The sequence below is a fragment of the Pholcus phalangioides genome, unplaced genomic scaffold (assembly GCF_987345545.1).
Source record: "Pholcus phalangioides strain wild (caught in Gottingen) unplaced genomic scaffold, Ppha-v1.0 ptg000015l_1, whole genome shotgun sequence".
Lineage (NCBI taxonomy): Eukaryota > Metazoa > Arthropoda > Arachnida > Araneae > Pholcidae > Pholcus > Pholcus phalangioides.
Window position 1 is genome coordinate 43,010,663 of NW_028301608.1, and position 60,948 is coordinate 43,071,610.

At 33.1% G+C, this 60,948-nt stretch overlaps 1 protein-coding gene and 1 long non-coding RNA gene across 2 annotated transcripts; both read right to left on the reverse strand.

The window, feature by feature from the left end:
• Nucleotides 1-15,821: 15,821 nt before the first annotated feature.
• LOC149076048 (mitochondrial enolase superfamily member 1-like) lies at nt 15,822-54,772 on the reverse strand. Its single transcript, XM_089243571.1, has 15 exons — nt 54,542-54,772; nt 46,199-46,301; nt 43,922-44,037; nt 40,425-40,538; nt 39,901-39,941; nt 39,705-39,736; nt 39,362-39,400; nt 34,167-34,249; nt 23,980-24,014; nt 23,800-23,887; nt 21,961-22,095; nt 20,368-20,539; nt 18,469-18,568; nt 16,700-16,781; nt 15,822-16,087 (listed from the first exon to the last, which is right to left on the reverse strand). Exons 1-15 carry the CDS (start codon nt 54,626-54,628, stop codon nt 15,971-15,973), a joined length of 1,344 nt encoding a protein of 447 aa, XP_089099697.1. The 5' UTR covers nt 54,629-54,772; the 3' UTR covers nt 15,822-15,970.
• A 727-nt stretch (nt 54,773-55,499) lies between these two features.
• LOC149076049 (uncharacterized) lies at nt 55,500-59,058 on the reverse strand. Its single transcript, XR_016194027.1, has 2 exons — nt 59,023-59,058; nt 55,500-55,933 (listed from the first exon to the last, which is right to left on the reverse strand). It is a non-coding gene; the product is annotated as an uncharacterized LOC149076049 (long non-coding RNA).
• Between the last annotated feature and the right edge of the window lie 1,890 nt (nt 59,059-60,948).

Below are 60,948 nucleotides of genomic sequence, written 5' to 3' on the forward strand. Positions count from 1 at the left end.
TCACACGCACAAACACACACAATGAGTACTCATGGAGCTATATCTACACATACTAAGTTGATCGATGGGAATTCCTTATTGCCCTACCCATCACGAACACCAGAATCCGATTTCCTGGTATTGAATGCTCCTACCATATTATAATCCTACATATCCAACGTTACGTTCAAGTACGACTTCGTTGCACTAATGAACACTACAAAACGCCAATGAGAGATACCTCCGGAAATTATATAATTATGTCCGCAACCATCTCTCTCTTTCTCTCTCATTACAAACTGACTGTCAGTGACCAACAGCAGCCATACTATGAAAGTCACGAAATCGTGTAAAATTATGGGAATTAAAATCAAAAATGAATTTGATTGCCAGTCATAAGAAAATTCGTCTTTCCATCATTTCATCGATAAAAATGAATGAAAACCACATAGAACTGACAAAATTCGAGTTGATCGTGTTAAGAAAACTACTGTCGGGTCCGAGCTTAATTCGGGTCCAGATTAATCGGAGCTCTGATTAATTTTTTTTCTCTTAATTAATTTTTGAAACAAAAAGAAAAGCATAGCATTTATGGTATTAGCAAACAGGACAAAACAGTTCTTTGAAAATGACTAATCAGCTCTTCCAGGAATTTATTCTTAGATTTTTGCTTGAAAAAGCATGAAAACAGTTCGTCGTTATGAGACTGTGATTCCAGGGTACTTAATACTAATTTAAATCTGAGTTTATCCACGATTTACACAAAATTACTATACTTTCATATGGAGATATTCTTTTAATATATTTCCATCACAATTAAAAAAAAAGATACTCCGAAGCATAGTCAATAAAAATAATAGCATCAATTATTTTATGAAATTATTCTGACTTAGGTTTATAAGATAAATCATTTTTTATGGGCAAACCACACGCTTAATACACAGAAAAGTCTTCTCTACCTGCAAATTGCTTACATCTTTACAACCTCCTTCAATCTAAATGCTGTTATATTCTTTTGGGGGGATTTTCTTTTTGGAATTAATACTGAAAAAATAATCATTTTCCTAATTTTCTTCTTTTTTCAAGGCATCTTAATCATCTGAATATTTTTTTCCCTTGAGAACGATGTCGGTGTTTTGTTCTTCTCTAGTCTTGCATTCTTTGTTTTGCTTTTTTTTTTTCTTTCCAGATAAATTCCTCTATCGCATTCTTCATTCTTAAAAAAGCGCAAATTGTTATTTAGCAAATTTTTACTCGTATTTTTTTCCCATCACCTAATTACCTCATACTAATCTCACTACACTTCAAACTCATCATTATATTGAAATAAAAAAATCCCCAACTACACCGTTTAGTCTAATATTTTAGATTATTAAACTACATTTTTAAATCTTAGCATTTAAGTAAATAAGAAGACTGAAAACCGAGATTGCGGCAAAAAATATGAAAAGATAGCAGAACATAAAACTCTTTCTCATTATGAAAAAAATTTGCTTTAAATCTATAAATAAATTAAAATTGCGTCGGATGAAGATAAATGAGTATTTTAGTTTTCAATTTTTCTGTACAATTGTTCATTTGATTTAGATATCTTAATAGTTTTGGATGTATGCAGCAATTATTCATAAAATATATAATTATAAATTGTTTATCAAATACTGTATATGATATTAAAAAAAACTTAAAAATTACAGTGTAAATAAATAAGATTGCCTACAAAAAAATCTGGAGTTGAAGTAAAATATGTTAAATGGTTAGTGAAAAAAGGTATTTAATTAACCACGATAGTTTTGGCCTCGTAAAATGATAATTAGAGATAATTTCAAAATCATAATTTTTATACTGTCTTCACGGTAAAAAAAATAATTATTATAGTGATACTTTTTTCTTCGTTTTTTTTATTTTTATTATTATTATTATTATCGAAATATTGGTAATTTAAAATTCTTGATTTAAACAAATTTTTACAATATCGGGAATTCTCTTCAAATATTGAGATTTTCTCCTGTGTGTTTCTTTTTATCATAAATTTGAAAATTTTACGACAGACATAAAATAAAATTATTTTTACTTTGTCCTTAATCTTACATTTCATATGCCCTTTGAATGTGGATTAGTAAAATTTTAGTCCCTTTTTATGAAGCGAAAAAATTCACCCAGCAACATCTGAATAAAATTTTGGTATCGGAGAGTCGCAATTTTTTATTTCTGTTCTTTCTTAGACTAACAAGTAACCTATATTAACATAAAAATTTTAAAATTATAGGGGCAAATCTATCACGGTTCCCCCTTCTTTTTACGTTGAATATTTCCTATATTTCGCTTCAAATCCAGATTAACCATGCAATTTTCGAACATTTCGTTCACTCTTCTTGTATAATTCATATCAAATATTCAGAATGTAAAGTCACATTTTCAAGCACCGTTAATCTTCTGAACAGTTATGAAAACATACTCTTAATTAGAAAAAGTATCTAAATAATGTGCCCATTTTATACACGTCATTTATTTTATTAGGGGTCGTATATGTACCAAGGTATCAGATTTAGTTTTTCTAGGTTTCTTTTCGCTCAAACTTCCAATTATAAAGTTTTTTGTCGTGTCTTTTACTGAGCCCCAACCAAAAAAAACTTCCATTTTTTTTAAGTGCAATATTTGCTGAGATATTGCTCATTAAAAATTAAGGAGACACCCCAGAATTGAGCGAAAGTTTCAATAAAATACAACCATAAAAGAATGTTTCAATTTTTTTCTTGAATATTTCCCTCAGTTTAGATAAGCTGTTCTTTTATAATTTACAGCGGTTTTAAACAAAAATATCTCGGCTAATATTGCATTTAGAGTGGGGGGGGGGGGCAGGGAGACCGTGTAAAAAGTTAAATATTGTATCTCGGTTCATACGAGCAGTGTATTTTATTTTATCATAATCATTAGTTTCATTAGTTTTATCTTAATATCATTATTTTTTCGTGATAATTGTTCTTTTTTTTCTAATTACTGAATTTTAGTTATATTTTACATCCATATTTTTTATGGACATTTTTTTTTAGCACATTGGGCATTTTTCTTGATGTAGCCTTTGCATTTGTGTATGCAATCCCTAGTAGAAGAAATGATGTATCTCTACAATAGGCATGTCATTGAAAGTATGTTTTTTAACACCAGTGGTTTAACCCTTAAATGCGTGTAGCTTTGTATACGTGTAAAGGGTTCTTTAAACGTTCATTACTACAGCCAGTTTGAAGGTAATGATTAAATATGCGTTTATGCATATAGTGAGATCATATTATTTCCATTTTATATTTTGAATTTGCAGGTAGATGCACCAATTAACGACAACAACTCTTTGTTTCTTGCAGAGCATATGTGGCTGTGTTTCGCTAATTTGTTAAAATGTTTGTTTGCATTCCTTTTCTTCCCCTTGAAGTTTGCGGCCCAATTTTCTTTTCCTTGCGTGTTTGAATCACAAAGATAACTATATATTTACAAAGTATATAATATTACTTCGATGCATTTGTTTGTGATTTTTGAGGCTTTGAACGTCTTCAATAAGGCACTGTATAATTAGTACAATTTGAAATAGATTTTTTTAATGATTTTTCAGGCTTTCAATACGTTTAATTTTTCATTAACTATGAAAAAATTTATCAGCTCGAAAAAAGAAAATGAGCATTTAAGGGTTAAGAGATAAAGTGTATATAATGTATAAGGATAATGACTTTACACCATTAGTTCTAGGTATGTGACAAAATTTCCACAATAAATCAAAACCGTAAGGTAAAAAAAAGGTATTCATTCATTGTTTTCATAAAGATAAATGAAACATTTATATAACATGTTTCATGTTTCATATGAAAACATATTCAGCTTCGACTTACTCATTGCCATGGCCCCGTATACAGGCATTCGTGTATTTTGCCCCTTACCGACTATTTCCTTATAAAAATGTTCCATTCTCTCCCGTTTTATCAACGAAGTTATCTTACTTTAACTCCTAATCTGTAAAATCGGGGATGAAGGGAATTTGCATATTTTTCGTTGCATAATTGTTTTTTTTTTTTCATTAATGTGATTGCAGGTATTCATTTCATATATTTAGCATGTTAATTCTTATTCCTGTAAAATACATTTTAGCAGATTTGCCGTGGCACTGGGTTATTTATGGGCAATATTTGGAAATATCGCCTACAGTTAGTAACAATTGTGTCGAGAATTGTAATAACTAATTATATTTGTCGACTAATTATAATGAAGAAACATCTTCAGGTATATTATTCGATTGCATCTGATTAAATTTTTTTTTTTGGAAAGGGTTGAATTTGTGAACCTTGGTTGTTACGATACCTCGGTTATAACGACAAAATTTCTTCGATGTCGTTATATCCGAGTTTGATTGTATACGTCAAGTCGAGTTGATAAAAGCCCGAAATAGCCTACGCTTGTTCACGTTTTCATTTCGGATTTTTACCAAGTGAAAGCCTGTTTTTAATGAATCAATTAACCATCGTGAACTTATTAGTTTCTTACGCTTATTAATTAATAAATAAGTATAATTATTTAATAATTATCATTAATTAATTATTTTAGAATTATTTAATAATTATCATTAATTAACTATTTTAGAATTATTTAATAATTATCATTAATTAATTATTTTAGAATTATTTAATAATTACTATTAATGATTGATTAACAAATAATTTAATTTACCCACCATGAATAAATTAACCACCATGCTCCTGAAACTATATATATATATAACTGAGTCATAAATAATTTTGATTAATTAATTTGATTTAAATTTCATACAGTTCGGGGCAAATTAATTAATTACTCCGAAGAGTAAAAGCCCGTTATTAATGAATCAATTGGCAATCAATTATTAATAATTCAATCAAATCATGAATTTATTATTTCATGAAGTTTAGAAATTCATAATTATAATCAGTTATTGATAATAATTAATGGTTTATTAATTAATTATAATTATTCAATAATCGAAATAAACTAATATTTAACTAATGAATTAACCACCGCAAACTTTTCTTCCTAACGCTAATTAAGCCAGTATGGAGTCATGATGCGCGTGCTGTATCAAAAAAATCAATTAATCATAATTACCAATCACAGTTGACCCGGATTAATCGGATCCCAGCTCACGATATCCGATTAACGGGGTATCCGATTATGCGGGGGAACAATTCAATTGCCAATTTACAACGTTGGTATAGATTGTATATTGAATACTGAGGAAGGATCAATATTAATAAAACTTCTCTAATAAATCGGACATCAAAAATGAAAAATGAAGATTATATTTAATTACAATTACCACGAAACCTAAGATTTTTACTTATCATATGGAAAGTTAGCTCCCTCTAATTCGCTCAACAGAGAAAAAAATTAAATAATTAAATATATACGTATTGAACACAACTTGAATACTTGAAGGCCAGTACCTCTCTCAAATGTATTTATCCTAACTTGGTAACATATTTTCTCTATTCATTTCAAATATTCCATTCAATAGAAACATTATGTGTATTGTGGTTAATGTGTATCAACAGTTGACGTGTGGAGCGTAATATTCTATTAAGCTGGGAAAAATCATTGAAATTATCATATTAAGCGGGGATCTTTAACATTGTCTCTGCGAGAGAATTTTCAGTGCCGGAGGGTTTTATCCGTTTAAGCGACGCCGAGAGAGAGAGACTCTATTTAATAATTTTTTTATCATCGTCAATTATTAAATAATTATAATTACTAATTAATTTTTAAGAATCAGAAACTAATAAGTTCATGGTGGTTGATAAATTATTTTTTTTAATTATCAGTCAATCATAATTTTACACAATTATAATTATTTGTGAATTAATAAGCGGCAAGGACTAAAGAATTCTTGATTGTTAACTGATTCAATGAAAACAGGTTTTGACAAGGTAAAAATGAGAAATGAAAACGTTAATATGCGTATTTCGAGCTTTTACCAACTCCCCTTGGTAAAACCTAGCTCTTACCAAAACAGAACAGAATCAAAATTTTCTGTGACGATTTTTGGCATATATGCCATCAACGCTGCTTAAAAACAGACTTCAGAGACTTCTAAAGCCTATGGAAGAGGCAAAAGACTGAGTTTTTCATGTGTTTTTCATCACGAAAATACTGTTTCATGTGTGTGTGGGCAGTTAATGAGTACGTGTTCGTGTCAATGATTGAGAAGAGAAATTTAGACAGTGCTCTCACAAGCAAAACGCGTTTCGCCAGTCTTCGGGCTTTTACAGTAACATATGTCTAGAGATCTAAAACACGAAATTAAAAGTACTATTTTTATTACGTTTTATACCATTCGTTAGTAACGGAGGAAAAAAAAAATCCATCCTTTACGACGTGATTCAACCTAACACGTCTATATCATGGAAAATAGGAAAGAAAAATTCTCTCTCGATAATAAAACGGAGGAAAATACTTCACGTAATAAAGCTTTGTGCATTCCATTCTTTTAAAAGAGGAGGAAAATATATTTTTTCTCCCCTCCTATCTCATTCTCGATTTAATTCCTCCTTTTCTACAAGAAGCAGAAGCTGGAAGAGATGTAAAAAAAAGAGAGACGTGAGCGAGCCACTGAGTCCGTTTCCACTTAAAAGTCTTATTTGTACTTTTGATTATAGGACTCATTTCCGAAGACAAGGAGATGAAGACGGGGGCCGCGCGGAATGGAATGGCACGGGAAGGTATCCAGCATGAGAGGCCGAGACACTTGATTAAGGTTTGAACTTCTTGGAATGCTTTGGTGTTGGAATTTTGGAATTTAATTTAGGGAAATACTTTTCTTCTAAAAGTAAAAGTTGGAAGAGTGTGAGAAAGAGATCTTTTTTTTTTTTTAAATAAAAAAAAAATTCACGTTGAAATGCTATTAATGGATTAAGAATAAGAGAAAATAAAATAATAAATAAATTTGTTTATTTCTTAACTCTGTGTGAGACAACGTGATATCAAACGGGTCTTGTCACGTGAAATTTTTACCAGCGGAAACTCTTCCCGGTGAATTTCTTAATTGATAGAACCATCTTGAAAAAGAATACTCAAATATAAAAATAATGAAGCATGTATTCGATGGAAAATACTTTTTTTTTCTCAAATTACTTCATTCTGGGACGAGTAGGAATTTTTCCAAAATATATTAATATGATGCTGGATTGTGATCGTTAATTTTTGAATTTTTGTAAACAAATCTCGTAAATCATTGATGACATCTTTCTCTGCTTGTCTCTTGAAATGAGAGAAGAATTTGTTTTTCTTAATTTTTTCCAGTTCAGCTTTCATTTCACTAAAAGGCAAACATTTCAACGTCAAATAAGTCAATAAGAAGAAGTGTATTAATTGCTCCAGTTTTTATCAGGTTTATTATCTGATCTCATTTTTGTCACGCCATTGCTATTTTCTAGTCACGAGGACTGAAACTTCATTTTATCCTCTGTCTTTCGTAATTCTATAGTCTAATTAGTTTCATAATTACTTCAATTGAGTATTAAATGTTTTGGTGAATTAAAATATCAAGAATTTTTCATAGCATATTTATGTATTTTAACAATTTCGCAAGAATAATACTAATGTTGTGTCTAGTAATGGTTATACTGTTCTTATTTGAAAAACTACATAGATTAATAATTTCGTTATTTTTTAGATAATCATTAGATAATCCAAATAATATGTCGCAGTTTATAAAACCTATCAAATTAATTTTAACATTTAACAAAATCGTTAATTCGTTTAACTATATTTAATGCTTTTTCCCCCAACTTTTCTCCGATCTTCGAATTCGAATATTCCAGCGAATATTGCACTTAGAATTGCAAATTTGTTTTAGTTGGCCTCAGAAAACACAGGGCATGATTTTTCTAATTGAGTTTTTGGCACAAAGTGTCCATATAAAAAGTTAATTTTTTTATTTTAATAACTATGCAACTTCCCTCGAATATGATTGACATAATCTGAGTATTACACGTTACTTTAATACCTTTTTCTGATTGGAGGTATGCCTCCATAATATGTCACATATTGGAGGTATGCCTCCAATCAGACGGTCTACCAGCAATGCGATCAACGGTCCACCAGCAAAATGATCATTTTTGCCGCACCACGGTCATTTTCTGCACACGAGGGCTAATTAAACCGGGACTTACAATTTATTGCCGATTCCGAACGGCAGGCTTGTTTTTATACTCATCGAGAGGTCGGTGAGCTAACCCCTCGATGGGGGGCTCTCTGCGGTAGCAATTTTTCCTACGGTCGTGTCACCGTTTATGTTGTACCCCTGTGTCAAAAAGGTTTTCTGACAAGGATGAACCGGGTATCGAACTCGCAAAACCTCTTTGGTACTTTAGTCGAGTATCTTATCGACCTGGACTACCGCACCCACCAGCAAAATGCATTGCATCCTGTTGCCTATGCACCCTGTATAATAGTATATCGATTTTTAATAATTTAATAACTTTCAATATTTATAACTTTATAACTAAATACTTCGTGCATGAGATGAGAAAAAAAACCTTAGAGAAGAAAAACAAAAATGTCAGAAACGTTTCCTACGCTTTTTTTGAATTATTCCGCTTCGAAAACATTCTTTTGTTCGGAAATAACTACAAAACATATATACGTGTGTGTGTGTTGCCATTGAATTTTCTTTTCGGACCAGACGGTTTTTTATACCGGAATCATAACACGTCTAAAGCCTTATGGTTCGTCTCTTATTTTAAAGATAGACCAACTCGGATTCTTACAACGTCCTGCGTTTAGGTGACACCTGATTGCCATAAAACTAAAGTATTCTTTTAAATTCTTCCGGCGTAGGTTTTTGAAAGCAGGTCCTCGAGAGAAATTCCGTTCAGTTTGCTCACCTCTTTTGATATTTTATTCTATTTCATTCTGTTTTGTGGTTCTTTTAAAAGAATTTTTGATATTCTATCTTACGTACGAATAGAAATCCGAGATGTTATTTTCGAGATAGGAAATGTTTATTTACAAAAACGACTGCATTTTTAAAAGAGTTGATACATGATATTTCTAGTTTATTCTGTAATCCAATTGACAATTTCATTTTCTTCAACCTTAACGTTATTGTATGCTAACGTTAATTAATATTGAGGGCATAAATATTCATCTAAACCGAATCCAGATTCTGTTTCCGGTAAATGAGTGGTTAGTCATTTTTGAGCCAATGGTCCATGAAACAAGCCTTTGTTTTACATGAGATGACCATGAGGCGACAAAAGAAACGCTAACAGAAGTCCAGAATGTTTCCTAGATGGCGTTCACAATTGAAGGTCCTTAAATGTTGACAAAATTTCTGTATTTTAAGCTATCAAAGTAGAAAATTGTTCTGCATCGTAAATATTTTATGTGAGTTTGGGGTTAAAATAATGAATTATTTACAATAAGCTCTATTAATTTCTCTCTCTTTTTACGTATTCCTTTTACGTATTCTTTTTACGTATTTTACTTATTAAGAGCAAAATGACTGTACAGTGTTGCCATAATTGAAATAGAGGTGTCTAGAGCCCATATTGTGAAAAAAATCAGATCAAACCAAAACATATTGTGAATTTCTAAAATAAATGAAATCGTTTAGAGTATTTCCACCAGGAGCCAAAACAGAGCTCTAAGACAAAATTTTTGTAGAGAAGTATTAGAAATGCAGGAATTGTTTGTTGTTGCTTGCTACATCGGTTCCTTTTCCTAGTGAATTTGCGCTTTAACGACAGCAGCATGTTAATATTTCACAAACTGCCCCCAGTTTCAGAAATACTTCTAACTATATACAGCCTGGTCTCTTGCCGCAGAGGTCATTTACTATCATTTCACCTTTGAATATATGTGACGTCGGATTTTATGTTTATGGAACCTATAACTACGCACTTATGTAAGTTTCGTGCAGGTGTGTGTTCAAGTGCTGCTATTTGACTTCTAGAGACAAAACTGTTAATGAAGGAATATTCATATGAGTGCAATTCAAATATTGTATGGCTTGTTACTTGATGAAGCGAGGTTTTTTCCAATAGATTGGTCCGCATTTGCCTCTCCAAGTTGGTAAACCGCAAAAAACGAACTCCAACCAACCACTACTTTACAGCCAGTAAAGATAAACTCCGCAAACCTCGTGATCAGAGTCCATCATAACTGCACGAAGACATTTCAAAAATACTGTGATCCTTGGCTGGAAGACCATCCTTACTTTTTTTATCAAATAAATCATCTTTGACAGTAAAAATTAATACGTTTTCAGATTGTCCCCCATGTACATTCTGAGTTGTTTAATTACCAGCTGTTTGGTAATGAAACACCAGAAAGCTGCTTCAAAGCTACTGCAGCCCCTTCGTCAATGAAATTAGCCTAGCGCCAGAGTGATGCATTGCTAACATGCTCGTCCAACACAATGGGATCCTGGAGATAGAACATAGATAACAAGTTCTCTCCCTAAACAAGGCGACCACCGATACTTACACCTTCATTTCCGACCAGACTCGATTGGTAGTGAATTGCTTTAAGACGATATGACCACAGTTGGTGTACGGTAAAGTAGTGGTTGTGGAAACAGCCTATTATAGTGAAGATCGCTCGCTGAAATAAAAGCACGTGGTCGGGGCGAAAGACAACGCGGGATAGTGGTGATGATGGAATGATTACTATCATTAAATGAAGTTTATCGATGATGGAGTGGCAGCAAGGGGCATGTTTAAATATTTAGCCCAAACATTGGAGAAATACGGCTCCTCTCCGCCACTGCATCGTCGACAAACTCTGTCTAATAATCATCATCATCACTATCTTTTCATCTGCCATCCTCATCACTATCACGCGTCGGCTTTCCTTCCGACCACGTGCTTCTATTTCAGCGAGCAACGTTCGCTATAACAGGCCATTTCTACTTACGAAGCGAGCTATAGTGGACGTGAAACAGGCGTCTGGATTTTTATTTTTTTATTTTGAGCAAATATCGTTGGTTTTCATCTTTTTATACTTTGCTCAAAAGGTATTTCCATTATGTCACCATATGTGTTCACACAAAGCCAGCTCACACACGCCTCTGACATTTCGCCCCGGTATATTTGGTCCCTGGTATGTTTCGACCCCGAAAATTTCGCGCCTGACATTTCGCCTGCCCTGAACGTATGTGTGGCCGTATAAGTGGATGAGTGACCGTATCTGTGAGTGTTCAATTCACTGTATGAGTGACCACATGAGTAACTGTATCTGTAAGTGTGCAATTGACTGTATGAGCGTCCAAATAAGTAATTGATGAATTGACCATAATTGACCATATGAGTGACGGAGTGATTGACCGTATGAGTGACCAAGTGATTGACCGCATGAGTGACAGAGTGATTTGCTGTATGGTTTCCAAGTGAGTCACTAAGTGATAGACCAAGTGATTAACTGTATGAGATCCCTAGTGAGTAACTGAGTGATTCACTGTATGAGCTCTCAAGTGAGTGACCGTATGTCTGACCAAATGATTTACCGTCTTAGTGACCGAGTGATTCACATTATGAGTGACCAAGTGAGTGACCATGTGGGTGATTAAGTTAGTGATTGTGTGATTAATCGTATGAGTTACCAAATCAGTGACTGAGTGATTGTCCATATGAGATACCAAGTGAGCAGACGTATCAGTGACCAAGTGAGTGACCTTATGCACCTTATGAGTGATCGAGTGATTGTCATATGAGTGACCGAGTGAGTGACCTTATGCACCTTATGAGTGATCGAGTGATTGCCATATGAGTGACCGAGTGAGTAGCCATACTGAGTGAGTGACTGAATGAATGACCAAGTTAAGTGACCGTTTGTGTATATGAGTGTGAGCGTACGTATGGTTGAGAGAATGACAATGTTAATGACAATGTGGGTGACGGTAATATCAACCAAGTGAGCAACTATATGAGTGACCAAGTAAATGGCTGTATGCTCAGGGCAGGCAAAATGTCACAGGTAAATGTCCAATTTTCTTTCTTGATCACTCATATGGTCAGGGCAAGCAAAATGTAACAAGTTATGTCCAACTCACTTGATCATTCATACGGTCACTCACTTGGTGACTCATACCATCATTCATATTCTCAGGGCAAGCGAAATGTCGGGGAGTAAATGTCCAATTCCCTCGATCAGTCAGTCATGGGGTCACCTGATTCACATGGCCATTTACTCGGTCGCTCATACGGTCAGGGCAGGTGAAATGTCAGGGGTGAAATTTCCGGGGACCAAATATGACAAAACGTGATAGGGGCGAGATGTCAGGGACGAAATGTGGTGTGGGGGGGGGGGAGTGTCGAGGGCAACGTTTCCGTGAATCGCTAATTATAACTATAAATATCAATATTAATCTCACATATTTGCCGTATCCATAGGTCTTAACGCATGTTCCCGCTCAAGCATGGCATGGCCTTTGATCTAAATTTCCCTTATTTTTCCTGATCGAATACGGACACTCTAAACGTCATACTCATTATTTGATATATTTGCATCTGATTACATTCCTTATACTTTGAAAGGTCTTGAAAACGTTAACCTTGGTTGTAATAACACCTTGTTTATAACGACAAAATATCGCGGAATCTTCTATGTCGTTATACCTGAGTTTGACTGTTCTTACATCCATCGCTGCATATATTAATCTTTTCTTCTCTCTCTCTCAATGTATTACCCCTACTGTTATATCTTAAGAGTTGTTTTTTTTTAATACTGATCTATGATGAAAAAAAATGTTCCTTTTTATATTTGATAAGTTCGAAAAAGTCATTATTCTCTTAATATCTTTTCCCTTATATATGTTTACTGAAACTTTTTATGGCATTCTTGGTAAGTGTAATTTTAAATCCATGCGCGTGAAAGACAAAAAAGAAGACAGAGAGAGAGATATGCATTTTTTTTTTAGGTGTCCCGAATGAATATGCACAAGGTTTTCGTCACGGAAGAATATATTTTCCACGTATTAATTCTGTCCATGGAATAATCAAGAAGAAAAATCTATTACCAGCTCGTATGTGTGTGAAGTAGAAGAAGAACGTTCGATGGAGCGAAGACCTGGAACGGCCGGACGTCATATCTCCCGAGTTTCCCCCCGATTATCCGGTCCATTTCGCACTTCGTCCCAGAGCAAATGCGTCCGTAAATTCACCAGTGCTCTGCGAACCTTTCAACCCTTGTGGATGATGCCGGCTGCAGCCTATAAAGCCCCGAAGCCCATTTAGGACGCTCATAAAAAAGAATATGCGAACCAATTTTCTATGGTTGACCGTTTAATACAGCGGTAGTTCACTCTCTCTCTCTTTACCTCCTTCTTCCTCTCTCCTCTTCTTCTAAAATTCGATTGGGGTCGAGCACAAAATAAAACTTGATTAAAAGCTCTAGAAAAAAAAATTAATATAGTAATGTATTTATATTTACTGCCGTAGTTTTTCGCATTATTCCGCATTCCGGGGGAGAACAGCGAGGGAGACCAGCGTGAAAGAAATACCTTTAGTTTTCCGTCACGTCGGGAAATTTAAGTTGCAAATGTCGGATAATCCTTAACCCTTTCACACCCCGCATGAATATAAATGTGGTGTGGTTGCTTTTTCCTCACTGTAGAAATTTTTTTTTTAACCTCAGTGAGTTAAGCCCTGACTTGAAGGATTATGAATGTTATGAGTCAGAAATATGGTGAATATGAACTTTTGGGCCGTTCATCAGAGGGCGGTGTTTAAAGTTCAACTTTCGGGAGAGGGGGGGGGGATTTGAAGATGCTTCCAGGATAAAGTACCTCCGGGGGAAAAGTGTGGTTTATTACGTAAAATTTGGGAATAAAATTCTGGAAAAAATTTGTATGTGAATATGAATACACCCTGCATAATCTTGCTGAAATAAGTGAATTATTTATTCATAAAAAATAAATAAATTGAAAATTTGAAAGGAATGATATGCCGACATTTGTGTTTTTAATGTATTTTTTGGGTATCAAAAATGCAAAAACATCTTAAAAATCCCAAAAAATGAATGCTGGGGGGTCTCAAAAGGTACACTATAAGAGTCGGCCGAAGTTAGTTTTCTGTTGTTCTCAACTTCGAGGTAAAAATGCGAGCCGATCTCCCCGTGCCACAAAGAGCAACAGGGGACAAAATATTCAATCATTCCACTTCACTCAAATTTAGAAAAATAGATGACAGCACTAAAAAGATCACGCATAAAACTAAATACGCACTGAAGTTGTTAGGTGCACACAAGCACACGCTTCCGACACAACCCACTCTGAAGTACCCATGGATTAATCACTTTTATAGGGCCCGATTCCCTTGAATTTATATTTATGCTTCGAGGTTCATAGAATTGTTATATGGATGATGAAGCTGGTTATCAATTTATCTTTCGTTCCCTTAGTCGGTGGCAGCTACGTTATGGCATCTTTTTATTTAATGAAATTTCCAACATACCCATCCTTCGGGAACGCTTCGATGTCTTTGAGATGTGAAGTGGGATGTGTATATATGTCTGGCCCTTCAATGTTTAATGTAAATTGCCCATGGCGGTAGGACTGAAGTTGTGCTTGGTTCAAAAGAAAGAGTAGAAAGATGAGCAAAATGGAGATATATATATAAGTAGCCTGTAAAGCATTTTTGTATTCTTCAATCATGTATGTACAATCGTTTTTAGCAGAGAGAACTAATGAATTTCGTGGCAAACATGATAATGCAATGCAAAAAAGCTATTGCATATTTCTTCACTCTCTGAACATGCAAAAAAATATATAAATTGCGAAATATTCGTGTTTTGCATTAAGTTGATGTAAATAAATAATTAAATTAGAGCAATAAATGCATGTTCATTTTTCATTGTTGTTAACAAGTTTCTGAGCAAAATAAGTTGGCTACTGTGGAAAACGATCATCTTTTTTTTCTGATTCGCTTATTTATTCCCTGCATGGTAAAAATTGTCATCGGTCTTTTAAATTTATTCGGTGTTCCTCGTTAAAACTTATTTTTTTCCAGGCATGCCGGTCGATATAATTGATATCCAAGGGTGAATACGTAAATTGAAAAGTTTTCCCACCAGTGTATGCAGCGTGTATTTCATTGTGATGTTATATTTGCGATGTTTATACCTAAATTATACATTAAGTAAAAACGTTGACCTCACCATCATTATTTCTACCATCATCGTGTGTGTTTAGCATTATAATTCACCTTTAACGTTGATCATATCCACATGGGTCTAAGGTTGAAAGGGGGATCAACATCCAGTTGTTTGATTGCATTTCATTTCCTTTTTTTTTCAATTGCATGCAAATACTGTATGTAATAAAAAAAAGTATTTGGAAGACAATATATTTTCAACATTATATACATCTCTAATCCCATAATATTTTACGTTTCAATAATTAGCCCGATTAATTAATTTTTTTTTAATGTTATAGTGGAAATTATCAAAGCGTTTTCGAGTAAATTTGTAGGTTAATCTTTCCCACAAATTTTCAATTTCCTTTCCGTTTTATTAAATTTTTCAGTTCATATTGAAAATAATATGTAAGCGTAAAATCATTTATAAGTTCTTTCAAATATAAGAATATAATAAAGCCATAGTAATTAAAAACTAGTTAATTAGTAAATTAGAATGTATGTTTACAAATATGCATCAAAATTCCACGAAAACGTGAAAATTTAATTTTCTAGAATTTTATAAGAATTTGAAACTGTAGCGTCTTATTTTGTTGTTTCATAAATGAAAATATGAGAGAATGTGTGTGTATTTTATCACAACTTGGGAAATTGATATTAAGATAAGACTGTAACACTAACATAAATTACAAAAAATTATTACACAGGAAGAAAATTCAGATTTAATTAATTATTATTACTGGAAATATGTGATATAATCATAACAATAATATACTTTGTCATTTGATAGCTATGAAATTCATATTACATTTTATTTTTTACTTTTTTTTTCGCCATAACGTTTTTTAATGTATGGCTTTAGAAAACCTGCCGGCGGCAAATAATTTCTTCCATTCAACTCCTTCAGGATACTCATAGTCTCTCAGAGATTTTTCTTTCATTTCAGAGCTGTACCCAGGATTCTAAGAGGAACAAGAAAGGAAAAGAAATGCACTAAATGCTCGCATTATCACGTAACCTGTGAAGAAAAATTCCGTAATTTGTGGTTTATTAAGGAAAAAAATAATAATAAACACTCGCAACGCTGAATAAGCAGTTGTTAAGACTTGATGGATGCATAAATTATCATCTCGCATCTCATAAAGCAGAGGTAAGGAAGGTGTACCTAGAAAACCTTATGAATAATTTTGCACTAAATGGCTTCTGAAGCTTGCATGTTTCAAAAATGAAAATAAATTTTAATTTCCTTGAAATCGTGTGGAAAAGAATTCACTAAGCTGCGTCTTTTCTCCCTTCAGCGCCATCTACCAGTCATTGTAGCACCTACAAGGTCTTTTCCAATTTCATTAATACATATTTTAAAATACATTATAACCAATATTGTAGAAAGCAAAGTATGAAAAAAATATTTTTTTATTACCAGTATTTTTATATAAAATAGACTTCATATTTATAACTTATATAAGAATTTCAGATTGGGTTTTAAGCCATAAAGGAACTTATACGATTTATTAATAAAAATATTTAGTTATTTTCATGTAAATAGTAAAGTAATAAAGTTGATGAATACTCACCAGGGGTACTTTATAGTTGCCATTTTCAAGAGCCACTGGAAATTTGAAATGTTCGTGGAGATGTTCGACGTATTCAATCATTCTAAAAATGAAAAGCCAAATAAATGTCTAAAAAAGTATTCTTTCTTATGAAACAAAATTACTATATACATGTATACTTATAATCAAACCAGGCTTTTCCTAGGCACCTGGGAAAGATTGACAAGTTGCTTTTTAAAGTTGGTAACTGAGACAAAGTTAATGAAGTAACCGTTTTTTATCATAAATTTACACACACATATTTGCGTGCATTTTTATACGTGCAGGCCTAGGCACTTAATGGCTAGAGACCACTGCTATATGCAGACCATATTTCTTAGCTTATCTACCGCGGCAATGCGATGAAACCATTATTTTCAATAGTGATGTTTTTTCTCAGTTTTTGAATGTTTATGCTCTTACACTGATGCGATGCCTACACGTTTATTTTTGTTGAAAAAACGCAGTCTCCAAAACCTTTAGAATAAAAATTACAATATAATATTCAACTATCTAACTAATTAAATTGTACTTCAGCTGTTAAGAGCTGGTTCTGAGCATTTCTTATAAATATCTGACTTTTTTATAACACGAGAAAACAGTAATTACCTGAATGTTCTATCCTTAAAAGGTGGGGTGAATAAGCAGTTGTATCTCGAGATTACAAAACATATTTCAGTGTGTGCGTGCGTGTGTGTCTTTCTTATTTTACTCTCTATAGGGAAAATTTTTCACTCATTTGAAATTTTTTTCAGCTTACTTCTAGACCGCCTGTATAAATTCAGGGGTTGAGGGTGGACCTCTTTCACATGGGTCAAAGTTTAACATGTATTATTCGACGTTTTAACACCGACACCAATTGAACCATTGATGCATATTATACATAATCATTCAAAATTACATATTCAAATGACACAAATTATACACACAGTATATTCCCAAGCTTCTTCATAAATCAATAATTTATAGTAGTTATAGATAGTTTAACATTTTATTTGGCAGTGTTGTTTTCAAAAGCCCCAACATGGGTTGTCTTATATTTTTCAAGTAAGGGCATTTTATATTGCAAGCTGGTTTTGGCATTGATGATCCTAAGCAAATCCTAAACATTCAATTTTTACAAGTGAGCTGCTCATAATGTTCATATACAGTCGAATCCCGTTTTAACGAATTCCGTTATAGTCAAAATCTCGTTTTAACGAATACCGTTATAACAAAAATCTCGTTTTAAAAAAAAAATAGAACACTTTTCTAATTCCCCCAAATAAGTATTGATATTACCAATGCAAAAACCTGGAATTCCTTTATAATGAAATTTCGTTATAACGAAGTGATCTCTCCGGTCTCTTGGAGTTCGTTACAACGGGATTCGACTGTAATTACCAGCAGAATGGCTCGAAAGTACACATGTCTCCTATTTCTTGACAAGCCAAGCAAGAATGATTTTTAACCCTGGCATTTTGGAGAGAATACCATATGTGGAGGACACATATTTCTATGCATTCTTCAAAAATCATAGAAAAGTAAGTTGGCAAACAATAAATGACGTTTTTGTACTATTCAAATCTACGTAAAGCATATATATACAGTGTGTTCCCCTGAAGCGCAACATTCCATATTTTTTTAAATGTTGGTAATTTTTTTTGTCATGTAATAGCATTCAGGGTACTGCATTTGCTTAATATAACCCCTCAATTTTTTTTTCCTCAGGATATTTCAACACTTGTTAATTAAAGAGTTAAAATAATTACCTATCATCGACAGTGCCGGTAACGCTTATATAATCCCATATCGATAGATGCTGAACTAATTCACATAAGCCTACACCTCCAGCATGTGGACAAACCGGAACTGTAGAAACAAAAACAAAGATTCACTGTTTCACTGTAAATGAACAACTTATGATGAATGGTGTTACATTTACGAGATGGCCTAATTATAATATTAGTTTAAGCAAAGACATCTCAATGAAGTTACAATTTGTTTTTCCTTCGCAGATTTCATTGATAAACCAACAAGAATTTTGAGTTTTAACTCGACGCTAATTAAATTTAGAGTTTCTTTCAATTCATCCTAAAAAAATCAAGGTAATTGCATGTAAAGTTGTTAATCAATTCAAATAATACTCTACCTCAGAATATTAAAGCCAACGACAAGCAAAGAGAAATACTCTCGTATATAATAAATCCATGTCTTAATTAAAATCTTCAAGAAAAAAAAACTTCTGTAATATAATCAAAGACTTGAAAAAAAATCATAACTTAGTTGAACATAAAATGAAATTACACTAAGTGTATATGAATAAAAGTGTACCGAAATATTTTAATCTTAAACGCTTGATATCAAATATATTCAGGGATTAAATATGAATTCCGAATTACTATTTCGTTAATTCAAATTGAAATTTTTCTTTCCCAATCTATAATTGGGCAAAATTATATATACATGTACGTATATATAATTTTGTTCGATAACTTTTTCATCACAATGTTGCAGACCTTAATTAATCAGAGAAGAAGAAGAAATTGTATCGATTTCGGAAAAATGATTCACTTTAATATGTATTTTTCCTAATTCAATTAACAATTAATTAAATTTTTTCTTTTTCTTCTTTTTTTAATAGAAGAAACTTCTTTTCTTTTTCGGGAACGTTTTCTTTCTCGAATTAAAGAGAAGCAAATTAACGGAAAAGTCCATTTAAAGTTCACTTGACATTCAGAAATGGAATCTTTTGCTTTTTGGTTATAGGTTAATTAAAATTTTGGTAATTTTACCTTCTTTTTCATTGTGCGTAGGGATGTGTTGGAGCAAGGGATTTGATTGAAATAGAATTGTATTAATTTTTGTTTTGATTTTGGATACATTTTTTTAGATCAATTGTTTTCTCTCTGTCTAAGAGTAGAAGTAATTATACAACTTTTATTTATAAAAAGGAATTATGTAATATTATCAGGGGTGGGGGGGTCACCAATCAAAAAATGATGCCAAAGGTGCACAAATAAAATTGCCAATAGTTGCTAATATCGCCGAAAAATCACCAATCATTGATAAAAACTATATCAAAGGTGAGTGGAATTGCCAATTATTGCTAAAATTGCCAATTGCGAAAACGGAAGCTAGGGTTAAGGAAGCCTGGGAAAAAAAATATCAATATTATGCTGAAATATGCAAAATAATGCTCCAAAATATGAAAATGTGTCTTAAATCCTGAAGATCATAAAAAATGCTTTAAGACTGCTTAAAATCACGAAAACATGCCTTAAAATTACTGATAATTATGAAAAATGCTCTATCGCCTAAAAATAGATAGATATGCAAAATGTATAAAAAAAATATGCTACGTCATAGAAATCATAGCTTTAATAATAACGAATATTTTGGATTATGCAATGTTGTTGATTTTCAAAAAATGAATTTGAATGAAATTAAATTGTGCAAAAGGCACAGTTAAATTATCAGCCATAAAATCCGCTGTTTTGAAAAATATTTTTTTTCTAATAAAATTTCTAGTTAATAAATGTTTTTAAAGTATCAGTGTAGCAAGCAGATAAGGAATTTAGATAAATTTTCAGAAAAAAAATTGCGTAATAAAAATATAGGCATCGATTTTTTTCTGTCAAAATAACCATTAAAGGTTTAGATATACTGACCATTAAATTTCGCTGCCATCAAATAGACTGCGAGGATTTCATTGACTCCACCTAGACGACAGCTGTCTATCTGGCAATACTGTAACGCCTTAGCTTGCAGAAATTGCTTGAACATTACTCGGTTGTGACATTGCTCACCAGTTGCCACACCGATTCCAAATGGTCTCAATGCCTTTAGTTAGTGAAGGAAAAATAATGACAGTATGAAATATAAATTCTTTTATGTAAAATACTCACGACTTTAATGTATTTTTATGTATTTATTTAGCTTCATTTTATGTAACCTAGATAATAATTGCAATACTTGTCACAGGTTAATTTTTTTTATTTCAAGCAACTTTTATATTCTATATCAGTAATCCCAACATTTCGTGCTTCAAGAGCCTCCTAAAAAAAAGCCGTAGGAGGTGAGCATATTTCATATAGATGATTAAGATGCCGGTGGAAATTCCCTAAAAACCAGTAGGGCATGTGCAAATACCTTGGAATTCTTCTTAACCCTTTGGATGTGTAGGAGGTTTGTGTAATCTCTTGAAATGCCTGGAAGGTTTGTGTATAAACGTGAAAGGCTCACATATCCACTGAAATGCGTTGAAAGCGTGCGTACCCACTAGAATGCATTAAATGCGCGAATATCGTTTAAAATGTGTAGGAAGCTTGCGTGCTCTTAGAAATGCGTGGGGGGAGGCTTTTTGCGTATCAGGTAATGTGCTTACTGGAAAAGCGTAGGAAACTGCTGAGCAGTTCCCCCCCCCCTTCCGCCGTAGAATAGAAACACCAATATATTTTAGATTTTTTCCATCTTTTCTTTTTTTTTTCTCCGTTATTTCTATTTTTCAGCGAACTCCCAGAAAGACCTGACACATACACATCGGTGCAGCTTGAACTAGATGGTTTTTGCGCCAATAAAATCAAACCCATACACATCGAGATTACGCGAACAAAAGGATAGGCCTGCTCTATGCCAGTGTTTCTCAACCACCGGGCCGTGAACAGTTCACCGTTTTAGTTTAATTTATTTCCTATTGGTCATGCAAGGGTCTTCCACTCCACACAAAAAAATTAACCGGCGGTTTCAACACGCGCCGCTGTGGTGGTCGGGTGGTCATAGTGACAGTCTCGCATCGCGAGGACCTGTGTTCCAACCTCACTGTTGCCACAGCGGTGGTCGACTGAAGTTGGTTTTCTATGGTTCTCAACTTCGAGGTGCGAATGCGAGCCAATCCCACCGTCAAAAAGTTTCACCACAGAGAGCAACAGGTCTACACTGGTACAAATACTCAATCATTACACTTCATTCCCTTATGAAATATATTTGGCAGCACTGAGAAATCAGACGCAACTCTATATACGCACTCAACCTGTTAGTTTCACACACATTCATACTTCCGGCGCAACTCACTCGGTAGTAAATTGCCCATGGCAATAGACCTGAGTTGTGCTCGGTTTGAAAGGAAGAGGAAAACTTCCACATGCGCATCAAATTCTGCCTTTCCTCTTTTCTCGAAATGCTTTTCTATAAATTCTGAGTGAGTATTTCCTGAAACGGTTAGTGGAAAATATCGTAGCATTAAGGAGTTTTCACTTACTTACTCGAGATATTTCCGCGTGTCCAAGAACATCATCAGGATTTGTTGGCTCTTCGATCCATTTTAAGTGGAAATGCGCCAGTTCCTTCATCCATTGAATAGCTTCACGGACATCCCATTTCTGATTCGCATCAACCATCTAGAAAAATGTTATCGAGAGACTGTCTATATAAAAACGTAGAAACACATCCGTGAACATAAAATAAATATCACGACAGAGAAATAAAGCGTTAGTCTAACACTATAACATATACGGATTTTTCACGAGCTATTTATTTTTTTCCTTTCTTTCATTATTTGCAAGAATAATAAATATATTCTCTTAAACAGAAAATATTCCGAGCCCTCTTGAAATTATTGATTACCAATAAAGAAAAACTGCATTTTTTTTTATATAACTTTAATAAACAGGGTGAAAAACTCAAGTTCGTTTCACCTTAAATAACTCGTAAACCACATTGACTATATAAATATAATTTTAGAAAGTACTGTTTCAATAAATTTCCCATCTTAAATGTGTCGTTTATTTTACGAAGGGCATTATATGTACTACTACTCTACAGCAGATATACACCTCGTTCATATTCCTCTGCGGAACTTCTAACGAATTGGTACATGTTGGAATGTGTGTGTATGTACAGTAAACCTTCGGTGAAGTTTGTTTCTATGTATTGCTTGTTATGTTTGGTACTGCCATCTGGCATCAATTTTTTTTAAACTATGATTTAACTGATTGAAGTGTACTGAATGAATTTATCGTTGTATTTATGGCGAAAATCGCACTACTAGTCCAGGATGGCTAAGAAATGACTCAGGGGTGGGATTGCACTGTTTGCCAATTTCAGTCGGAACCCACAGGCCACATATCTATATCTATCTGCCGTTATGCAAGATCAAAATCTTCTAGTGTTGTTGATTAAATTTGACAAATATGAAAAAAAATTCTAAATGGGTCTAGAGTACGTGTGAAGAAAATAGTCGGATCCCGATATAATGGCAACAAATTTTTCGATCCTTCCCCGATATAGTGGCAACAAATTTTATGATCGTAGTCAGGTATAATGATAAATTTTACGATTTTACCCCGATATAATCATACATACATGCATGAATTATTATGTATAGTATATCACATACTGCGATTTATCATATTTACCAACGACGCGACGCTTGAATACTACGCCTAATCACCGGCAAAATTGATAAATTTAGGGAAATTTATCTAACTTACCAAAATGTTTGGTAAGTATATATAATAAATATAATAACCGCATTTATCACATTTGCCGCAATATATATACATGTTATATATAGCTGTATGAGAAGTATATATATATATATATATCTTTCCTGTGTGTGTGTGAGATCAACAAAAAAATAACGTTTCCAAGTGCAATATTCGCAGAGATATTTGAATTCAAAAACTGGGAGAAATTACGGGAAGAACCGCATAAACAAACGGACAGGCACATCTCACACTTTTTATGCAGTTCTTTCCCTCATTTTTTTCGAATTCAACTATCTCAGCGAATATTTCACGACTCACAAACAGAGAACTTTTTTCGTTGGCCTCAGGTGAGACTGGGCAACTACTTTCGAGTTGGGTATTTCAGCACAGGGAAATAAAAAATTGAAAATTTTCTATCTCAGTACATTATGTAAGTACATATACGGCCTTTAGTAAAATGAATAGCACATCTAAGATAGGCACGTTATTTAAATACTTTTTCTATTTGAAAGTGCGTTTCTATAGCCAACGGTTTACGAGTTATTTTTGAGGTGAAACGAACCTCAAATATATGTTCAAATATAGTTCACGGAATGACTTCATGAAATTTCTCACTAAAATATTATTTTCCCCAATTTCTTCTCTGATCGCTTTCAATCTTTTCTTGTCATTATTCAGATCCAGTCCAACTTTGGCTTTGAATCTAAAATTAATGATGTTTAGAAAAATCAGTTAACCGCAAGTTTTAAAATCTAGAATTTTCATGCTTAGGAAAAAAAGAATTATAGTACTTACCGAGTAAAACCTTTAGCCAACATATTCCGGCAAAGCTGAAATTATTAGGTAGATATACATGAAATTAATTAAATTCACTAAATTAAATTCTTTTATATTTATAATTACTTGCATGTATTTCCTTAGCGTATTCGATGGCATATTATATACATATTATATATATATATCGCCACAACATCGTGCATGACGCAACTTTCACTTTTGTAAAAGTTTCGCGTTTTTAATAAGAAGGCTATACCATATTTATTACGTTCATAATCAGTTCTTGCATTCTGCTATTTCGTAATACGAGAAATATTTTGCCTCTTTGGAGAAATAAATTTTGTAAATTTTCATGTCATTTTCTAAAATAAAAGGATTTGCTCCAAAAATATGCTATTAAACCATTTTCTGAAACACGAGATTATAAAATTTTTAGTAGAACATCTATAAATGTTGGGTTTTTTTTTCCCCAGCCAATGGGATAGAATCGATCATTTGCTTTAAATTTCACCCTTCTCATTCACACATTTGAGATTCAATTTAAAATTTATGTAAGTATTATTTATTTCTTGTATCAATCTTTTCCAACTAACCATAAAAATCCAAGCATTATATCACATTACCTCAACTGTAAAATTCAACTTAATTAAACAAGGTAAAAAAAACCTTTTAAATATTTTTTCTATCTCAACAGTTTCCTAAATTGCGTTTTTTTTTAATACAGTTCATTCATTTACAATTCATGAAATCATCAAAACAGTTACATTACACGGGAAAATAAGCTAGAAGTAGTGATGACGACTTTTGGAAATAAGAACAGTTGTGTGTGGTGTACGTATGCTAATAAGTTGAAGATAAACTATTTTCTTTAGCAGCATGAAAAAAAAATATGGATTCGTCCTTTAAGCAAGTTCGCTCGACAAATATTGTCGCAAGTAATGAAAGTTAGTGTCACATGTAAGATTAGTATTCCTTTATGAAATAACCAAGGGAGTAGCTGAAATAAGAAGCGAAAGAAATAAAAAAACGGAGGAAAACTCCTTGTAAAGGCAAAGTTTTGGACTTGGTTCAATACAGCGAACATTGAGCTTATTAATAATATTGTTAATAACCAGTGCTATCTCTCCAAGTCCCAAAGCAATCATGTAGTTATAATAACTTTTACTCGCGGCGCAGGTGAAACATGCGATGACCAAATAAAAAATATATATATAATATTGTTTCCGTTATTTACATTACCATTTTTCTCTCTGTCATCGGAATTCTTTTCTGTTGTTACGGTAAAGTTCCACCTTGTTTTTGTTTTATTATCGACTCTTCGATTATTACTATTATTATTATTATTACATTTATTTATTATATTATTACATTTATTTATTATATTATTACATTTATTTATTATATTATTACATTTATTTATTATATCATTAAAATAGTCATTGTACCGATATTAAATTCCATATAATTTGCCTATTTTTCTTTGATTTTAATGTCATAACGTCAACGTTTCTAAAAATTTAAATAATCATGGGGGAAATAGAATATTAAATCATCAAAATTCACTGTATTGTAAAAATTTAATCTAGTATGGGACCAAATTTTCAGATTTTCAGTCCGTTAAATTTAAAATTGTATGTACTAGAACAAAGTATCATGGTACTATGTATGAACCCATTCACGTGCATCCTTTTGGCAACAAATTCGGATGATCTGTATTTGAAATATGAATCTTTAAAAACTGGTTTCCTTGTTTGCGTGTTACATTGCGTTTTTACATTGTTCAATGGCTGATATTCATATTCAGCTCCCTCAAGGATAGTGGAATTTTTTTTTATTTGGTCTGTTTCAAATATCTTCCCACCTCCCCACAAAAAAGTGTTCTTTAATGCTAAGATCTGTAAATCTTTTCAGATTGTCATCTAGAGACCCTCTAAGTGGTAGTGTAGGGAGTAGGCATCATACTAGACTCACATCGGGAGGATACAAGTTCGAACCCCGTTGACGACATAGTGGTGGTTGGGTGAAGTTTCCTGCGGTTTTCCAACTTTAAGGCACAAATGGGATCCGGTCTCCCATTTCAAAAAAGCCTTTCCACAAAGAACAAGCAGACTTTCGCTATGTTACTTACTTGACATGAATATTCCCGCATTTACCATCTTCACTTCAAATTATAGGAAACAGATGGCACCAGCACCACAACACGAGATACTCATAACTTGACATAAATACTATACGCATAAGCGTATTGAAAATATAAGTGTGTTAAAGCTACACTGAAGTGCCTATAAAGAAGAGTAGACTTATCGTCCTCCATCTTAGAACAAAATATCTGGTTTGGCAGCTACAAGAGATGTTTAATCGTTTAAAAAACAGGATAGGGGGAAAACCGATCAGCAAATGACGAATGAATGCAAATGATGTTGCAATTCAGAGATGGCGGATGAATTAACATGGAACTACAAGGAACTCTAGGCTGCACATACCGCAATGTGCCGATTTGTTAGGAATAACCTAGAGAAATATTTACGAGCTGCATTTATAGTTAAGTAGTAATAGTTATGGTTCAGAGATGATTATGTCGCCAAAAAATTCCTCCGGCGTTACCATGAAGGATTTCCTGTATGAATGTTGCACTATCTTGCTGTAGCCACTGTTAGCTACGAACCAAATTTATACATCTTTGTATTTGTATAATTTAATCTCAGTGAATATGTCTATAGCCAAAATCTTCGAGCATAGATTTCTGAAGACCCACCTACGACTATAGGTGGGTCAAAAAAGCAGAGGGCAGATTATTCATTAGTTTGACATGGTGCCAATTTTCGTAAGATGCATATGCAACTCGACAAACAATTGTCTGTTTTCAGAGATCCATGCTTGAAGATTTTGGATACAGACATATCCATTGAGATTAAATTATACAAATACAAATACCACAACAGACAAAATGATGCCCAACGAGGTGGCTGAAAAAAATATGGATATAAAATATAACTAAAATATAGCAAACCAAAATAAGAGCAATTAATTACGAAAAAATTAATATTTATGATAAAATGTAATTCACAGCCCATAAAAAATTATGGCTGTCTTATATATGCATGGATATCTTCTCGATTTATGCCAAAATGAACATGATATTAATGCTTGTTATGTGTAGTGTTGCCATCTGCCTTCTATTTTTCGAACTATGGGTGAAGTGTAATGATTGACGATGTAAACCGTTGTAGGACTGTTGCTCTCTCTCTGTGGCGAGACTTTTTAACAGGGAGATCGGCTGGATGATGTCAGAATCAAAATTAGCGGCCATGCATTTGTAAACGCTGAAAATTTTGCTTCATTCATTAGCCCATGCTGCATATTCAAGTTTGGCTGGAGCCTCTTCCGATCGCTCGGATTCCCAACTATCCCCATAAGCTTTACGCGATTTTTACGATTTTTAGGCATCTGTAAATTTGTCACAATTCCCATCGATGCTCTGATCGAATTTATCGATAACAAGTGAGAAGAGTATGGGACCAGGGACACTTCCTTGAGGGGATTCCACTTGTTACACCTGTCCGATCGGAAATTACCCCATTCAGTATTACCCGTGACCTATCTCGTAACTACGATTCTATCTAATTTAAATAGTTTTCCCTCCAATACCTATCACATGCCATGTTGTACCCGAACGAATCCTTTTTGGAAATCAAAATAGACGACGTCTATCTTATGTGAAAAAATAATCTTAAATGGGGATATTTTCTACCATATCAGTCATACCCTATTATTAAAAAAATTATGTATTTGTTCATAGATGGAGTGCGTGCAGTCATAAATTGAACATAGAAGAGTTGATCCACTTTGCCCATACATTGAACATACTGTATTACAGATTTTTATTTTATATCAGATACACTGTTACTTTTTTTTTCGTTATTTTCTCATGAGAAAATTTCAAAATGAAATTTTTTTTTTCTCTTCAAACGAATCCACGGTAAATTAAATTGGAATTTCTTCCAGGGAATTTTATCAGGTCGAAGTTGATTTGGATAAGTATATGAGATATGATAAGACTATTTTTCCTGGAGCAAAAAAGTGAAAGAAAAAAGTATGCAACGAAAAGATATATTCCTATTTGGAACTACTCGTAATGTAAATCGATATAAATATGACAGTCATTAAGAGCCATCGATACGCCTCGTTTGTATTCAAATGGAAGAGACGTTGACGAGAAATAAAATGGCAGAAAAAAAATAGTGGAAAAGAGAAATATGCGAGCGATTTCTTGGATCTCGGCCAAGACATTTTTTTAGCTCATTCATCACCACTTTAACGATGAATTCCAAAGATATTTTACGTTTAAAAAAAATAAAGTTTTCTTATAATCCAGCTTATATATGAAACCTTATTTCATCTGATCCTAAACTTTTCAACAAGTGTTGTAATAGCTATTCATGGTGTATCGAACATAAATAGTAAATTTATAAAGGATTGTTAGTTTTAACATTTTTTTAAATATGTAGACTGAAGTCAGAAGTAAAAATTTCCTGTTATATAATGTTTGTCCGGAAATGCCGCGTTAATGTATATATAAACAAATGGAAAATAAATTATCAGGAATTCGCTCCGTACATTTGTGTCTACAAGCCCATCTTTGTTAATCGAAAACGTCATAAAGTACATCGCCAAGTAAATTTGATTGCCGGTCCCAGAACTACAGAAAGTGCAGGCATTGCCACCGGGAGATCATCTCCGTGTTGATCACTCGATCATTTTTCGTCGCACCACCGTGTTGTGACGAGAGCTAATTAGACCGGGACCTACAATTTATTGCCGATTCCGAGCGACAGCTTTTCCTGTTTTTTATACTCACCGAGAGGTTGGCACGCTAACCCCTCTATGTGGGACTCCTTGCAGTAGCAATATTTTTTCTGTGGTCCTATCGCCGTTTCTGTTGCAAAGGATTGTACAGTTATTGAAATAAGAAAATTAACTTTTTATACCAACACCTTGTACGAAATAAACAATTATAAAATTGTTGCAGCATCATAATGCGAGTAAAACGGGTTTTCCGCATTCATAATGCTGTTTTTTCTCGACATTCCTTCGTTTTTTGAATCAGAATACCTCAGTGAATATTGCACTTAGAAACGTAAGTCTTTTTCTATCATCAAGAGAGCCAGGGCAACAATTCTATAATGGGGGTTTTTGCACAGGGTGTCGATATAAAAAGTGAATTTTTTTTTATTTCAATAACTATACAATCCCTTGCTGCTTGAATGATATATCTGAGTGCTACACGTTATTTAAATACTTTTCAATTGTAAGAATGCCTATAGGGCCGATAGTTCACCAGTAAATTACCATACTCCCTGTTACCTATGCACCCTGCATATATTCTAGTTTGAAGTTTTTTCTTTCATTTCCTTATTCCCTGAATGATTTTAGTTGACTGTATAGCTCCCTCCCCCGCGTTTTTCGATTTGGTTCGATCTGTGCACCGTCTGAATTTGCCACCTATATTTTTCACAAAATTAAACGGAAAGAGAAAGGATTTTTTTTTTTACTTGTGCAGAGGCAGAATGATATCTCTGATCCATTAGCGCAGCCAAAGGCTTATTCTAGTCCTCGCACTAGGATTTTTTTTCCAAAATTTTGACGTTTATTTTTAAATACACCGTATATAGAGTGTACCTAGACATCAGAATAATCTCATACCTATTCAAGAAACTACATTATATTTTCACTTAGTGGAGAGACATAGATTATAACTTTATCAATTTGTCCCTTTTTTTTTGTATAATGTTATAATGTTATTTTGAACGTGAAAGCTTCAAGCACAAATAATTCACAAAATTATTTTAAAAATGACTTCCGTTCAGTGTTAGAACAAATGCGGTAATTTTTTGTCGAACTACAGAAAGCCTTTAGGTTATGTGATGAGAGGAGATAAGCAACATTTCTTTTCGCACAAAAAGCAAAATACAACGTTGTTCTTTTTTTTTTCTTTTTTTTTGTGCATAGATCTTAAAATAGGATCTGATGCGGTACATTTAACATTAGGTTACCGTGTTAGTCATTATGCTAGATATCACAAGATGTTTCAAAATGATTTTCGCAAGTCTTTCTCATCAGATTAGGACTTTATGGATCACAAATCAGTGGTCTAATTTCATAAAAAGATAGAAAAACTTTTGTTAAACATTCAAAGGCACCTTAAGGGGAAAAAAAGAATAGAACGAATATGATTAATTTGTGCATGAAATGCGCCTAGAGGCGCATTCACAGGGAAAGAAGGCTAAGTGGGCTTCAGTCCAGAGTGAAAAATTCGGATAGGCTGCAAATTTGGCGGATGTATTTTCAATAAAACTAAATGCTATTCTCATTGACAAGGTCACAAACCGGGTAGTTCTTTTACAAATCGTTACAGAGAAATACAGTCTGGTATCTAAAGCTGAATATGCGTTTATAAAATTCAGGAGTATCGTGGGATTTTTCTATCTGAGACCAATCCGTAGATACCACTGGCTTTTCTGTCTGCATCTTATATTTACTGAGATGATTTCGTTACGATAAAGTGATTCATCCGTTGATACCAAAACCTACGTATACGTGTCGCATTTCTTATTTTTTACGAGCGTTCAAGGCTGTTAAGTTATGATGTTAATCTTATCAATAGGGCTAGGATTTTTATTCTCCAAAAACTTCTAAAAAATGCTCTCTAAAATATGCATTTATGCTTTTAAAAAACTAAATTATATGCCCTAAAACGAAACATTTTTCATTCCTATCTCCAATAACATAAGTTTTAGCCAAATAATAGGGTAATGAGAAGTGCTGATGCTGTCTAAACTATTTTGAACCATTACTAATTGTATAAACATAAAAGTTTCTTCGTTTTACTAACTAATCTCATCGAGCCAAAAGAACTTTCGCTCAAAAACTTCCCTTTTTCGAGCAAGTTTTTCTCCTAAAAATTCAGAATTAATGTGCTGTCATCTATAGGCGAAAATACCTAGCCAGTAGTGTATGTATTTAGCTTTAGGAAAGCACAAAATTAAAAAAATAAATAAATAATTCTTTTTATTTGATAAAAACTCAAAATTTCCCACAAAACGGTAAAAAATTCCCCCCATTTACCAATATTTTAGCCAATTTTCCCCACGAGTTACCATCACCACCTATTCAGATGATTAATATATTCACAGCCACACACTAATGTCGTTGAAGGGGTAATATTTTTATGCTCTAACAATTAAATGTCATTGCTGATTGGCTGAAAAACTTGAATTTTAGTATTTTCTAGCAATCAGCAACGACCTTCCATTTTTAGTTCATAAAAATCCTAGCCCTAAGAGCTCTTATCAGAGACGGAAACCGCATAAAACCAGTCTGAAACGGAATTGGAATAGCGAGAAAAATTTCATTTTTTATCTAAAATCATGAAACATGTAAAATATGCCTTAAATTATGAAAATAGTCTCTATCACGTAAAAATGTCGAAATATGCAAAAAAATGAAAAAAATATGCAAAGACATAAAAAAATCATAGCCCCTACTTATCAATCTTGTCAGTTGTTTATCGTTTTTTTTCGTTTTTAATAATTTTTTTTAAATATATGTTTTATTGCCATGTGAATAATGTTTATTTTCTACATAGATAATAAAGCACCCGATACCGCCCAGCCCCTTAACCAGGGCAATGTTACTTAACCAAGTTGGCATTTGTCGGTAGAACCTGGGCGGTGAATGGCCTAAAAGGGAAAAAAAGGAAAAATCGAAAATACGGTAGTTCGATCAGATATAATATTTATAAGACACATTTCCGGGTCAGAATAATTTCCTTTGGAAAACAAACATCTTGCATTATTTGAATATACAACCGTCAAAGAAAAAATTATCCGAACCGTATCACCATGGTATGACTTGATTCCCCTGCCATTATTTACAACATTCTATTATGCACACAAGGCCCCTTTACTCTTTATACTCTCGAATGCATTACCACCAGAAAGCAGATATCATGTGTACGCACGTATATAATTTTTTTATTCCCTTCTCTTCGATCCTTTATACCGTAAGATTGTAGAGAATATACGGCACAAGGGCCTTATGTAGAGTCCAATGGCTTAGGGTTCAAAGCACATAAATAAAGCTTTGTCAGCAGATATTCACCACGCAACAGCCTCTTCACCTCCAACAGGCATAGGCGTAAGGTGAGGAAAATATATGGGATATTCCCTTTCCTGTCAACTTTGCTTTAAGCGCAGGGGGCGAGATTTCGTGACCGGTGAGAGAAATGCATATGCCGGCGCAGGACTTGAGACATGGCATGGCGATAGATGGAGAAACAGTGGCGGGATATACGCCAGTGTGTGTGTGTGTGTATATATATATATACACAAATGCATACGCTTTTGAGGATAAGGCACCCGGGAATTCGAAATTGAACGATACGTATATTCAAGTCAAACGGAGAAACCTCGGAATATAACAAAAAATATACACTCTTTCCTTCTTTTTCCTGTACCTACAAGTACCAAAATGTTAAGATCATGAAAAAAAAGTTGAAAACAATTGCATAGCATAACACTAATGAAAACGCTGAAATTAAATGTAATATCATGATTTTGCTTGTTATCGATTCTGTACGAAGCTAAATAATTATATGAATAAGCTACCTGGTCTCAAAAATATATATACAGTATATATATATATATAGTAGGAAAAAATACAAGAGAAATGAAGATAAAAATGAATAGAGTGAAAAGATATATTTTTTGAATGACAAAAACACTATGTATAGTGCTGCTCACTTTTCTTTCAAAAATATATATATATATACAAAAAAGAATTATTTTAAGAAAAAGGAAAAAATTGAATTTTATGAGAGTGAAATAGAACCTATGCAGTGGGTCTTCATCAGGGGAATCACCCCATGCATGGTTCGAAAAGTGTAGGCGTTTCTGAAGGGTGGCTATGCCTAAATGCATTAAAAATGCCGACCCTTGTTTTTCGTCCAACATGTTTTTGAGAAGGCAGGCGTCGGGGAACAAGGGTTGGCATTTTTAATGCATTTAGGCATAGCCACCCTTCAGAAATGCCTACACTTTTCGAACCATGCATGGGGTTCCCCCCGATGAAAACCCGCTGCATAGGTTCTATTTTACCCTCATAAAATTCAATTTTTTTTTCCTTTTTCTTAAAATAATTCTTTTTTGTGTGTATATATATATATTCTCATTGCAAGTGTAGAGTAAAAAGAAAAAATGTCTTTCAGTTCAAGACATAATGATACCTCTAATTAAAACGCCAAGTGCTTGCTATCGATTCTTTATGAAGTTAAATCAGGAGTGCTCGACCTTTCGGAGAGTGCGGGCCACTTACGTAATTTGATAAATTATCATGGGTCAGTATTTATTCATCAGCAGGATCATTTTAATGAGTGGGGCTCATTCGAGCACGGCCCAGGAGCCTGTGATAACTGAACATACCAATTCACATCAATAGTGTCAGGCTTGGAGCTGTAGTGTATTGCTCGACCCTAGGTTCAATGAGGCTATTGAGATACGTGTCCTGTTCATCAGGAGCCCTTTAGCATCTACAGGGTGAAAATTTCATTTAAATTCTTTATATAATTTCCTTATAAATTTCATGTAAATCCTAAGTGGTACTCACTTCGTGCATTTGTCACTAGGGACTCAGCTTCAGATTCAAAGTCAGTCGTTATAGACCACATTGAATGATTTCGGGGGGCCACATTTTGCATGCGAGCCATGGGGTGAGCGAATAATTAAGTGAATAAATTACAACATTGTTGCAACAACAAAAAAATTCTCTTTGCAAATGTAAAAGAAAATGTCTTACATTTTAAAATATACAGACATCTCTCTAATTGAGTCGTAGCAGTTTGGACGTTTGCCATCATCATTATTTTCTTCAAAATCGATTTTCAACTTACTTTTTTTTGTGTGAATCTCTTTTTTTTATCTCTATTCTTATGCTTTAAAACTTCATCATGAATTTTACTATTTAGCATGTGTTAGGGACTTCCTTACGCATATAGCGAGGCCTGGCCTTAACACAAAAATTTTCTCATTTGAATTGTGCATTAAAATTTCATTATGCATTTCATGACACTGACTGATGCGAATTAAATTTATATTTGATGGGAAAATGAAAAAAAATCAAAGTTATTCATAAACAAGATTTTAATTTACTTCGCGTATTTTTCTTTCATTATATCCAATCCATCCGATACTTGTGCAGTAAGCTGGATAACCACTCTCTAGTAACTTCGACTCTGCAATTATATAATACATCAGAAAAATTAATATCTATCCAAGAAAGTAAAGTTATTCACGCGAAAGAAAAATAAATATAGGGTGGGCATGAAAGAAATAGTAAACGATTTTTCTTTTCATGGCAAAAGAATAAGTACATTCGGGTAATATAGAATGCAATTTTTACATAGAAGAACAATTTTTTTCATTATTCCAATTTGAAACATGGTAGAAACCGGAAACTTGTATTTCTATAAAGTTTGGATGCTTTTCTTTTCATTGACAAGTGTACCGTATTTAAAGAAATAAATATTATAACTGTGAAGAAATTCCCACATTCAGAAAAAAAACATTTCTGTGGAGTAATATGGAATAGTCGGGTAAAATAAGGAATAGTGGGGGTTGAAAATGAACAAAAAAAATTCGAATCGATCAAGATTTAATGAGTCCATGACAACGAAAAATAAAAATCTCATCGTATGTTTCTCGTAGTTGAGATGCTATGGTATGCTTATTACAAGAGTCGCAAATGAAACATTCCTAATCTGCCCCAAAACCGTCAAGGTGGGCCCACGGAGAATAGAACACAGACTATTTGTAGACCTTTCTTCTTTTATCTTACTTAACTTTCCACCTTGAAGAGATATTCTAGTCCAACTCAGATAGTACTTATAGTATTCCATATGACTCGACACACCAACCGTGAAAAGATAGCGTCCCATCTACTTTGGGAGGATCGCAAGCTACAACTTAACGCAGCACAATAAAATAAAATACTTGTGATGTACATTAAGCTTAATTTCAAGTTAATCGGCAGATTCCCAATAACTAATAAACACCTTTGTAAACTTTCCTGAGTAAATTTCAGGAAATAGAAAAATAAATGTTTTGCTATAGCAGCCGTGGCGATGGTGACAACCGTTCACATTGACTGTATAGCATCATGGGGTCACATTCGAGTGCTTTATTACTGTTTGTTTCAATTGATGGTCGTACCATATAGCGGAGAAAACCCGGTATTCATATTACTCGACTATTCCATATTACCCGAATGTACTATACTTACGTATAGGAATTTTTAACATAAACGTTTTTTGGAATATAATATAATGTTTTTCGGAGAGGTCAATTCTTAGTCACTGGGCACATAGCAGTGTTATTATCAAATTCTTTTCAAATATCCCGGAGCGCACTCTTATCAGCACTTACCACAGCTCTGTAATCTCGCGTGTGTCAGTTCAAATAATGTGTTTATGTGAGTGTTGTCTATTAATTTTGTTTCCACCGTAATTACAGTGTCACAACAGCTATTTAGGCTGTTTTTATCGGTGTTTTTTTAGGGGGGGGGGGGGGGAACTGTATCATTTTATTGTCACGTGCTTGATGACATAGAAAATTTATAATTTACTAATTTACTATTTAAAAAGAACCGAAAAACTCAGACACATACATCTAATTCATTTAAGTAAGTTTCATACCTATACGGGCGCATATAGGAAAAGTCCCTTTATCCTGGAATAACTCACGAACCGTTGATCCTAGAGGCATACTTCTAATAGGGAAAAAGTATGCAAATAACGTGTAGACAGCAAATTTATATTGGAGGGGTCATTCATATAGCAAGGGGTTGCATAGTTATTAAAATAAAAAAATTAACTGTTTATACGAACACCCTGTGCTCAAAAACCCAATTAGAAAGTTTTCGTCCTCTCTCCTGTGCGCAACAAAAAAAAATTCATGTTTTTAAGTGCGATACTCGCTGAGATATTTCACTTGGAAATTCGCTGAAAATGAGGGAAAGAACATCATATGAACCGTAGAATGAGCATGTCCATTGGTCTATATGTTCTTTCCTACCGTTTCTCAGATTTTTTTAATTCAAATACCTCGGCAAATATTGCACTTAGAAACGAGGAACTTTTTTTTGATTGGCTCAGAAGAGGCAGAACGACTTTTTGATGGGTTTTCAGGACAAGATGACCAAATAAAAAGTTATTTTTCCTGATTTTAATAATTATACAACCTCTTATAATGTGAATGACGTATATGAGGTCTGCACGTTATTTGAATACTTTTTCTAAGTAGAAGTATGCCTCTAGGACCAGCGGTTCATGAGTTATTCCAGGATAAAAGGACTTTCCTATGCGCCCAATGTAACATATTTATTTTCTTGTCATACGCACTGTACAAAGATAAGTTGTGGCTTATTTTCTTTCTTGAACGCTGTTTCGATCTTATACAGGTGTATATATTTTGTTCGATTTAGTTTACTCAGTATCGCCTTATCCGGATCCTTTCAATACCAAACACGTGTTGATATCATAATACATCTTCATATAGTCAATCTAAAATCTCTAGATAAGAGAAATGAGAAAAAAATGCAAAAGCAAGAGCCACAGGTAGGTATCGAGAACGTCTCCGTTTGGTTCTTGATCTGAGTGACGTATAAAAGAACTTCTTATTTTTCTTTGCTGTATGCCTATAAGAAACGGATAAGGTCCTTTCCAATTCTGTGAATATACCGACAATAATAAGATTGAACCGAGTTTCACAATATCAAATATCCTCTTCGCCTTCGAAAAAAAAAAATTGCAATATTTTTTTTCCTTTCAATTTATAATCTATGAACGTGTAAAAAAATTGTCGTACAACTGTTCAGCATTCAATTGAATTTTTTTTTTTTTTTTGATACTCTGAACATGTGGATATGGCAATGCTTTGAAGCTTTTTTTAATAACACACAAATACAATAGGTGAATTTCTAAAATCCTTAAATATCATTAAAATTTAAATTGATACGGAAAAATTGAGAGCTTTTTTTTTCTCCTCGAAATATGTATCATTATCCTATTAGTATTTCAATGAATATTTTCTTTTATGTAAGCCAAAGTGTTTTCCTACATGAAATTGCTGAGAGCAAAAGAGACAGAATGTTTCTATCTCTCCACATACAGTTCTTTACCTCTGAAAAAAAACATTTCCTAAAATTTTACCGTCTATTTCGTAAGTAATTGGTACTTTATCACCCAATTACTCTGAGAATATGTCTACTCTTGATACGATTTCACCTCTTCACTTCGTTTGTTATATTATTAGCAACTGGTTTTCCGAATTCATTTTCCCTCTTCTTGAAATTTTGATGATTCAATTCCAGAACGAAGTTTTCTTTAATTTTTATTTTTGATGTATTTTCGTTTTTAATTCGAAATTATGAATTTGAGAAACTGTGATGAAATCGCATGTGAAGAAATATTTTTCAAGTTTGCTTTTGTGTGGATATCTCCCGCTTTCTGCTTCAAATAATTAATTCGATAAGTAGTTTTATATAGAAAACGAATATCATGAAATCTCATTAAATTTATTCTTCTGAATTAATATCAGCAACTATAATATAGAATAAAATTCATTTTGATATAAGCATTTCTTACATGCTCTCATCATTTTATGACAAAGATTCTAACTTGATCGATAGAGACATTGAAATATATGAATTAAAATAAGTTATTCCACTTTTATGTAGTTTTTTGGGGAATTTATTGAATGATAAATGTATATTATTTGCATTACCGATAGAAAATGTTTCCTGTTTGATAGATATGTAGGGTTTGGAAAATTAGTCTTTACGCAAACCTTTTACTTTTGAAAAAATCCCTGACCACGTGAATGTTATATCTGTCTACAACAGTTGTTCACGACACTTACGCCGTGGGTATATAATGAATTATTCAGAGAAACGTGAAGAACAATCAGCACAGTGATGGTTAAAAAAACAAATTCCATGCAAAACATTAGTTATGATCACAAAATACAAGAGGCTAAGCAAGTTATTTACTTGTTTCTAGGGTTACGCAAGTAATAAATAGCCAAAGAGCTATTGAAAATACTATATTACAGAGGGCGCGAGATCAATATTTCAGTTGATATTATCAAGATTGTGGCAAGTATTGAGCCCTTTTACTCCATGCAAGTTTATGGCTATAAGAAAAAACATTTTATGTCTGAAAAAAAATATGTGTATTACATGCATATTGGTGGCTGGAGCAAGCCTTCTACACATTTCAAAAGATACGTAAGCTTCTCGTATAATTCAAGGGATCCTCAAGCTCCCCGCGCATTTCAATGGTCAACAAGCCTAACCATTATTTTATGACCAAACCACTAATTTATGGGGGATACTCGAAGCATGAAAGGTTCGAAATCACTCATCTATACAAAAGTGGACATTTTGAATTTATAAAAATAGTGGCAGTTCCATGAGTTACAGATTTGATAACGAAGCAAAATAAAAAAATATCAATTAAAAAGTTCTAGAATCGTAAAATGACTAAATCGTAAATAGACTTTATTACTTATTTCTTTTACGGCCCCTGCATAAGACAAGATAGTACATCATGTTAAAAAAGTACTGGCTGCATTATATACATGGTGATTCCATAATTCCCCTCTTACCGCATTTTAATGACGAATCTTTGATCCTGGAGGCATACTTCCCATTTAAAAAAAAAATTCAAATAATATGTAGACCTCATGGACGTCATTCATATTGCAAGGGGTTGTACCGTTATCAAAATAAAAAAAATTAGCTTCTTTTGTACGGACAACCTGTCCTCAAAAACTCAATTAGAAAGTTTTTGTCCTGTCCCTTTTGTGGCAAAAAACATTCACGTTTCCAAGTTCAATATTCGCTGGGATATCTGAATTCAAAAATCGGAGAGAAGTTGGGAAAGAACAGCATGAATTATCGAACAACGCTTCTTTCAATTGTTTATTCTGTTCTTTCCAAACTTTATACAATTTTTTGAATTCAAATATCTCGGTGAATATTGCACTTGAAAAAATTGCATTTTTTTGTTGGCATCGGGAGAGACAGGACAACAATTTTCTAATTGGGGGGGGGGAGTTTAGGCACAGGGTTTCCATATAATAAGGTTTTTTTTTATTTTAATAACTATACAACCCCTAGCAATATGAATGCCGTTTCTGAGTTCTACATGTTATTTGGGTAATTTTTCTAACTGGAAGTATTCCTCTAGGATGAACGGTTCCCCTGTAAAATGCGACGGGGGGGAGGGTGAATTATGGAATCCCCCTGTATAAAGGATTCTCTTACAAAACAAATTAAAAATATTTACCTCGTATTTCTTTCTCCAATGCTTTCTTCTTCAAAATGTCTGCAAATAAAATCAATAAATATGTTCGGGGAAAAGGTTAAGATTGTCTCTTAATTCTAATACTACCAGTATTCAGTACATTTCATCAAAATGAAAAAAAAAATATTCAATATTTTCATTCTATATTCTTACGCCTCCAAAGCATTTCTAAAAAGTACTTGAAACATGAAATGTTCGCAATTATTCAGAATAATTCCTTTTCATTTCGAGAATGGAAAATTCACCTTTAAGCTGTTAGAGACTCAACGCTATTGAGTGACATCAAAATGAATTTATAATAAATTATCATGAAACATTCACTCACCTATGGCTTCTTCTTTTGTAATAACATCGGTTCTAGAATGATATAAAAATTTACTCAGAAAACTATCAATCAATTATGCTTTAATTACAGAAAAGCAAAAACTACCTGTGAAATTAAATAGAAGATTTCACAACTTTTCTTAAAAAAACACAGCATAGGGAACAGATAAAAGAAATTTCAAATGCATGTTACTTACATATATCTAAAATCAATCGTCGAAACTAATTTCTCTGGTTCCTGAAATATTTTATGCAAAAAAAAAATTTCCAATGTTAAGTTAATTGAAATTTCAGTGTGCTAATTTAATAAAACCCTATTAAAAACCTAAAACTTAATCTAATTAAAACCTAATACTTGATTACTTTATTTAATTATTTTTGTATTCGGTTAATAAAATTAAAAACACACTCATTTACGAAGTCTGTATCTGTATTGAGTGTAAATGACATTTTCTCAATTTTTTTTCAAATAAAATGAAACCAGAATTAAAATTTTAAAATATGATTTATTATTCATTCTATGAATTTATGAATTTATATTTGTTTGCGCCGTTAATCAATTAATTTCTTAGAATTAAACGTGTAATGAAATATTTAAATTTATTGACACAAATTTCTTTCATCTTAATTAATTAAATATACACTGTATTCAAGAAAGCATAAGAAACAAATTTAAAAAAATCTAATCTTGAGTTAAAATTCAAGTCAAAATAACTGATACCATATCAACAAGTAACTTCCATAACGGTTTTCCTTCGATTCTAGCCCACAGATCCCAGAGCGAGTTCACAACAGCTGCTGTTGCCAAGTGTATGACTCCTTTTTCTGGTCCAATCTGAAAAATTGCTCGAGAACATTCACAAAATTATTAAAAGTTATATTAATAGAGTCGACGCTCGTTATAATGAACCCACGTTGCAGCGACCATTAAATTACAAGGACTGCTAGGATAAGTCCCAAATCCGAAGATATATATGATGTCACCCTCCGCTATCCAAACAAAGGTTTTTAACAGCTGGCTAATGCGAACACATATATTTTGGAAAGAGAAAAAAATCAGCTGCTCAACCCCCCCCCCCCCCCCGCGAGGAATCGAACCCACGTCTTTTCACTTTCCGCGTGAACGCCCTAGACCACTATACTACACAGGCAAGGGAAGATTGCGATATTCGTTACCTCTGTAGTCTACTGGTCTAGGGCGTTGGTTCGATTCCCCGCAGGAGGGCAGTTGAATTTTCTCTTTCCAAAATATATCTTCGCATCAGCCAGCTGTTAAAAACCTTTGTAAGTCCCAAATGTTTTCATAGAACGACTGTCATATATGCTTTATGTCCGATATGAAGACCCTCCCAATATAGCGTCTGTTTTCGACGAGACGAAGGAATTCGTTATATCGCGGGCGTCGACTGCATATATTTTTGAAATAAAAGTCATACTGAATTTTTAATCAACATCATACACGAATATTTACCAAAATGATTAGCCTTTTTTGTGTGAAGTTTAAAAACCCACTTTAGGTATACAAAAATACTACAACTGCACTGGTGTAAGAAATTAAGAGAATTTGCAGACTTGGTCGATTATCTCTAGAACTACTGTACCGATTTTAATGAAATTTGATATGTACATACATTGATACAATACAAAACAAATAGCCATTCAATAATTGCAATACACACGCATGATCGTGCGTAACACTCACTGGAGTCGGAAGGTATGAAACAGCGGTTGCAGAATAAACAAAAAAATGGGTTAATAGATGGGTTAATAGGGGGTATGGTCCCCTCTTACAGATATACAGGTCTCGCAGCGTGATTTCATACTTGAAATAAGGCAGTTTATCATTTCCTGTGTCAATTAGTCCCACTCGTTCAGCAAAGCTGTTTTCATTGCCTGGATGGTTCCCGGAGGGGGGTTGCGAGTTGCAATTGCCCTCCCCAGAGCGTCCCAGATATGCTCTATAGGGTTAAGGTCTGGAGATCTGGCTGACCAATCCATGTGGCGAATATCCTCACTCTCTAGAAAATTGTCGAGCAGAAGAGCTTTATGTGGCCTCGCGTTATCGTCCATTAAAATGAACTCAGGGCCAACTGCACCCCTAAAAAGGCGACCTTCAAGACCTCATCCCTATACCTCACACCTGTTACAGTGCCTCTTTCAAAGACATGGAGAGGTGTGCGGCCATCCAACATGATGCTTACCCAGACCATTAAACCTCCTCCGCCATAATGGTCGATCTCACGGACATTGTAGGATAGGTAGCGGGTCCCTGGTTCTCCCCATATGAACATACGGCGAGAATCTGTGCTTAGGCTGAACCGGGACTCATCAGTGAAGAGAACGGTCGCCCATTGATCCATACTCCAATCTCTATGCTCTCTGCTCCATGATAAACGGATTCTCCTGTCCGTAGAAGTGAGCGGGACGCAAACAGCAGGTCTTCTTGCTAACAACCCTCTCTCATGAAGTCTTTTGGAAACAGTCACCCTTGATACACGGGTTCCTGTGGCTGCATACAAGTCACGAGAGAGCTGAGAAGCTGTAGCACTTCTGTTACGAATTGCTATAATCGAGAAATGGCGATCTTCTCTGTCCGTCGTGGCTCTTGGACTACCTTGCCCAGGATTTCTCTCGATGGATCCGGTATCCTGGATCTGTTTCCATAAGTTACACACGACGCTGGGTGTTAAATTGAACTCTCTACAAATCTGGACTTGAGATTGGCCTGCTTCTAGCCTCCCCACAATTCGTCACATCATTCCATCATCTAAACGTTGGTGGTTACTCATTTTTACTGTTACAATTTGAAATTAACCGATTGCTGCAAAATAACACCAAGAAATTCACCGAGGTGTGCTAGCTACCGAAATGCGTCTTAACTTACGTGCGCTTATAAAGCCTGTTTCTCTACTGGCTCTGCCTACACACACGTGTACGCTTACGTATTTGACGTACAAGATTTGCATTTTTGTCTAGAAGTGGTGGTTTTACATTCAGTTCAGTTCTTTTCATGAAATTCGATAAAATATGCAAATTCTCTTAATTTATTTCACCAGTGTACTTAACCGAGCATGACCTCGTGCGCATTCCTCAGTGACATTTCGAACGAATCAGTTCATGTGTTTTCTGAAGGGTATGGTATTCTGTTTGTATGGTATTTATATATTGTCAGAATTGTGCTTGTTTCGTGTTCCTGCTGATATGCTGCCATCTGTCTTACGTACTTTCAAGTGCAGATGGTAAATGATGGAATTTTCATGTTATGTAAATATCACGTTGAAGCTATTTGGGTTCTCTGCGGAGAGACTTTTTTTCAAATGGTGGGCTGGCTCACATTCGCTCCTCGAAATTGGAAAACTGCTGAAAACCAACTTCAGTGGATCACCACGGTGCCGTCAACGGAAATAGAACCCGTATCCTCACGATGGGAGTCCAACACGATGATCACATCACCGCACAGTGGCCAGCAATACGTTTCATATTTCAACATACTAAGGAAAATATCATTTTCATAAGGCTATATGCCCTAACATCTATCTACAGCACAATTTATTTTCTGTGTGTGTTTTTGTTCTCTATACAAATCTACAATTTTAGATCGATTGCCGCAAAATTTTGCAAATATACCAAATGGGGGCCCGACTTGAACGATAAGCTACTGTAAAAGTTTGTCAGAGTTGGGCAAATGTCCGAAATGGGCAAAAAAACTGTCGGGCAATAATGGTTCTTGGGCCACAACAATGACTTTTGGAATGTTTATTTTGGTTTCCGTGATTCCCTAACAATGCGTTTTAGACATTTCTATGCCTTTACAATGGTTTGTTGCTTCTTTCATGCTCCCAGTACATTGAGAAAACCCGGACAGCGCCAGGTATTATAGCTAGTTATAACAGTAAATGGCTGCAAAAATTTGAAATACGGAAATTAGATCACACAGCCTAAAACTTTTTATCGTTTTCAGTTAAAAATTAATTGGATAGGCAAATTAGTTTCCAATGTTCTAAAGCACATTTATTTTGCCTCAGTGAAAAAAATCATATCCAGTATAACCAATCTCATCTAAACTTTTTCGGCAGCAAATTATTATAATTTTCAAGTAAACCGTCTAGGCAAAAATCACTGATTTTCGATAAGTTTTCATGATTGGGGTTCATGTAAATAACATTTCTTTCCCAAAGTTTTGAAATTTACAATAGTTATAAGCCATATCTCTCTTACCCATCTCAACTGTGAATCACTGGTTAACTCTCGCCAAAACGCTGAAAAGTTTTCAAATATTGCATCTAGTTTTCGATTAAGCACTATAGGGATAAGCGCTTTCACTGCAGCTACGACTGAAAAAGAGGAGAAAAAACATAAATATTGCCATAGTTTTCGTTTTTATTTTTCTATACAAGCGTGGAAGAATTTCAGGGAAAGAGCGTTCGAATTCGGTGTTAAAATATGAATGTTCTAAAGGGAATATCGTATTTCTCATGTGTTCATAAACTGCAGCTATAAACAGGTGAATTTCTAGAGAAATGGCTAGAAATGGCCGCTGAAAGGAAAGTGATGAAAGGAGATTGAAAAGTTGACTGGGGTGAATATTTGGGAGAATAATAATATAAGAGAGAAAAAAAAATCTTCAAAAGTTTACACATTTTTTTTTTTTCCTGACCTGAATTTTTTATGCTGTTAGGGGATTTCATGCTTTTAAGAAATGCATTAAGTAAGTTCAACTTCTTAGGTTTATCCTATCTCTAATGTTTTATCACGAAATTATTAACCAACTAAAAATATTTCGGGGTTTCATCATGTTCCACAATTTTCTTTTCTCCCTTCGAGAAACTTCTAAAGTAAATTAGGTTTAGAATATAGTAAAAATGTCATTTGGGGGATGATTTTTGTGGGGAGAAAATAATTTTTAAAGAAGAGGAGCAAAAAATGCATTTTTAAGAACTTTTTTTTTACCTTTCTCTCTCTACTTTGAAGTTTAAAAATGTTCTGAAATTTTAATTTCTAAAGCGAGTTTAAATGAGCGTGTGAAACGAGAGAGAGAGATGGAGGAGAAAGCGGAAATCACGTTTACGAAATTTTCGCGAAATTTTCCAACTACTTTTTCTTTTTTGTTGAAAGAGTTTGCTTTTTAGAATTTTAAAATTTCATGTTGGTTTGTGCACGTGAGCAAACGCTTTACTCTTAACATTTCGTTCTTTCTTTTTTTTTTTTAAAGGTATTTCATCCAATTTTCTTTGGTGTGTGTGTGACTTTTCTATCTTTTATATATTTTTTAATCATATTTTTAAGATTTCTTTATCTTTAACTATAAAAAAAGCAGAATTTATAAATTCAATTGTTACAGCTCAAGAGTTTGGAAATTAACTCCCAGAAGTAAAAATTAACTCAATGTTACACAATGAATACCTGAAAGCGTGTAAATTTTTTATTTCGAGAAATCATTAGTGCTTTGAAAAATTGTTCATTATTTCATATAAGAAAAAATGTAGAAATATCTTTAGGATGCTAGCAGTAGGTAAATTTGTATTTACTGAAGATGGGAGGAACAAAATATGAGACATGCGGGACAATATGAGACAAATTTATTCGTTTTAGTCTTATGACAGCTTTATCAAAATAAATTGGCATAATTCATACGTGACGTTATATTGATATAGTCAACCCTCGTTGTAACGACCGTGTGTCTTCACGCCATTCCATTATAATGACTGGTACGATAAGTCTCAAATGTTTTTCTGTTCCTTCTATATCATTTTTCATCCATTATGACGATCCACGAAGACCATTTTATCCAATACATCGTCCGAATTCAGCTGTACCCTGACTGTTTTGCAAAGGAATGAACAAAATTAAGGTTTTGCGTTAGCCAAAATTGTGTTTGACCTTCACACTTGATATTCGAGGATTCGGTACACGGGTGCGTGCATTTGAGTAATTATCGCAATTTTTTTTCAATTTAATTCACTTCCACTGCAACTACTTACATTATAACAAAATAAAGAAAAAAACATTTATTCTCTCCGCCCTGGTGTTAAATTATTTTATTAAGAGAATAACGTTTTATTTCAAACTTTGATATAATGAATTCTCAATATAATGCTCGTTTTCTGTGGAACAAGAAACGTCATTATAACGAACGTCCACTGCATCACTTTTCATATTCATACTTGTTGAGTGAAATATAATACGGAAATCTAAATCTCTGTATGTTGGAAATGAATAAATTTGCATTTGATTTGAATACTGTATCTTTGCCCTGGCTAAGTACAGTAATTGTAGTTATTTTTTTTAAATGCCTCTTCAGCTAAAAGTATGTGAAGTTTTGAGTTACCTGAATGTTACCGGAAAAAGTCTGTACTTATACAGCATAGCATGATAAGTATGATTAGGAATTTAAAGTAGAGATTTATCTAAAGTAATATCAGCTTAAGGGTTTCCTACACAATGCTTGATTCAATACCATTCACAAAATAAATAAATAAAACTGAAAGAATTCACCGATTTCCGTTCCTCTTCCAATAGTGAAAGTCAATCCGAATCCCTTACGGTTGTCATTTGTTCTGACGGTCACGTACACGCAAGAATAATCCGGATCAACGTGCTGAAATTCCAAAAACAGCCATGAAATAAAAACCAAGTTTCAAAAAAAAACTGAAGTTTTGTTCCAATAGATACATTTCAATAAAAATGAAGATCAGATAAAAAAAAACAATCATAGAAAACTTAAACACAGATCTACATTATATAGGGTAATTCAAATTGTTTGTCAATAGGACTATCCCTGCAACTTGACTGTAAAGAGAAGTATACTTTTAATTACAAAAAGTTTTCAAATAACATGCGGTTTCTTGAAATGTCGAAATTTGCTCCTTCCTAGTCGCTCTTTCGCCGCCTGGCAGTCCAGTGGTTAGGGAGCTAGCTTCTGATTGTGCAGGTGTGGGTTCGAATCCCGGTTCGGGCACGGATGTCTAGTAACAAATTCTCTGGACAGATTGTAAAGATCTCTTGAGAATACGTGATGATCATATAATTTTTTAATTTTTTTTTGTTTGAGGGGTCGTGTACACAAAAAAATGAAGATATTAACTTGTTATATAGAGTCCCGAGTGCTAAAAAACTCGGGATTAAAAAATTGTTGACCTGTCTTTCCTGGGGCCAACAAAAAAGTTCCATGTTTGTAAGTGCAATATCCGATGAGATATTTGGATTCAAAAATTGGAGAAAACTTAGGGAAGAACAGCATATATTTGGGAAGGAAGCGGTTATTTTTTATACTGTTCTTTCCCAACTTTTCTCTGATTTTAAATTCAAATATCTCAGCGAATATTGCACTCTGAAACGTTGATTTTTTTTTCCTCGGGAGAGATAGAGCAACAACTTTCCTATTTGGTTCTTTTATTAGCACGGGGATTTTATAAATTCTCCACTTTCAGAGGACTTTTAATTTCTTCACCTTTTTTATGTGTACGACCCCTTAAATAAATTTTAACAAACCGCATGTTATTTGAAAACTTTTTGCAATTTAAAATATGCTTCTGAATTCAACGGTTGCAGAGACAGTCCTATGGACACATATTTGAATCACCCTGTAGTACATATTGTATGTGTGTATTTATAGAATGCATAACACACACACACAAACATGCGTAAAAAATATTTCGACATTTTATGTTTGAGTCAGATCGTCGTCGGACGTTATTCAATTCATTTAGTTTTTTCTGTGGATCTTATAGCTTATAATATTAAATAAATTGTAAATTTTAAGAATGAAATATTCAATTGGCTGATTCTGCATGGATCCTTAAAAAATACAATTATTTAGAAAAAAAAACATCATAGGTTGAGGTTATAAAACAAATCCATGGATTTAAATAATCTAACTTCAAGAAAATTCGTTTAAAATATAAAGTGGTTGCTTTATTCCTGAACATTAAATCTCCTATCCATTAAAGTATATAATGATTTTTTGATCGTCGAGGTACACCGCTCTCATTCTAACGCTCGTCCAAACAAAATGAAAAATTTAAATTCACTATCCACACATTGAATAAAAACTGAAGAAAAGTTGCAAATAAGTATTTTACAAATTTCAATGAAAGAGTTTGCACTTGTGAAAAATCGTAGAAGATCAATGCTTCAATTTATTTCATTATTCTTTATCATTGGAATAATTACACTGCTCAACACTGATTTTGTTCCCAAAGATTTTTCAGTGATTTTGAGTCAGTGTGATTTTGTGATTTTGGTATGCTGATTTCGAATCCGGCACTGATTTTGTCAGTTTGGCTCCAGTTTTTTAGATAACGTGAAAGTTAAATTTCAATGGCAATGCCTGAATAGCATACAAATCATATTCGAAGTGTGCGTTATAAATAAATATGGTAAAACATTGGCAAAGATTTTTCAGGGATTTTAGTATGATTTTAGGGTGCTAATTCCGAATCTGGCATTCGTTTCGTAAGGCCTCATATTTCGAGTTCAACAAATTATTTCCTTTTGTGATGCATACCAGTTATATAGCAATTTAAGCACTCCAATTTTACATCGTTCTCAGCAAATACAAACGATATAAAATAAATTAAATTTCTATCCAATCCATTTACTTTGAATTGAACCTTAACAAACGCAACGCAAAACCAGAATAAAATATAAAATAGAGTCCACTTCATAGTTTCACTTAACTATAGGATACTAGCTGTAATACCCGGCGCTGCCCGGGGTTTCTTCAATGAGGCTTTATGGATCACGTGATATCTCCCTCTTTCTTGAACACATACAAATCAAGTTGAACCAACTGACGACTTACTGCCCGACTCATGAAATAAACAAATCTAGATTTAAAGAAACATAGAAATGAATATATATATTTTTTTCTTTTTCAAGGGGTGCCAAGTATTTCAATTCCCCTCCCCCTCTGAAGTTCTAGTTATTCATCTGCCTGTTTCTGCTTCAAAAAATATTAAAACTGTAATTTCTTCGATGTACTTTATGAGCCCATAATTAATTTTAAAACAATCTAAACTATATGTGAATTTATGCAGTTAAACAATAAGGAGACATTAATTTTCATGCTTGAGAAAATATAAATAAAAAGTTGAAATCATTGTTATTGCATGGATCTCAACTCAAAAGTAGGTCTGGCTAATCACTTCATATTTAATCTCCTGGGCTTCGTATATCTCTAAGCGAACTGAATATTTCAAAAATCGAGAATTCAATACAATTTTTAATATTACTGATGGGGCGGAAAATCCCACTAATTTCCGCATTTCTACAGTAAAATCGACAATTTTAGCACTGATTTCTATGAGGATCACCCTTTTCCTGACTCTCAAAGCGATGCTGATGATGATTATGACGTCTATTCAAAAAGCCTCATTACTGAGAGTATATTGAAAATGTGGCAAACCATTATAAAGGCATAAACTATTATACATATACTAACAGGATTAAAGAAGTGACAAACCGTTGTAAAGGCATATACACGTCTGAAACGCATTGCTAGGGAACCACGGTAACCAATGTAAACGTTCGGAAACTGATTGTTGAGGCCCAAAAACCATTGTTGCCCGACAGTGTTTTGCCCATTTGGGGCATTTGCCCTGATCTGACGAAATTTTAAAGTAGCCTATCGTTCAAGTCGGGTCCCATTTGGTATATATATGCAAAATTTGGCGACGATCGATCTAAAATTGTAGATTTGTATAGAGAACATACACACACACAGAAAATCAATTTTATATATATAGATATTTCATTTCAATCTTAATTATATTTTCTATATTTTAATTAAATGGGAAATGTATACTTCGAACACAATTACCATTCAAATTAATCTTGAAATTCCATCCGTTCGTATCACTTAATACAAAAAAAAATGTTAAATCTCTCTCAGTATTTATTTTCTATTATTAGGAAGAAGTTTTAAAATTATTAGCACTAGTATTGCCTTTCTTCGAAATTTAATGCTTATAATAACAATGCTCAGCACTGATTTTATTGCCAAAGATATTTCAGTGATTTTATTAGGACTCTGGGGTGCTGATTCTGAATCTGGCATTGATTTTGTCAGATTGGCTCTAGTTTTTCAGATAAAGTGAAAACTAAATTCCCATATAGTTATTAGTTATACATGTAAGCAGCATACAAATCACATTCGAAGTGTGCGAAATGTAAATAAAAAAAAACTTAATATATAAATAAATAAAGAGCGCTTACGTCTGATCATGATATAAATGTAATAATATATTGAATAAAAAGGAAATTAAGTAAAAAATTCAAACTAAAAATTTGTGACTGCAGGTTATATTGAAATATTGAGTGTGTATTATCTCAAAAACTAGAGCCAATTCGGCAAATCTAACAGCAGTTTTGAAATCAACAGCTTCAATTTGCCTTAAACCGTAAAAATATTTTTTTTTGTTGAACCGTACTATATATCATTATTGTTATTCTCATTTATCATGCGCATACGTAACCGGCTCGACAGACTCACGCCTACGTACCTTCCGAAACTGATCAGAGCAACTGAATGAAACGTGTCAATTGCAGCCAGAAGCTGACAGATGGAACAATGGCATCCATTAGAAATCGCGTGATAAGAGCTCATTGGCGTCGTTTTCATCAAAGTGGGATAAACCGACCTCCCGCAGCTTGGGCTCGCAAAAGCGGTCACCCTGAAATTAGCACAATCATGGAAGACGAACGCCGGCCGAAATCCATCTGATCATTAAGTCATTCCCATAGGGGAGCCAGAAAATGGCTTTCGCTTCCGTTCGAGCTTAAGCCAATGATGCAATATATATATATATAGAGCCACCGCTATCTTCTTATTCTTCTTCTCACTACGTTGCTTTCGCTGATATGCGTCTTGTTTTTTTGTCCATACCATTTCCATATCCTTTCACAGAAAATACTTTCAATTCATTGACTAGGTCATTTCAGTCTCTCTGGCCCCTATATAATATTCATTTACTTTAAATATTTATATCTGTAGCGACATACAAGTATTTTCTCTTGTTCTGTAATGACAATTGTTTTTCCATTATATTATACTTTATTATTCTCTTTTATACGAGAGAATTTATTTTTATATGAATACTTAAGAATATAGGAAGCAAATGTCATTTTCATTTATTTATTGAGAGAAAATGTTCGAGACTGGCCTAAAAAATAGACTGAAACATTTAGAATTAATTATCCAGCAAGATGTATGGTGTTCTCAGATTCCCAGGTGGTCTCACATTAAAAAAAGTTTCTCGACATAGAATAAGCAATCAGGTTTACAACATTGAAACTATACTGCCCGTTTTCTCATTTCCTATTTAGAAAATTGGTAGCAGCACCTGAATACATAAAATGTTCAACTTTTGCGAACAGGCACAATTTTCCACAGAAGCGATACAATTATATTCGGAGCTGAAATGGTAGAAAATTATTCTATCCGATAGACCAGGTATCCTTAACCTTTTGTGTTTCGTGGAACCTTTGTGTCAATAAGACGACAAAAGATAGGGAACTTTCCCCCGTCCCTTGTCAAAAAGATAAAGGTCACGGACCCCCCCCCCCTCCTTATTTTTTACCTATGAAGAAAAGAAGCATTATCCGTTAGTTTTTGCTATTCTTTCCCAAATTTTCTCCGTTTTTTAAATTCAAAAATACCGCAGGGAATATTGCACTTAGAAACGTGGATTTTTCTTGTTAGTCTCAGGAGAGACAGGAAAACACCTTTCTGATTGAGTTTTTGAAGACGAAGGTGTCCGTTTATAAATTTAGATCTTTTTATTTTATGACACACTGTATTTTCTCTCCCGAAACTGATACATAATGATTCATGAACACGTTTTAAGCATTTTTTTAAGTCAGAATCATACCTCTACTTGGCCTTATAAGATAATGGCCAAATTAGGACCGTTCTGTCCGTCACTTACGTGTTACGTGATGTTTGAACGGGAGACAACACTGCGAAAACTTCTATTTTTCCAGAAAAACCATGTGAAATGTTTTTGGGTGAGTCCTTTTTACTGATAATCGATTATTTGTTGGTCGCAGAATTATATGCCGGTGTGTATATGGTCTCCGAGTATCACGTACCTATAATTCATAGAGTTCCTAACATTCATGTACTACGATCAACTCTTTACCAATTCTACGAAGATCGAAACGAATAACTGTTTACCAATAAAGTCACATTGTGACTCAGAAACGGAAGAACCGATTTCAGTTTTGCTATGACGCGCTTCCATTTTCTGTTATGACTCATAACTTAAGAGTTTCAAATTGTTGCAACTGGAAAATTTCTGAGACAAATAGAATCATGCTTTTGTCAAAATGAAAAATAAACACCATGTACAATCGATGCAGTTTACTAAAATCACGGATAATGTTATCATTCTAATATTATTATCACTTTTGCAAAGAATGGAACGGACCAATATCATAACGTGGAAAAAACATCACATATAATTATCGTGACTTCCGATCAATATCAATTTTCTTTCTGTCGAAAGTTCCTTTTGCGCATTCTGAAGCTAAGATTTAACCAAACTTACTTTTTTTTTCCCTGTAAGTTATCGATATGAGGCTGCAAGACTGCAGGAGGATAGAAGGTATTCTCCTTCACCCACCTTCTTGACACACATTTCTGTACTCAATGTCGTAATCGGTTCTTATCTTAGTATTCACTGTGATACACATGAATGTGGAGCTACTTTTGCAATGGTCTTCCTAATAATGAAGGCAAATGTATTGACGGAGGGAACCCCCTTCATTCAAGTCCTTGATCAATTCCTTTCGGTTGACTATATTCAATTTTTTTTTTCGGAAGACTTTCTCAAGGGAATCTGTGAAACGTTTGTACGTTATAAAACATATCGTAATTCGTGATACACTAATACGAGTACATCAGACAAATCCTTTCCAACGCCTCACAATGACTGAATGATAAAAATGTCAGATTTTAGCTCAAAGTTAAAAAAAAGTCCCGTTCTAGAATGTTTAAAACAAAAATGAAACGATTAAACATTTTGCAGCCCAAGGAATTACCGAATTCCTGTTCGATCAAACGGGATCTGTGGTCACAGTACTTAAACGGGACTTTTTGATATAAATGCATAACATTTGGTTATTTTTATTAGAAATTCCAAGTCCCTATGTGATCGCACTAAGCGGCGTGGACTGTATTTTGTTTCAAGATTGTTCTTTCTTTTCTAAATCTGAATTTATTTAAACTAAAATTTCAGTGAACACAAGTATGTTGTTTCTTGATACACCAGCTATTACGCTTACATTTTTTAAAAAATAATTTTAGTATTTGCGATGCTTACATACGCTATTTTTAGTTTCTTCCATGGCGGACCTGATTGTCTGTTTTTTTCACTAATCATCAGTATTATTATCATATAAAAGTATAATGTAATAAAAATAAACAAGGTTCGACCAATAGAAAAAAGGGGTTCCGAACACAACACTATGTTTTAAATAATGGCATGTAGCAAGAAATGAATTTAATGCAGAGCTGGGAATCGATTAAAATTTTTAACTGGTTAATCAAAAGTTTTAATCGATTAATTGACTGATTAATCGAATTTTAGTAGAATATTTTTAAATACTAATCATTCATAACAAAAGTAGTATATTGGGAGCTATATATATAATATTAATCGATGCTATAAAAATATGAAATACTTACCTCGGCCCGGCAAATACAATATTCGCCATAGGGAAATTCCCTAGAGGGAGCATTTATTTTTTCCAAAAAAATACACATATATATGCTTTAAAAATACATTACATTCATTTCAAGCCCCTATTTTTTAGATTTGAAGCATATTTGTGAACATATAATAAGAATAGATTAAGAAATGCTGGACACTCGCACGAAGCGGTTTAATATGATGAGCATGTTTGTCAAATCCAAGAATATATTTATATTTGGATCTTGTTTTTGTTTTTTAGGAAATCGGTAATTTTAGGTTAGTCACTGATTTCGAAATTGCTTTCGATCTTTATATATTGTTGCTTTTTTGCCTTAAAACTTGTAGTTGGTACAGTATCTAAGAAAGGGGTTTGCCCCAAACAATATGGTATTGGGGGTGGGGGGACACTGATGCTTTGTGAATTCGAAAACTGTTGTTCACAGTGGAAACGATAAATCTTGGTATTTTGTTTTTAAACTCCCATCAAACTCAATTTATATCTGAAATCCTCACCAGTTTTCGTTGAATTGACTAGTATTTCTTCAATGACGAAAAATTATTGATTCTAGAATATTTAAATATGGTCATTTGTCTAAAAGGTATGTATAGGATGGATGCTGAAACATGTAATTACTCCTATGTTACATCCATACTTTGTAACTGCTTATCTCAGCCTTTTTGCCCTTCATGAAACCTTGCAATACTATCTATGTCTCGGGAACCCTAAGAATAACATTCATATTACAGGGAAATCACAAATACATTAGGGGGTTCCTTGAATTTTTACTAGTTTGTCAATTAGTCTTTCGTCCGAATAATTCTAACTAGATTTCTTTCTTTGTTCATGCTATTTAATGCATCTCCTCGCGGAACCTTTAACGATGTCTTTTGCCGCGGGATTCCAGTTGAGAAACGCTGCTCTAAACAATACGTTGTGTAAAATAAGAAAAAAAAAATAGTAATTTAATGTCGCTCACTTAAGCGCTTTAATTTAATTTTCCCCCATAAACTAAAAGCTCTATCTATAACAACGTTGGGATAAAAGTTTTTAGACTCTGTATCAAGAGATAACCTTCAGCTTGATCAAGGATAATGAGCCTATTTTTGTTTTTTCGGACTTCAGACAAAGTAATGGTAGACTTACCATAGCATCAGAGCCATCGCAGAGCAGAGAAGTCGGGAACCTTACATCCTTGACATTAATGTCTACTATGTGGCTTCCATAATCCATATTAATGAGACAAAAATATCAAGACCGCAAACGAAGTTTTACTCCACGTATATTCTTATTGCAATTTATATTTTAGTGAGTGTCAGCCCCATCGAGGAAAAAATAACTGCAAGTATATGTGAGGGGGGGGGGGGCACATCAGATAATATTATCTAAAAAGAGGCATTGAGTGAGATGAGAAATTTGAAAAAGTTTATCTGATGTGGACTACGATCAAAGATGGATTACTACTGCCATCTATTGGTGTCTGATGGTGACCTTATCTGATGAAAAATAAATCTACATATTACCCTATATAATATACTCTCACTCTACGTTTATTATCTAAAATGGCGAAGATTACTGTGTATTTACTATCGAATTTGGAAGAAACCATTTCAACTAAAATTATGATGAGATATCCATTTCCAATTTACAAGTGGGCATAAGGGTAAACATTTGTCCCCGTGCCCTCCCCCAATATTTGCGCCATCTCTATCATACCTATAGAAATATTGTATTCGACCCCCACCCCCCGCCCTATATCTCCAATAACTTTACGCCTATGCAAGTAGGTCATCTAAATCTCATTAAATTAACTATTCACGTTCACCACCTCTACGTTCACCAGCCATCTTGCAACAGTTCACGTAAGTTCTGGTATATCTTGATTTATTTAATGCCTCGATTAGCTTCAGATAATTTTTGAGATCAGGACGTTTCATTGCACGAAAAAACCGTCTTAACGAATCATTTCTTTTAGGAAAGTATTTATGGTCCAAGTTAAATTCGATTTTTCTATTTATCAGTTAAATCAATCCCTATAGAAAGAAGAGATAAAGAAAAATAAAGAAAAAAAAAACCAAAACAAAATTAAATTTCAAGATCAGTGTCAAATTTTACAAACATTTATTAAACATAGTGTTTACACCTTTTCATGCTTTCTATAAAGCTTTCTTTTTTCTTCTCTCTTATGTTAAAAGAACAGAAACGATCTAACATTTACTTTCCTCGAAAATTCAAAGAAAAAAAAAGACAAAGCAGCAACAAAGAAGACGATCAGATACAAGACGTATAAGAGAGGTATTAAAGAGGCAACGAAGTGCGTTTGATAGCATCTCCGTTCCCCTTATTTAACATTTAGCTGCTCCACAGCATTTGCAGTCGCCGCAGTTGCACTTCTGGCTTCTTTGGCAGCAACGGCAGGTATCGCACCTGCAACTGGAGCTGCATTTGGTTGCGGCAGTGCAGCATCTGCACTTCTCGCAAGTACAATTAGCTCCGCAAGGTCCTGGCATCTTGACAACAGTGAGTTAGGATACTGAACTGAAAATGCAAAAAAAAAGTTTATCGTTAAGAACATTGGATGAAATCTTCATATATTTCAGTCTGTCATCAGTTTTTTTGTGAACTATTCATATGATTGCAGATACAAAATGTCATCCAAATATTGAAACAACCTGTACTTGCAGCAAAACAATGCTGTACCAAATGTCTTGCACTAAAAAATTTTCAATTTTTTTAATTCGATCATTTTTGTCGTACCACGGTCATTTTCTGCATACGAGGCTAATTAGACCGGGACCTACAATTCATTGACAATTTCGAACGGCACCCTTTTTCAGACTCACCGAGAGATTGGTGCGCTAACCCCTCGATGTGGGACTCCCTGTGGTAGCAATCTTTTTCTGTGGTCATGTCGCCGTTCCTGTTGTACTCCTGTGTCAAGAAAGTATCTGGCAAAGACGAATCGCGAATCGAACTCGCGACACTTCTAAACATCCTTCGGTACTTCAAGCGAGCATCTTATCGACCTGGACTACCGCGCCCTCAAACTTTTTATACGTTTTTTATTTTCGAAAAATTATTAGGTGTATTGAGGAAATATAATTTAGAAAATTCCTAATTTACTCAATAATATCTAGTTCTTGATGACTTACTGAAAGAGTGTAATGTGAAATATTCAAATCGTCTTATAATCGTATGTAACTTAATGATGGCTCAATGATGCTATGAGATCAGTCAGGTATGCCGTAAAATACTTTGAAGGCAGGTTTTTTAAAGTAAAATTTTGGATAGTATTGTCAAAATCATTCCACCGTTTCATTACTCGAATTAGGTTTATGTATTTTTTGCTTGTAAATGATTATGATGTACAATCAATACAAATACGATTTTTAAAAAAATATTTTAAAGACCAAGTTATTATTTCAGTTTTGCGAATGAGATATTGTATTCTTTAGTTCAATGCATGACTTAAACAAAGCAGCCATGCCTATACCTAAAGGCATTTCCATATTATTTGATGAACTTGAGTACTTTTCTACAATTTAATTAATGAAATTTCTCTCAATGAAACCAATGCAGAAATTACATCAAAAGTTAATTTTTTTGTTCTTGTGGCTAGTTCAAGCTACGATCTATTAACAACTGTTTCTTCAGATATTTCGACTTAGAATAGATTGTAATGAATTTTTAGGAGCAATCTTGAATGTACTTACAGTATTGTAAAATTAAATTTTTAATCCACGATGATGTCTAACAATATTAACAGGATAAAAAATTATCCTGGAACACACTTTAAATTTAAGTTAAAATTCTATAAAATGTATTTCCTTCTATCACCTTTCTTAATGCTCTTCATACATACTAGTAACTTTTCCGGAAATAACAATAATAATAATTCACAACTATATACGTAATTAAGTACAACATCTTTATGACAGAAGGATTCCTGTTGATTTCAACGTTTTAACAACTGTATTTAGATTTAAATAATTTAAAAAAAATTATAAATTATCATTGCATACTGTTTCCTAGTCCCTATTTCCGTAGATCAGTGGTTCTTAAATTTTTGTTACCCGCGACTCCCTTGCTCTATTCATGATTCATTTGCGGCTTCCCGGAACAGTTCAGTAAATATTGCGTATTCAGAAAAGAACCATATCATATCCTAAATAGGCACACACGTCAATATTTCCAGCTCGTCGTGACGCCGTGAAAAAGGTCTGTGATGCCCCTAGAAGCCGCGATGCACACTTTGGAAAATACTGCCGTAAATCAACAAAACTAAGAAGAAAGTGCGAGCATCTACTGTATTTATACAGTCCGAATTGAAACAATTTTTTATTTACTTTAAAAATATCAATACTAATTCACAAAATGACTAAAGTATCAAATATGACACATAACTATCATTAAAAATAAACATGTTTCGCGTTATTTCAGTTTATAAAAAAATTCTAACGTGTGAAAAAAAAAGTATTCAAAACAGACATTAAACTGCCCAAAATCCTGCTTAATGCTGACTAACGACAGCATGAACAATCCATTTAATACGAACTCTTCCATCGACGTCGTAAGTCGGTAACAGCAGTGAAAGAACAGAACATTAATGAATTTCAATGACTATCTCATTAATTAATGTTAAAAAAAACCCGAAACTAATTAATTATGTTTTAAACCTTCGTGGCGTGAAAAGTAATCATGATTATTAGAAAAAAAAAATCATTTAAAAACTGACATAAAATTTTTTTATTACTCATTAGAACGACTTTTCGTTTCAACATCAAGTAAATATTTGAGCTTTGACCAAAAAAATTATAATTAATGTCTTCACAACATTAAAATTAACATTGTTTAAGATTGAAAAAAAAAAGTTGGTGGAGAGAAAATTATTCGTCAAAAAAATTCGGTTTATTTTATTATTTCTTCTTTCTAGAACTAATGAATTGCAAACTAACACAAGATTTTTCTTCTTTTTTCTTATGAATTAGAAGAAAATGAAATTTATTAAATTCAAGGCCAAACGACAACTGACAGTAAAACACTAAGTTTAGGAAAAAATAGTTACGTTTACACGATAAATTTCTTTATTTCATAATTTTTCTTTAAATTATGCATTTCTGTGAAATTCCATTATTCCCTAAGAAAAAAAAATTTTTTGATTTCTTAGCGCGGATTCTAAGCCGTTGCGTATATTATATGTATTTACAATTTAATTTTTTTTTCTGAAAGGTTGGAATAGAAATAAATATTTCAAAAAATTAACTATGCATACAAAAAATCTACATTTTTTCTACACAAATGTGGTCTAAATTCATTTCCATTATTCAAGGTTTCATTATTAGTTAATAAAATTCACATTCGCGGATTGCAAGCAAGAAATTAACGTGCGTTAAAAAGTATACATGCATAAATTTTATGCCTATGTATATAAGAGAAATCAATTAATCGTTAAGGAAAAGAAAACGCATTTTTAAACTTGATATTAGATAAAAAAATATTTTCAATCTAAAATTAAGACATCATATTTGACTTCAAAATCATAATATTTTTCGGCAACGTATCGAGAAAATATTTTGAAGAGAGTGTTTACATGACTTAAAAACAAGAAAATAATTCGAAAAACTTACCAAAACTGGAAGAAGATCTCAGAAAATAATTTTCTAATAATGTAAATATGTCCCATGAATGACCGAACGTCCTATTTAATTAGATTTTGCACACGATGCTGTCAAAACCGAGTGCAAAAAAGGATGTGCCGTGTGCATAAAGACCTGCCCACAAAAGAAACTGCGTGCAAAAGATGTAGAATAAATAATTGTACTATAAAGTGTGCTATGTGCAAAATGGAATGAGTTTCACGTCACGTGACTTCCTGAAAATAACCAATGGGCTTCAAGAAAAGCCAAATGAAGGGCCGTGAGAAATTTTTTTTTTGTTTTGATAAACTGCGTAGTATTTACATTGACGGATTTCTTACTCTTTTATTCGCTTCTTTGAATCTTCTTTTTGTTGACATGTTTTCTTCTTCCTTTTCGAGAAATTTCTTCCTTATCTTCTTTTTATCTCTTGCCCGCCTCCTGTTCCTCCTCTGTCTAGAAATAATTTATCAGAAAAATTAACAAGATGATCTCACAATGTCACATACGAATCAAAATCTTATTAGTCCATTGGATATTCCTAGATGAATGATATTGAGAACATTTTTTATTTTAAATTAAAAAATTTATAATAATTTAAAATTTTACGACAGGCTTTTAATTTGGTACTTCCTATTTGCTTTTCAAATCTCAAAAAAATATTCTTTTAATTTCTTAATTTCAATCCATTAGAATAATTAAAAAAGTATAAATATTAGAATAATTAAAAAAGTATAAATATTAGAATAATTAAAAAGTATAAATATTAGAATAATTAAAAAAGTATAAATATTAGAATAATTAAAATTCAATAAAAAAGATTAAATATATTTATATCCCTAAAAGGTTCTAATTAACTTTTATTATCATTTCAGTATAATTGATAATGACCACAATGACGAGTTACTGTTTTTTTTAATTATTTGGAGAAATAAATAAATTTGAAATAATTTTTAATAAACAAATTTAGAAAAAACTAATAAATTTGAAAAAATTTCAAATAAATGTGTTTGAAAAAACTAATTAATCCGAAATAATTTTTCAGTAAATAAATTTGAAAAAAAAAGATTTAAATAAATTTATAAAAATCAATAAATTTGAGATAATTTTTAATAAATAAATTTATAAAAATCAATAAATTTGAGATAATTTTTAATAAATAAATTTAAAAATATATAAATTCGGGATAATTTTTAAATAAATAAATTTAAGATAATTTTAAAAAAGGTAAATTTGAGAAATTTAAAAAATAATAAATTCTAAATATATAAAATAATGAATAAATTTGGGAAAGTAGATAAATTTGAAATAATTTTTAAATAAATAAATTTGAAATAATTTTCAAATGAATAAATTTGAAATAATTTTCAAATAAATAAATTTGAAATAATTTTCAAATAAATAAATTTGAAAAATTCATGAACTAAAAACTTTTTTCCCTACAGCTGCGAACATAATTCGCTATAGCAATAGACACTGTTTTAACAAAAATATCACTCCATCGGAAAAAAATTCATAATTCTCTCACCACTTAAGTTAAAATTCATAAATTTTCTTCTGTGAATGAATTTTCTTTTATAAAAACTTGCGTCTATTCCTTAGAGGAAGTGTAAAATATACACATTTTCTAAGGATATTTCCCGCTTGTATATAAAATTCTGAAAAAGTTTAAAATTCACAATTTTATGATGAAATGTTGAAACATTACTTTTTTTCTTTATAAAAGACAACTATTCTGTGCCGGTAAACCCTAACAATACACGTGCATATGTGGTTATGCCAATTCTTTCTTTATAAAATATTATTCCGACATTTAATTTTGATTCACGTGAATAAAACTATATATACTTAAATACAAAGTACAAAATGCCTACAACGTGTCTCAAATAATTTACAGCAACCATATAAACAAGAATG

What these genes read in the sequence shown, in the direction of transcription:
- LOC149076048 (XM_089243571.1), bottom strand. Translation starts at nt 54,628, where the DNA reads ATGGATTATGGAAGCCACATAGTAGACATTAATGTCAAGGATGTAAGG. An exon ending in ATTGGAGAAAGAAATACGAG is followed by an intron (nt 34,250 to 39,361) that starts GTAAATATTTTT and finishes ATATAATTGCAG; the next exon opens with AGTCGAAGTTACTAGAGAGT. An exon ending in GATGGCAGCGAAATTTAATG is followed by an intron (nt 18,569 to 20,367) that starts GTCAGTATATCT and finishes TTGTTTCTACAG; the next exon opens with TTCCGGTTTGTCCACATGCT.